The sequence below is a fragment of the Oryctolagus cuniculus genome, chromosome 10 (genome assembly GCF_051225735.1).
Source record: "Oryctolagus cuniculus isolate XC-2025 breed Fujian yellow rabbit chromosome 10, ASM5122573v1, whole genome shotgun sequence".
Taxonomy (NCBI): Eukaryota; Metazoa; Chordata; class Mammalia; order Lagomorpha; family Leporidae; genus Oryctolagus; species Oryctolagus cuniculus.
Window position 1 is genome coordinate 52,219,948 of NC_142876.1, and position 72,089 is coordinate 52,292,036.

The 72,089-nt window shown below is 41.5% G+C and overlaps 1 long non-coding RNA gene and 1 pseudogene across 1 annotated transcript; both read right to left on the reverse strand.

Annotated features, from left to right (window-relative positions):
* Positions 1-8,847: 8,847 nt before the first annotated feature.
* LOC149123764 (ubiquitin-like) lies at positions 8,848-9,086 on the reverse strand (annotated as a pseudogene).
* Positions 9,087-11,639: 2,553 nt separating this feature from the next.
* Positions 11,640-34,641, reverse strand: LOC149123765 (uncharacterized). The gene is made up of 3 exons (XR_016214091.1): positions 34,332-34,641; positions 27,041-27,143; positions 11,640-11,763 (listed from the first exon to the last, which is right to left on the reverse strand). It is a non-coding gene; the product is annotated as an uncharacterized LOC149123765 (long non-coding RNA).
* Positions 34,642-72,089: the final 37,448 nt, after the last annotated feature.

Genomic DNA, 72,089 nt, shown 5'->3' on the forward strand with positions numbered 1-72,089 from the left:
ATTCCTTTTTCACTTTAAGTGGCCAAATGGTGAAGGCATTGGCTTGTCAACAGTTTTGCTGCACCTATGGCATGCTTCAAGGTCCAGTGGGATTCAGCTTTGAACTTGAGAGAGGCTGTGAGGGGTTTGTTTTTCACAGGGGCTTTAGCCTACAGTTAAGTGCAAACACCTGCTGAAGTACTGGTAATTAGTAGGTAATTAGTAGTTAATGTTCTTAGAATTTAAAAAGAAAGCTTACATAAGTAATTACTTACTATTTCTTATAATGTGCTGTTTTTCTTGAGATTTCATATCCCCAGAACATTTGCCAAGTTCCTAGGTTTCTTCACATACTAAATTGTTTATTAATTACACACGTATATTGCTTTCAGAAAAAAAGAGAAAATACATTAAATGTTGGAAATAGGAACGAGTTATCTTTTAAATTACAGCAGAGAACTCATTTAAAATTATAAAATTTGGGACGGGGAGCAGCTCTGGAAGGTGGCCTTGGTGTTTAAAAAAAGTTGGATGTGACTGAGAAGGAAGAGCTGGATAGAGAATGTTCAAGACCATTTAATAAAACACCAAGTGTTCAACACTTTTCACAGAAGGGTCCTTTTCATGTCAGCAGACACATCCATGCCTTGGCTTGTCACAAAGACCACCAGGGCGCCCATTCTTAGGGGCAAACACTGCCAAGCAAAGCTAAGTGCCACTAACAATCTCTGGCTCCTGAGCTGACTGAGATGGAGGGATATTGGAACACATTAATTAGTGTACTGTAACCATATTTTCAAAGGGCTTTTGGCTGTAGAATTTTAGAAAAAAGATCTCCAACTCCTAAACTCCAGAGACTCTCCTTGCCAACTGGAAGTGGGAATTAGTTCACTAACTTTGTTTAAGGGTAAAGCTTTGAGAATTATATCTGAAATCTTTTCCTCACTTTGGGCAGCCTTGGGTTATTCAGCTAGGCAATCTTATAACTTCAATTTTCTCATCTTTAAAATGGGATGAGCATTAGAATTTGCTTTTCCTCTTCCTTGCCCCAGCCACCACAAACAACTGTTCCTCAAAGGAACGTCAAGATGCATCACCTCTTAATACCATGGTGGGTTTGCCTGGGTGGGTCCCACAATTGTCTCTTTGCTACAGTCATGTCTAATGAGAAACATACCTAAGAATAATAACCAGGGTATTAACTTGTCCTTCAGTTATTGTTCATTTCATGCTGTGGCTTTATTCCTTTTTGACTGATCACTGGTTGTCTATATAGAGCCCCAAGTTAAAAGAATCTATTGAGAAATTACTGAATCAGGATTTTCGAATAGAATAAAAGCAACTGAACATGGAAATTGAGATTCTGAGACCCGGAGGGGTGAAAATAGAATCCTGCTGGCCATCTGATTCTCCAACAGCTTTTTCTGTGAAGAAAATGCTTGTCATCATTGTTCCATGGAGCAGTGTAAAAGAAGGAAATACTAGGAGAAACTTTTAGAAAACAGACACTGAGCTGGCAGACGTTTTAAATTGGTTCTTTTCTTAATATTTGATATTTGGGAAACGGATCTCAAAAGAGGATGTTCCCCCATTTTTTTAAAAAAAACTATCAGAGGAGAAATAGTTAAACCTTCCCCTGTTTTTGAAGATATGGTTATAAAAAAATATGTAATTGGGCTGGTGTCGCGGCTCACTAGGCTAATCCTCCTCCTGCGGCGCCAGCACCCTGGGTTCTAGTCCTGGTTGGGGTGCCGGATTCTGTCCCATTTGCTCCTCTTCCAGTCCAGCTCTCTGGTGTGGCCCGGGAAGGCAGTGGAGGATGGCCCAGGTCCTTGGGCCCTGTACCCACAATGGAGACCAGGAAGAAGCACTTGGCTCCTGGCTTCAGATCGGCGCAGCGTGCCGGCTGCAACGTGCCAGCTGCAACGTGCCAGCCATAGTGGCCACTTGGAGGGTGAACCAACGGAAAAAGGAAGACCCTTCTCTCTGTCTCTCTCTCTCTCTCACTGTCTAACTCTGCCTGTCAAAAAATAAAAAAAAAAAAGTAATTGAAAATGTAACGTACTATCTATGTCTCATTTTATCTTGAATGTCCTCACAGGGAACCCCATGGATTCCTCAGGACCACTCTCAGTTCTCTTACCTGTTTCTCCAAGCAAAAGAACATTGCCTTCCTTATCCTTTCCCTATGCATCTTATTTTCCAACTTGGGGTGTGTGTGTGTGTGTGTGTGTGTGTGTTTATATAGGTCAAGTATCCCTTATCCAAAATACTTGGGACCCCATTTGTTGCAAATTTCAGAGTTTTCCAGGCTTTGAAATATTTGTATAAACCTTACCAGTGAAGCATCTCTAGTTGAAAAATCTGAAATTGAAAATTCCAAAAGCCAAAAGCCAAAAGCCAACATGCATTGAGAAAATATCAGATTTTGGATTTCAACCTGTATATGTGTGTAGGTGGTTGTGTGTCTCACTGTATTGTGTCCTATCATTTACTACCATTTGATTATTCACTTGTTATTTATTTGTGTATTGCTTCTCTCACTCACACTAGATTGTAAGCTTTACCAAGACCAAGACTGTCTTCTAGGTCAATGTAAATGCAGTGCCAAGCCCAGAGTCTGGAGCATAGAAAGACTCAGTGAACAACAGAATAAATGAAATAGAAATTAGGAATGTGACTCAGCCCTGATCATAACAGGGATTTTCTAGGGCCCTTGTATTTAATATTTGTTTTTAAACTAACAGTGAAAATTCCATGCAAGACTGTCAATTACACTGGCTCTCGAGCTCTCCGCCATATCTGAACACTGTGAATCACTCCCATGTCCAAGTTGCCAGTGGGTTTTACTGATACTGCACTTGCCCTAAGCAACTGTATTTTGCTGTGTCCCCCAATTTTTCAGTGTAACAAGGATCTTCCGTTATCTCCTCATGCTGACCATTGTCCCAGTCACTACCAGGTACACTTCTTCTGTGTATTTGGTGTTACCTTACACTGTTGACTTCTCTGAAATTGAGGTTTCCAGAATATCTATTCTTAATTTACAATGAGTATGAAAAATGAATCAGAATCAAGTCATTATAACACATTTGTAAATAAACAAATATATATATATATATATATATATATATATATATATATCTGTTCACTGTGCCATTAAGTGGAGATTTCCCAGGCACACAGTAAATGCAACAATCTTCACTGTAAACAGAGCTTGGACAAATTGATCAGAAAATAAATAGATAAGTGAGCATTAGTTATTAATAACACAATTTGCAGAGGGCAAATAGACTGATTAGAAAAAAACCCTAGGAAAAAGCTTTCTTTCACTGATGATCAAATAAATGCAAATTGAAATGATGCCAGGCAATTTCTGCTTATCAAGTTAGCAAAGACATAAAGATTTGCTGAAAGGTTAGCCTTGGACGATTTCCTAGTTTCTCTGTGCTCTCCCTCCATTTCCATTCTCACTTTTCTTTCTCAGTTTGTTTCCTTTTTTATTTCCTTTGGAATTGGTTTGAGGGAAGCTTATAAATCTTGTTTTTGGAATTTACTTTTCTTAAATGTGTCCGATCTTAACATTTTTCCTCCTTTAAAACTTTCTGTTGTTGTTGATGCTGCTTCTTGGAACCTTTTGACATTTGATTTTTAAAATGATGATTCTGAGTTTTCCGGGAGCCTGTAGTGATGCGCCTGAATGAGGAGGCAGATTCACGAGGAGGAGGAGAGGACGAAGGAATTCATGGGACAGCTAGTTCTTTTCACCTGTCATTCATGGCCGCTTTCTAAGTAAGGCATGCATTTTTCCCTTGACCGCAGTCTGTTTTTGGAATGGACTATTCTACAATTGTGTATTAGATCTATACTTATTCTAGAAACGGAGATAGGCAGCTGACTCTCTGTTTTTAATGTGTCGCATGAGGAAGGATTTGGCACGTTCAGTTAAGCCAGAAGATTCAGTGTTGCCCAAGTGGTGATTGCCTGGTGCTCCATCCCTCAGTGGGTAGAAGGGAGCCATGAACAAGTGCACTGAGGAGCCCTATTTCACCGACAGGAGGGGCACAATGTGCTCTCTCAGTCTCTGACTCCTGCTAAACTGTAGTGGCACAAATCCAAGTTTCAAAGAAGTATCCTGAGCCTCTGGTTCTTTTGGATTGTAGCTGTCTGTGTTTTTCACAGGGCCGAGATTGCCTGAGCTTATGACGCTCTGGAGGGTTACAAGGACCTGAGGAGTTTCGTGCTGTGGCTAGCGCTGTTCACTCAAAGCCATCTTGGAACTTCGCAGAAGCAGGGGCCAGATCTCTCCTTTACTAGGTGCCTTGGGGGTGATCACAAACCCTGATTGGGATCAGAACTGCACTAATACAGACAACATAGATACAATCATGTCCAGATTTAGAGCAAAATGCTGCATCATGTTCAGGATCAAATTAATACACTGGGCTTTGTTTATTTCTTCTAACAGAGAACAATAGCGGCTCTTTTTGCTGCCTTGTTCCCAGTGAAATAGTCCATGGATAGAGTTTCCGTGTTAAGCAGCAGTTGTGTCTACAAATGCTGTTCTCCAAACGACAGCTATTCTCAGCCACCAGGCGTGCTAGTGCCGGAACAAAGAGGTGCATTAAAGGAGTCTTGACAATTTCAGCTCCTAGAAACCTAGGGGTCACAAATCTGCCACGTTGAAAGAAAACAAATCACTAGGGCAAGATGTTTTATTTAGTTCTAAACAACACCCAGCACATGGATAGCATTCAAAAGCATTAATATAGTCACAATGCAAATCAACATGGGCCTGCAGACCGGAAAAGCTGTGAGAAATTAGGCTAAACTCTAAAGAAACCAGACTATAGGTGAAAAGGAATTTCGGTAAAATGATCAAACATTATTCACTAATAAGGCAGTCAGTCAACCATGTATGCTTGCACACTGGGGTGAGTTACAAAAGAAGCCCATGCTTATCAGTAGAGACAAAGTGTAATGAAGGCAAGAGGAGAGACACAAATAAATATAAACAAAAGGGGCAGACACTATTACACCACAGGCAAAAACAGTGTTGGCTCTGCACAGCCAGAGAGAGAATTCTGGCTATTGGTGGAGTGGGACCATTGCTGTCGGGGTGGAGGGAAGACTTCTGCACTAGAGGCAGTGAGATATGCTGCTTTCCTTTTGCTGTAGAAAATATGTGTGGATGCCAGACTCAGCTTAATTTGACCTAAACTGAAAGGAGCCTATAGATTCTGAACTTGATCCAGGGACTCGGTTAGGATCCTAGGATCTCAGATCTGCTTGGATTCCTTCCTTCTCTTCCTTATGAATTCAGCCAAAACACTGCCAGTCTTCTGTCTGTCGGGAATGACAGTGCATGCTGGGGATTCACAGAGAAGTAATTCCTAATCCTTGTAGTTAGGATGCTTTAGTCCAGAGGTTGGAAATGATGTGGGACACAATCATAATGAAACACATCAGTACTGGTGGTGCTAATAAAGAGAACCCAGAAGGGAATGAGGCCAGGTTCATTCCTTTAATCCCTCACTGTAGCACTGTGGTCCTGTTACCATGAATGGAGGCACAAGGAAGTTTTAGTTACATTGCATGTAGAGTGGATTTAATGTTCAGGTCAACAAGTTGTGCTGGTAACTACTCAGTTACACTCTAAAATTACCTAATTCCACTGCATATCAGGGGCATAACATTGCCACTACAACTTCCTTTATAAATTTGATCATGTCCAGATTACACATTTCTCAAATGGTATGTTCCAGTTTGGGATGGCTTAGCTAATGGTGACGTTTCCCTAGAGTGGAGAAGTAGTCTGCTTTCCTCAGACATAGATCCATTGTGTTGTTTTGGGATCTTGAGCCATTCAGAGTTAGTTTAAGCCTTTCTTTTTACAACAGTCCTTCCTGTGTATGAAAGATGCTATCATGTTGTAAGCTCGTAGAACCACTTATCCCCCTCCAAAATTGGGACCTCTCCTCCGAGCAGCCATCTGTTTTCCCTCCTATAGCAGCCTTCCTGGAATGGGGCATAATTTCCTAAGTGTGGTCTGACCAGAGAAGAATATGGGTCAGACCATCATATCTCTGTTGAGGGCGTTTTTCTTCTTTTAATGGACCTTAGGATCCAATAGAAATGCTTGGGATTTGCTCAGAAGGGCCACGGCAGTTTCCTTGGATGCAGGGACTACCGCAAATTAGACATAAGTGAATGAAGTGAGATGGGGGTAGTTAGACATTGGGAAGGGGTAGAATTTAAAGCACAGGATAAGAAATTGAAATCTGATTGAGAAGCAGCTGGAACCACTGAAACATTCTGAGAAAGGGAGCAACATAATCAAAGTTACTTTGGGATTCTTGGGGGAAGTAGTGTTTACTTTCTCTTCCTCATCAGCAGTCCACATTGGGAAAGGTGGAGAAGGTTCATGAGCATTTTGTGGGCCCGTAAAAGGTTTTTGGTGGGTAGATTCATCGAATCCTTGCCTTCAAGTGGGTAATGAATAAATGATAATGAGACCGATCTGGAAAGTTGTGTTGGTATTTGAGTTCAAGTATTGGGCTAGGGGTTAGGCGTTGCATATTCTGTCCCTGGGCTTGCTGTGTGGTTTGGGGTAGGTCAATTTACCTTCTCCATCTCCTCCATCACACTCACTTGTTTGTATAGTACTTTGTGCTCTTTAAATAAAAGATGCTGTACATCATTTAAAGATTTATTTACTGAATAATTTTATATTAAAAAGAGAGAAGGTGGAGCTCAAGGCAAATGAATGTGCCATTTTCAAATACAATCCCACCAAGACTTTCCAAGCGGACAAGTCATCGGGTGGGCATATTACACAAGGAAGAGGAGAAAATAATGATGATGGTGGTAAAAAAACTTACTGAACCTGATGGTGTGTAACACACTCTAGATTAAGCATTTCTTCTTTAGTCCTCCCAAGAACTCTATGAGGAAGGGTCTACTTTGGTGATGGACTTCTTGCTGGCAATGAAGAGCACTACATGATAAGAGTCAGGAAACATGTGTGCATTTAGATAATTTTCCCTTTGCTTAAAAGACCACCAGGTTTCAACCACAGGGACTCCACCCTAATGACTTTATTGGATCCTAATCACCTCCCAAAGGTTCCACCCCCCAACCAATATAGTCAGACTAAGTGTCCACCTTCTTGGTGCTTCACCTTGGGGGTTAAATTTTAATACATAAAGCACTGGGGGGACACTCAAACCTTATCCAAACCACAATGTCTGAGTACGTTCCAGGATTTTATCCATAGATACCTTGAACTAATTTGAGTCTGTGAGAACAGTTCTAACCATTTTTGCCAAGTCAAGCTTAGGTACCCTAATGATAAACTTTGACCCATGGGACTTAATTCTATGCCTAGCCAAGATCTTACACAATTCTTCCCTCTGCAGCTCACAAGGATGCATCTTTTCATCTTTGTACTTGCCACGGTGCTTACCAAATATTAGTGCTTAGTAAGTGTTATCAGAATTGAGTATATATGAAATTGAATGAAGTAAATACTAAGCACTAATTAGTCAGTAGGCATCATGGTAGATTGGATTTTCATATAGAAATTGCCAACAAAGGCTTAGAAATACACATCTGGCCTGCCATAAGCAGGGAGCTAATAAATGCAGATTTGAGATCACTCCTATAGCACTGGGGCCTACAAGAGAAGGTGACAGTGGAGAGAACTTTGGAGGAGCTAGGTCAGGAGCAGTTGGGACAAAGATCTGAGATAGAGAAGCTTGAAAGGAAGAAGAGCCTTGCTAGGTAATGGGAGAGTTTCAGGAGCAAAAGCTTGCCCCACCACATCTAATATAAGGATGTCTAGTAGTATGAGTACTACCCGTTATGCAGGAGCACACTCATTCATCTTTGAGAAGTTTCTTAAGGAACCTAAGAGCACAAGCTGGGATGCTATGAGAAGAGCCATTAATGGAGGAAAGGAATGGAAGCAGGCCAGAGTTTCAGCTCTTTAAGGGAATAGAATTCTTGGTCATGATGAAGTTCAAGGTTTGGCAGTATGTATGTCATTGATGGTGAGGAGATAAACTTGGTTAGCGTTACAAAAGATGATCAAAGGAAGGAGTGAGGACAAAAATTGTGATCCAATGGCTATGTTTCTTAAGAGGGTAGAAAATAATCCTGTAGATCAGAAGGAAAGAATGGGGAAAGATAATAGCACAAAATATTCTAGACTTCAGAAGAGGAGGTTAAACACTATGCCAGACAGACTAGAAGTGATAGCCTTGTATAAAATGTTATTCCTTGGATCTGGGCTCCCCCAGAAAGTTTCTGGGCCTGGAAAATTCATGATAGGTTTCTTTATGGCCTCATTTTCTACTACTACTGGAGTATCTAAATAGATAACCTGTGCCCCTCAAGTGCTTTCTTTAAAAGTCCAAATTTAAATAACAACAACTAAAGAACTTCTTGCACTTCTGGAAAACTGCGTTAACTTAATGAGCAAGTTGTTTTCTGAAATTACCTATTTTTCCTGGGGATTTATTATTTGTTCTTTTAGTATGAATCTTAAAGGGTAAGCCAAGAAATTGGAAATATGGCAACATTATCAACATTGCCTAGCTAAGCATCGGGGCGTGTGCCTTACTCAGTAAGGTCAAGAATGGGAATCATTTGTAGAATAATAAAAACACCTTGAAAGAACTGGAGGGAGCTACTGGAATGCAAAATCATAGCAACTGCTGGAGACAGGAGGTCTTCGGAGATACTTTATACTAATGAGGAACTGAACTATATGAATTATAGGTGGTTTTCTTTTGGAGGGGTGGGGATGCAAGAACTTTATTGAAAGAAAAGTGCAGGGAAATTTGTTGAAAGCTTGAGTGAGGGAACTTAGACACCTCCCTTCAGGCTCTGGGCCAAGTGCAGAGTGGATTCTTTCCAGATGCTGTGGTCAGACAGGGCGTGTCCAGCTTCCAGCTGCTTGCCAGCAAAGATCAACCTCTGCTGGTAGGGGCGGGGGGAGAGCCTTCCTCATCTTGGATTTCTGCCTTGACATTCTCAGTGGTGTCACCGGGCTTGGACCCCAGGGTGATGGTTTTGCCAGTTAAATTTTTCATGAAGATCTGCATTGTCAAGTGGCAGTAGAGGTGGCAACAGTGGTATGAAGACAGCAACAATGATCTCTCAGCATTCATTCTGCCTACTACTTATGTGTAGGAAGAATTGTGTCTAGCAGCCTGCCTGAGAAGGCAGCCAGCATGGTAGGTGAAGCTGGATGGATCAACTAGGAAGAGAGGATCAGGTCAAGAAGATGAGATTCAAAGAGGAGAACTCCCAGGAATTGATGGTGGATCCTCTGCTGGTTGGTAGGTGCACATATCAGTGCTACATGTATTAATTTCTGGGTTAAGCTCTAGACATACTTCTCTAGCTTTTAGCAGTCATAGTAGGGGACTGAAGTGGTCTGGCATATAGGAGCATCTTGCTAGCAGTTGTTGAAGCTTTTTAGCTACTGGTAACCAACAACCATAATCTAGCAGAAGATAGCTTCATAGCTCTCATCCTCACCTTCTAGGTACCTTTACTGAAAATTTTAGCTTTCCCAGCAATAAATATAGAATCCTGTAAATTTTCTAAAATCAAAGTAGTAGGAACTTCATATTAAAGGTTTTTGTTTTGTGACTGGCCTGGGACCCTCATTTCCCTTTCTTCATTCCTTGTATGAGTTAATACAAAAGGTGTTGGCACCATTTGCACATAATCAGGTGCCATATGCGTATGAGCAGTCACTAAATCACCCATCTTCTCCACCTCTATAATTAATCTTCTTAGGAGGCTTATTTTGTAACCTTAAATTAATCTTTCCTTTAGCCAACTAACAGAATTTTGTTCTGTGAGAGAGATATAAAAGCAGCAGAGTATGTTGTTGCTACTCTTGAAGATCTAACAACCTAATGCTTGATGTGAAAATACTCGATGCACATAAAACAGACATAAGCATACAAAATGAAAATTAAACCAGTGAAAAATCAATGGCTCTGCATGGAAGTAAGTAACTCAATCAATATGTATTTGTTTGCTGGTATTCAGAGGGCATGAAGGAATGAATGGACCTGTGTAAGTCTATGGGTAGGAGACTGCGTCAAAACAGGAGCCTTGCAGAGCATTCTGAGCCAGACATGGACATGAGCCCTGAGGTTAGTGACTGGGCTTGTAGGGTCAGTGGTGGCTGGTCGTGGTGGGTTTGGGGTTAAATAGCTGATATTTTAGATCTAATAGCTATTACAAATTTTTAATAGGGAGTTCATATTTTATTGGAGCTTATTTGAGAATACCACAGTCAACTATGTGCAGACAAGTCTTGACAAAACATACTCAACACATTATCTAGTCTTTAAAAACCATTAGTTACTTTATTCCTTAAAATTGCATTCGGTAGGGTCAAACATTGTGGTTCAGTTGGTTAAGCTGCTGCTTGCAACACTAGTATTGTATATCAGAACACTAGTTCAAATCCCAGCTACTGCACTTCTTGTCCAATTTCCTGCTAATTCTGCCTTCCCTGGGAAGGCAACGGAAGATGGCCCAAGTACTTACATACCTGCCATCCATGTGGGAGACTCAAATGGAGTTCCACAGTCCTGGCTTTGGCCCATTGAAGTCACAGCCATTTCAGCCATTTGGGGAATAAGCCAGTAGATAAAAAATTCTGTGTGTGTGTGTGTGTGTGTGTGTGTGTGTGTTCCTTGTTCTCTGTTATTCTGCCTTTCAAATAAATAAATAAATAAATGTTTTTAAAAAGTGCTGTTCTTCAGCACTCTGGCCTCAGAATCAGCCCTTAAGGCATTCGGATCCAGCTAAAAAGCCCATGAGAGTATTTCAGGCATGGAAAGCCAAGACACTCTGAAAAAAAAAATGACCTAAATGAAAGATCTCCACGAGTGAGATCCCAGTGGAAAGAACAGGTCATCGAAGAAGCAGGTACCTTTCTCTGAAGGGAGGAGAGAACTTCCACTTTGACTATGACCTTGTCTAAATATGATCAGAGTTGGTGAACTCAAAAGGCTTCCATAGCCTTGGCAACTCATGACAAGAGCCTAGGGTGATTACTGATGCCATAAACAAGAGTGTCAATTTGTTAAGTCAACAACAGGAGTCACTGTGCACTTGCTCCTCATGTAGAATCTCTGTCCTTAATGTGCTGTACATTGTGATTTAATGCTATAACTAGTACTCAAACAGTATTTTTCACTTTGTGTTTCTATGTGGGTGCAAACTGTTGAAATCTTTACTTAATATATACTAAACTGATCTTCTGTATATAAAGAGAATTGAAAATGAATCTTGATGTGAATGGAAGGGGAGAGAGAGCGGGGGGTGGGTGGAAGGGAAGTTATGAGGGGGGAGCCATTATAATCCATAAGCTGTACTTTGGAAATTCTATTCATTAAATAAAAGTTAAAAAATAAAATAAAATAAAATAAAATGAAATAAAATAAATTGCTGTTCTTTTCCATCATTTATGTGTCCTTGCCTTATATCTGTACAGAAATATTCCTTTTCCTCCCCAAACAACTGGAAAGAACTTGTGACACAGCCACAGGTTTTCTACCTTGTTTTCTTTTTTCCTGAGATTTCACAGGAAACCATATGGGGTGCTTTCAGTGAGAGTCTTGTCTTACCATGCACAGGATAGGTGCTCTTGGTACACAAATGGTCAACTCTTCTTGTCTTTTCTGGTGTTGTTGGATGTCAAGGAGGATGAAAATTGTATGCTCTTCTCTTGGTGGAAATTACAGATTCATCCTATTTATAGAAACAAGGGAAGTTGAGACTTTGAGAGTTTGAGTATGAATATGCACACTATACATTGAAGTCTAAAGTTTGGCCAATTCTATCTTAACACTGGCAGTTTCATAAGTTGTTATTATCAGTCCTGCAATTTTTAAAGCATTGCACAGAGCTTTAGCTGTTTGATTCCCATTGATTCCAGCTATTGTACATTCACATAATGGAAGCAGTTTGTCCACATGAATAAAACATCAATAAGGTGTATGTATAAGTACTATTTAAAGAAAAAATAGAGAAGGTAAAGCATACTTATATATGAAAAACAGGGAGGCAAAGAGGCCAATTTTCAGGTTAACAAAAGGTTTCCACCTAAGTGAATGTCTCCAATCATTCCCCTATATCGGAGTAAGGTGGGACATTGTCTCATGCAAGCCCAGGGGAAAGCAAAGCCACCCATGCAAAAAAGTGAGATCTCCTAGATGGTATTTTTCCTACAATGGGTTTTTACATTTTTGCTGTTTTTAATTGATTTTAAAGAAAGACATGGCAGCAGAAGCCTCGGGACTACCTCTTTAAGCTGCCTGAGCAGGAGTTAAAAGCTGGCAGGCCCAGCTGGCTTTCTTCCGTCCCTAACAACCCTTGCTGAAATTAATGTGGCTCAAGCAGGGGCCAGGGCTGCCATTTGTCCAAAGACAAATCATTGGTTTTAAGAAAAATCCCCTTTTTAATGATTCACAGTTGAATTTGGATTTAAACTCAGCTCAACAAGCAAGCAAAACAAAGAGCTGTTGGAGAGGCTGGGCTTGGAGCTGCCAGTGTGGTGCAAGTCACAGCTCCAGTGTCCACAGGATTTGAAGGTTTGCAGCACTAGAGCACCAGAGCATCAGAAAGGACCCAGGACTAATGGCAACAGGCAACACCGTGAACACGTGTGGGTGAGGTAGTGTTCATTTCTTCTGCTCTTGTGTTAGAAGACCCACATTTCATTAAGTGTGCTTCCGTGGAGTCTGTATTAGACACAGTGCCTGCGGCCCGGTGGCGAGTGGGTTACACACACGTTTGAAACACACTTCTTCCCCAGGAGCTTAATGTTTACCTAGAAAAACAAAGGCACATGTGTTTATGTGTGTGTGTGTGCGCATATATATATATATATATATATGGAGAAACACAACATTGGAATCCAAGAGTCTTTTCTGGGCTGGTTCAGATCACCTGGTAAGTATAATCACACACACACACACACACACACACACACCAACATACACAAAGGTAGCAACAGAAAATGTAATAACCACTAAACAATTTGCTGGCTTCACCTCAGATCTCCTAGTGAATCACAATCTCTAGAGACAGGATTTGAATATTTGAAAAATTTTTTAAAGATTTATTTTATTTATTTGAAAGACAGACTTACAGAGAGGTAGAGACAGACAGAGAGAGAGAGAGAGAGAGAGAGAGAGAGAGAGGTCTTCCATCCACTGGTTCACTCCCCAGATGGCCACAAAGGCCAGAGCTGCACGGATCTGAAGCCAAGAGCCAGGAGTGTTTTCTGGGTCTCCCATGTGGGTACAGGGGCCCAAGGACTTGGGCCATCTTCTACTGCTTTCCCAGGCCATAGCAGAGAGCTGGATTGGAAGAGGAGCAGCCGGGACTAGAACCGCCACCAATATGGGATGTTGGCACTTCAGACGAGGGATTTAACCCACTGAGCCACAGCGCCGGCCCCATATTTGAAAATTTTTAAAAGTTCTCTAATTCTTTTTTTTTAACTTTTATTTAGTAAATATAAATTTCCAAAGTACAGTTTATGGATTACAATGGCTTTTCCCCCAGATAAATTTCCTCCCACTCGTATCCCTCCCATCTCCCACTCCCTCTCCCATTCCATTCACATCAAAATTCATTTTCAATTATCCTTATATACAAAGATCGATTTAGTATATATTAAGTAAAGATTTCATCAGTTTGCACCCACACAGAAACACAAAGTGTAAAATACTGTTTCAGTACTAGTTATAGCATTATTTCACATTGGACAACGCATTAAGGACAGATCCCACATGAGGAGTAAGTGCACAGTGACTCCTATTGTTGATTTAACAAATTGACACTCTTGTTTATGGCATCAGAAATCTCCTTAGGCTCTAGTCATGAGTTGCCAAGGCTATGGAAGCCTTTTGAGTTCTCTGACTTCGATCTTACTCAGACAGGGTCATAGTCAAAGTGGAAGTTCTCTCCTCCCTTCAGAGAAAGGTACCTCCTTCTTTGATGGCCCCATTCTTTCTACTGGGATCTCACTCGCAGAGATCTTTTTTTCTGCCAGAGTGTCTTGGCTTTCCATGCCTAACATGCTCTCATGGGTTTTTCAGCTGGATCCAAATGCCTTAAGGGCTGATTCTGAGGCCAGAGTGCTGTTTAGGACATCTGCCATTCTATGAGTCTGCTGTGTATCCCTATCCACAGCAAGGTATGAAATGACTAATCCAGGTGGCAAATTGTTTTAGGTAAGAAATGGGTAGTGATTAATGCCTAGGGAGAGGTCATTGGGCTTCCATTGGTGAGAGAACACTTTGCTGAGAAGCCAGGGGAAGACTCATTTGTGGACCTGTTCAACCCTGTAGACCCAAGAGTGCACTGATAAGCTGTGGATTTGGACCCAGGTGGACCTTTTAGGCCAGGCAGAATTTGTCCCCTCAGGTTCTCACATCTTATGTTGTATTGAACCTACCTAGATTGAAGAGATTTGAGCAAGAGATGGAGTGGGATAGTATGCAGCTAAGGCTGTAATGAAAAATGGAGCTCGAAACCTAGAGAGAACTGTATATTTAGAATGCCTGGGTTTTACCAAGAGATGTAGTGGAGTGGGTGCGTGCTGCTCTCCTCTCATTACTCCCATGCTCCAACTACTCCATAGCAATCCAAGTTCTGTGGCTGATGGTTTTTCTTTGCATAGGAAAGCACAGAAGCTTTTCCTAAAGAGAGACTGAGCAAAAGAACAAATGGAGGCTCATAGGCCGTAAACGTAAATATTGAGCACATTGTTGAATAAAATATGCTGTATCCACTCACTTTGGCAAGTATTTCTTCCTAATGACTGTAGACCAGGTTCAAGGTTAGGATATTTGAACTTCAGGAACATGTTACAGCATGGAGAGGTCCATTTCTCCCAGCTCTGCCTGTACCACATGGAGCAATGGTTGGATACATCAGATCACACATCCACACTCCATTCACAACTCCTGCAAACAGTGGCTGCTTGGCTCTCTCTCAGCCTCGTGGTGCCTCTACTGACTGTACATGGCTGCTGTCATTCAGAACTTTGAAAGCATAAAGCTTCACAGGAATTCCTGGCATCGTTATAATTGAACTCCATCTCTTATAATGTCTTTTTTCTATCAAGTGGAGATAAGAAAGCCTCAGTGCTTTTTTACTCATCTTCATCTCCACCAACAGAGTCATCAGCTTTTATGGAATTCTATATGCGAGGTTCTTTAATTCTCACAGCTCTGATGAGCATGTCTTATCATTTTCATGTACACAAATGAGGACACTGAGACTCAGATTAGGATCTTTACATAAAGTGTACATTTATTGAGTGGTGGTATTGAAATGGGAGTTGAAGATCATATGACTTCTAAGTCCAAGGTATTTCTTTTTTTTTATTTTTGACAGGCAGAGTGGACAGTGTGAGAGAGAGACAGAGAGAAAGGTCTTCCTTTGCCATTGGTTCACCCTCCAATGGCCGCTGCGGCCAGCATGCTGCGGTTGGCTCACCGTACGGAAGCTGGGAGCCAGGTGCTTCTCCTGGTCTCCCATGCAGGTGCAGGGCCCAAGCACTTGGGCCATCTTCCCCTGCACTCCTGGGCCACAGCAGAGAGCTGGCCTGGAAGAGGGGCAACCAGGACAGAATCCGGTGCCCCGACCGGGACTAGAACCCTGTGTGCTGGCGCCGCAAGGTGGAGGATTAGCCTATTGAGCCATGGTGCCAGCCCCAAGGTATGTCTGTAGCACGATGCTCCCTTCTGTAGTTGCAAAAGTTCTGATATAGTTTAAATATGACATGGGATGTTTTTGCCTCACAAAAGAGATAGTTGTCTTCTATGCAAATCTTTACCAAGTCTTTTGTGATTTCCCCACTCAATAATTATGTTTTTTTAAAAATTGATTTAATTATTTGAAAGTCAGTGTTACACAGAGAGAGGAGAGGCAGAGGGAGAGAGAGAGAGAGGTCTTCCATCCAATGGTTTACTCCCCAATTGGCCACAAGAGTTGGAGCTGCACTGATCTGAAGCCAGGAGCCAGGAGCTTCTTCTGAGTCTCCCAAGTAGGTACAGGGGCCCAAGAAGTTGGGCCATCCTGTACTGCTTTCTCAGGCCCAGCAGAGAGTTGGATTGGACATGGAGCAGCCGGGTCTTGAACCGGTGCCCTTATGGGATGCTGGTGCTCCAGGCCAGGGTTTGAACCTGCCGTGCCACAGCGCCAGCCCCAATAATTATGTTTTGAAAAGAAACACCATTAAACAAGCCACTTAAACCTAAAAGAAATTTAATCATTGCTAGTGGGGGCTACTAAATAGAGGTTTCCTGATCAAATTTGGTAGCTTGGTAGACTTAGAAGTTGAAGGCCCTATGTAGAACAATCCAATGGAGTAGGCTACAGCTGTTGAAAAACATGCTGGTTTAAGAAAAAAAAAAAAAGACCTAAATGAAAGATCTCTGCGAGTGAGATCCCAGTGGAAAGAACAGGTCATCGAAGAAGCAGGTACCTTTCTCTGAAGGGAGGAGAGAACTTCCACTTTGACTACGACCTTGTCTAAATATGATCAGAGTTGGCGAACTCAAAAGGCTTCCATAGCCTTGGCAACTCATGACAAGAGCCTAGGGTGATTACTGATGCCATAAACAAGAGTGTCAATTTGTTAAGTCAACAACAGGAGTCACTGTGCACTTGCTCTTCATGTAGAATCTCTGTCCTTAATGTGCTGTACATTGTGATTTAATGCTATAACTAGTACTCAAACAGTATTTTTCACTTTGTGTTTCTATGTGGGTGCAAACTGTTGAAATCTTTACTTAATATATACTAAACTGATCTTCTGTATAAAAAGAGAATTTAAAATGAAAAAAAAAAAAAGAAAAACATGCGGGTAAGAGATTACACAGAGAACTGAAGACATCATCTTCTACAAAGGATTTAGCATAAACTGGGTAGAGGCCTGGAGTTACAATCAGTTGTGGGCTTGTTCTGGGCCCATGTCTAGCATGTCCTTGGCCTGGGATTTTGAAGCAACCCTCTTAGTAAGGGTGTAAGTGGACTTTCATCACTGGTGCCATTCAGATGGTAGAAAAGCTGAATTAAGTTCTTTTCAGGTGGATACCATCTCCAATTTAAGCTCATAAAATTCCTCACATTAAAATCAAGGATTGAGCTCATAAGAAAAAAATTACAAATCACACCAGGGGACCTCTATCATGAATGAGTGTCATCAGACACGCAAATAAGAGATTCAGTGAATATTAAAATTATTGAGGATCAGAAAAGAGCTATGCATGGAATGTTTAAAGAAATAAAGTACTCAATAGATGGATTAAAGAGCAGATTAGAGCAACTAAGGAGATAACTGAAGGTCAGTATTTAGTCTAGCAGTTAAGACACTGGTTACGATGCCTTTGTCCTATCTCTGAGTGCCTGTGTTTGAAACCTGGCTTCGTTTCTTGATTCCAGCTTTCTGCTAAGGCTGACCCTAGGTGGCAGCAGTTATAGCTCAAGTATTTGGGTTCATGCCACACAGGTGAAGCACCTGGATTGTGTTCTCACCTCCAAACTTTGGCCTCACCTGTTATAGACATTTGGGGAATGAATCAGGGGATGGAAGTACTCTCTCCCTCTCTCCCTTTCTTCATCTCTCTTCCTGTCTCAAACAGAACAAAATAATTTAAAAGACAACTGATAGATATACGTAGGCCAGTGCTTTCCAACAGAACTTCCTAAATGATGAAAAAGGGAAGTTCTAGATCTGTGGTGTCCAATACACATGGCTACTAAGCACTTGAAATTGAGGCACTTAATTTTTAGTTTAATTTAACTAATTGAAATTTAAATAATCACATGTACAAGGCAGTGCAGATCTAGGCCCTAAAGCAACTATCGATAAGTTTCAAAGAATCCTTATCAGACTACACTTCTTGCAAAATGCCACTCTGGCTTGACTGCAAATAGGCATGAGGCATATTTTCTGAGGTAATGGAAATGTTCCAAAAGTGGAGCATAGTGCTGACAGTTCTATAAATTTACTAAAAATCATTAAATTCTTATCATGAGTGAATCTAATAGTATGTAAATTATATCCCAATAAAGTTGTTAAAATGCAATTATATTAAAAGTCAACAACATCAATAATAAAAATCCTCATAATTTAGAAATTGAAGGCCACTCTACTAAATAATCGATGGGACCAAGAATAAATTATCATGGAAATAAAAGAAATACTTAGACTTGAACAATAATGGAAATATAGCATTATTTGCACGGTGTATTGAAAGTGGTACTTTGAGGAAAATTTACAATCTTAAACACTTATACTAGAAAAGAAGAAACACTTATAATAATTTATCTTCTGCCCAAGAAATTAGCAGTTAAGAGGAAAAAAACCTAATGAAAGTAAAAGGTGGGGCTGGCGCTTGGTACAGCAAGTTAAGTCATAGCCTGCAGTGCTGGCATCCCACATGGGCAACAGTTCAAGTCCTCACTGCTCCACTTCCCATCCAACTCCCTGCTAACGTACCTGGGAAAGCAGTGCTTGGGCCCCTACACCTATGTGGAAGACCTGGAAGAAGGTCTTGACTCCTGCCTTCAGCCTGGCCCAGCCTTGGTTATTGTGGTCATTTGGGGAGTGAACCAGCGGATGGAAGACCTCTCTCTATATCTGCCTCTCCTTCTGTGTAACTCTGACTTTAAAATAAATAAGTAAATCTTTAAAAAGAGAAAATAAGATAGACAAAAGCAAAAATTAATAAATAAAACAAAACATGTGATACTCAAAGAATCAACATGACAGTTCCTAAGAGAATAAGAAAACTGAAAAATCTCACTCAGGACTGATTAAAAAAATATGAGAGAAGGCATCGATAAATAATAGTGGCAATAAAAAGAGTTCTAAGACTTTGGATAAAGCAGAGATGACAACGTACTCCTAGGAGTAATTATGCCAATAAAAATGGAAAATATGGGCAAAATGGGCAAATTTTGGGAAAATAATAACTAAGAAAACCAGAAAACCAGAATACTTGTATAACTATTAAACAAGCATGCTAGTTTCTGATGATTTTACAGGTGAAATTTTACCACACAGTGGCCAAGATTATTCCAAGATTTTGCAGAGTAAGAGTGAATAGCCTCTAATCCAGCCTACAAGGTGAGCATAACCTTGAAAACAAAACAACTCAAGAAAAGGTCTGGAAAGGAAAAGTATAGGTCATTCTTGCTCATGAACATGGCTGCAAAGATTCTAATAGATTGTTAAATCCAAGAACAAACTAAATCAAGTAAAGGATAGAAAAATAACACAGCATGACTGACTTGGGTTTCTTTCTTGGAATGAGGAGTAGTTTTGCATAAGAAAATTTATTAATGATATTTATTACTTAGCTGACTATAAAGAAAAATCATATGGTAATCTCAAGAAAATGTTAAATTTCAACAACCACTTAGAATTAAAACAAGGTAAAACAAGGTAAAAAGATGTTTTAGAAATCTAAGACAGTATGGCAATTTCTCAAGCTGAGTAAGGGTGCATACCAAAATATTTTTCCCACAAACCTTTTCTTTAAGGTATAAAAACTTCATAAATACAACTTTAGAAACACAGTGATTCTTCCTACCATACCCAGCCTCCCACCCCTCTTCCTCCTCCCTCTCCTATTCCTATTCTTATTTTTTTTTACAAAATCCATTTCCAATTAACTTTATACACATACGATTACCTCTATACTAAGTAAAGAGTTCAGCAAATAGTATGAAATGAAAAACTCTCCGTTAATAGTCAAGAGAAAGGCTGTTCAAAGTCATCACATCTCAAAGTGTCGATTTCACCTCTGTAGATTACCTTTTAGGTGCACTATTAGTTACCACAGATCAGGGACCAAAATACTTTAATAGGAAGAGTGTTGTAGATAGTTCTTCAAAACTGAGACTAAGACAAGGAAATTAATTATCGTATTCAACTCTAAAGGTCCTAGCCAGTACAGTAAAATAAGTAAAGGCAGAAAGATTAGATAAACATCACCACAAATAAAAGGAATCACAATTTATTTAAGAATAATGTGAAATATTAACAAATGGAAATTCATCAAGATAGAAGGAATACTAACTGTATTGGTTTTTCTATTACTTATATAACAAACTAACACAAACTTGATGGGCTCAGATGAGAAAACTTATGTTGTTTTATGGTTCTGCAGGTTGAAAGTCTGACATGGGTCTCACTGGGCTAAAATCAGGTGTTGGCAGGATCTTATTCCTTTCTGGAGCCATGGGGAAGAATGTTTTTGAGCATCTAGAAACCATCCATATTCCTTGCCTAGTAGCTTTCCTCCTCTATTTTCAAAACCATCTTCCATCTTTATCCATGTCCACATTTTCAAAAACATCATCTCCCCCTAACAACAATTAGAAAAGCACTTCACATTTAAGGAATAGGGTGGATGGATCAAGCTTATGCATCTAATCTAGAATAATCTCCACATTTCCAAGTCCTTAACCTTAGTCACAGTTACAAAGACCTTTTTGCCATGTAAGTTAACAAATTTACTGGTTCTAAAGAGTCATGGTTATCTGTGGGTCAGCTATTATTCTACCTACCACATTCTGAAAAAAAAAATAAAACCAGATCATTTCTCCAAGACAATCGATTATATTTCTATATAAAAGTTACAGTTGCAAGATGTAATTTTCAAACATGAACAATAGCAAACATACTTGAAAGGAAACTTTTAATTATTTGGTAGAATAAATCTACCAAAAGCTGTGCAAGACTCCTGTGGAGAAAACTCACAATCAGGACCATGTCAGTATTTTCAAGACTGAGAATGCCAACAAGGTTTATATAGAAGTATGAATTTATATTTATATGGAAGTGTGAATGAGTAAGACACTTCAAAAGAAAAGTAAGGTGGATTTGAGTCTTATTACAAATTTACTTTAACACAATATGGAAACAGGTAGAGAAGTAACTCAATTAACTAACGGAACAAAATAGCATCCAGAAACAGACTCATGGAAAGTTGATATATGATAGAGATGGCCCTGCAGATCATTGGTGCTGAGGTTTAGGATAAAATTCCAGTGTTATCATGATCAATAAATTTAAGCAGTACCATATTTCTCAATTTACATGTAAAGACAATGTTGAAAGTGAGAAACACTGAAGTTATGGGGAGATGGGACCCCTCTGCATTGCTGGTGGTCAGGTAAACTAGAGCAGCCATCTGGAAGGTAAACTCAGCTCCCTAAGAAGCATCTGCTGTGACATTCACAACAACATTGCTTGCTGGAAGTGTGCAGAGAGCAGCAAACTGTGTGTCCAACACTAGGAGATCGGATATGCAAAATGGGCTTGGGATAAGGACAGAAGACACCAACAGGAGACCCAGTAAAATTTCAATATTAGATCAACAGTAATTTTTTAGTATATGTGTGCTACAAATATTACATATGATTAAATTATTACTAACAACTCATGTGTTGTCCATCTGAAATTCAAATTCAGTTGGGCATCCTATATATTAACTGGCAACCCAAGAAGGAAGTATATGAAGGAATACAAACAAGTTAGGAGCAACCATTACATGTTCTACAGCAACATGGGCAGGTCTGCAAAACTTAATATCAAGTGACTGTCAGAAACAAAGAGAACTTTGTAGCACAACATCATCTATATGAATCGAATTTACATACCAACAGCAATACTACTTCTTTCCCAAGGATGAACAAATATTTAAGGTCAACATCAACATACTAGTGTGAGTGCCAGAGAGAAGGAGAAGCCCTCTGAGTGGGGCCTAAGGCTGAAGGGGAAAAATAAATGAAGCCAAGAAAAGGGCTCCATATTGGCGGATACTGACAATGGGGTTAAGAAATGAGGACCATGGTAACCTAATTCTTCACTTGAGATCAAGGAAATTAGTTTTAAAAGGTTAATAACTTAAAAGTCTCGAGCAACTTAGTGAAAAAAATAATGTGCCCTGGAAACTCTTAGGAGCCTCAAAAAATGTCTAATTACGTTGATGGCCTTCATGTCAAACTTCTCATGAAGGGTTTGAACACAGAAATTTTGTGGTATGCCAATGTGGGAAAAACAGCATTTTTAAATTGATATTACTTTGTATTATGTTGTAGACAGTTGTAAATATATATGAACAATTAATAAAGTAAGTACTATAAGCAGGTATTTGAGTGTTTTATCTACATCCTTGAAATATTACATAGTACATTGAAATTGGCTCAACCTTATTACATAGAAAATTCTCACTGGGACAATGGGAGACTACTATGATTTATTCAGTGTCATCCATGTTTGGACAGATAGAATAGTTAGCTTGGTGTGAGACAAATGGCAGGCACCCAGTCGACTGTTGTGTCTTCTGTGTAGTCAGGATGTAGTCTTAGTTTATGGCTACACCAGTGTCATTTTCCTGCAACATTACCTGGAGTGGTAAATCCTGTATAACTTATTCATACCTATTTAAAGAAGACAGTATTCTTTCTCATGGAGTATTTATATAAATAACCATGCTTTAAAGCATGCACATTGTAAATTAAGCCAAACAATTTGACATGTTTTTCAAAAAGATGCTTGGAATGATAAGATATCATATTGAAGACTGGGAGGTTGGTGGTTAAGAATGGTTTTCTTTAGGATAAAGAGTGCCTAATTCCTGTCTATTGTGCATGAAAGCTTGATGAATTATTTTGCAGGTAAAAGAAAAGACCCGGTGAAGAATATGTGGGATTTGTAGCACTGAGTTTGGAGGCTACACGTAACATGGCTGGAGCTGATCTCCCCTCTAATGCCATCAAAGCATAGCCTTGAGGGGCTGGCACTGTGGTGTAGTAGGCTAAGCCTCCATCTGTGGTGCCGGCATCCCGCAGGGGTGCTGGTTGGTGTCCCGGCTGCTCCTCTTCTGAGCCAGCTCTCTGCTATGGCCTGGGAAAAGAGTGGAAGGTGGCCCAAGTGTTTGGTCCTCTGCACCTGTGTGGAAGACTTGGAAGAAGCTACTGGCTCCTGGCTTCAGATAGGCCAGCTCTAGCCATGGCAGCCATTTGGGGAGTGAACTAGCAGGTGGAAGACCTTTCTCTCTGTCTCTCCTTCTCTGTCTATAACTGTACCTCTCAAATAAATAAAATCTTTAAAGAAAAAAAAAGGAAAGGCCTGAGTGCTCCAATGCCAACTGCCTTGGAGTCCAGGAGTCTGTGCAAGTTGGATCACCTGGACAATGCATTACTATGTGTGTAACTACACAGTCAATCTGATTGAAGGCATACCAGCTCCCGTAATAGCTCTGCATGTTTTATGATTTGTCAACAAGCAGAGCATAAGCAGCCAGGAAGCTCTCTTTCCTAAAGTAAATCAGCATGTTTGTGGGCCCCATTATTCAACTAAATCAGGAACATGACCTTTCCTTTTGTCAAAAGAACTTAGAGAAGCCAAAAAAAAAAAAAAAAAAAAAACCTAAAAAACAAAACAAAACAAAGGAAAAACTATAACCACAGCAACATTATTTTCTTACATGATATAATTTTGTGAAACCATTCCTTTTGTTTACTCCTTCTTTTTAATTCCCAAAAATAGTACAGCTTGCACACTTGTTTTATTTAATGCCAACATCAAAATTAATCAAAGCAATATTTTTCTACTATACTGTATTTTCACTTTATCACTCTGATTTAAGTATTAGTCTCAAACATCTTTTAAGTAGGCCAAAATATTTTTTGGATTAGTCCTTCATTATTACCATGAGATATCTGAGCTTGGGTACTTACAAAGAAAAGGGGGTTTTTGGGAGACCAAGTTGGCAAAATAGGGAGGGAGTTTACTGCTATAGTCTAGGGGAAGGCAGTTAAAAAAACATGGAGAGTGCAATCTCAGAGAAGAGTTAGGGACAAAATGGCAGAGGAAACTCTGTGTAAATTAGAGGGACACTGTGGATCTATATGGAGTTGTGGATGTGCACAACTCAGGACCCCAGCAGCCAAGAGCCTCAGCACCAGCTTTGGAGTGAGATGAGACCAGACTGCAGCAGCCCAAGCCTCTGGCAATAAAGCTGAGGGAAGAGCCTGGAGTGAGTTCGGCTTGGAGCCCTGTGTAGGACAGTATACCTGCCAACCTAGAGGGAAAAAAGGGGGGGGGGGCATATTTCTCTCTCCCCAACCACCCTGCACCAATGTCCTGTAATTAGCCAAGAGAGGGCAGGTGCCATTTTGGACATACATAACAACTGCACCAGTTTGTGTCTGTATGCCCAGCAACCAGCCAAGAGGAGACTCCTGAGTCTGACTGGGAGAATTGACAGGGGGCTGAGTGCTTGTGACTGTAGGATCCTTGTGTGCTGGGACTATGAAAACACTGTGGCTGCATGTGAGGCCACAGGGTGTGGCTGGGTCTTTGGGCAGTCACTGTGGGTGGCTCCACATGCTTGGGGCTCCCTAATTCCCTGGTGAAGGTCATTGCTGCAGGATCCATGCTCACACTGAGAACTGCATGAATCCTTTGTGAGGTCCTTGTGGCAGCATGAACTAATATTAGGCTAGTGACCAACCAGGCATTGGTCTTCTTGGAGGAGAGAGGTAAGCATGAGACTATGCCAAAAAGAGCTGATTAAACCTCCCCTCTGATTAAAAACAAAGAGAGAGAGATTTACCATGTCCAATTTGGGTGTCATGCCTCACCCTGGAGCACTGAGCAGATCTCCCTGGCCTCACCCAGCACATGCCTCAGGGTATTCACTGAAAGAGCAGACACTCCACTAATCCACAGAGGCACAGTCCAAAGATAAAAGCTGTCACAGGAGAAAAAAATAAAACAAGTATTTCCACAAATGCCTAAAATAAATGCAACAATTCAGGAAACAAGAATAAGGAAGACAGCATGATGCCTCCAAAGGAACACAACACTTCAATACTAAAATGTGAAAATGAAGAGATTGAAGAAATGCCAGAAACGGAATTCAAAAAATTGATTGTAGGATTATTTAGTAGTAATCAGAAGCCATCCATGAATTATAGAAATCCATACATGACAGGAATGAAAAGTTTTCACATGAAATTGAGATTTTAAAGAGAAATCAAAATGAAATATTGGAAATGAAGAATTCAATAGAGCAAATAAAAGATGTAGTGGAAAGCCTTCACAACAGACTCCGTGAGGCAAAAGAAAGAATATCTGAGTTAGAAGACAAATCTCTGGAAATGTTACAGTCAGAAAAAAAAGAAATTAGAAAACACTGTTGGAGGTTTATGGGATACTATCAAATGACTCAACGTATGCATCTTAGGAATTCCTGAAAGTGTGGAAAAAGACAATGGGTTAGAAGGCTTTTTAGTGAAATAATTACAGAAAACTTCCCCAATTTGGAGAAAGAGATGTCCAAGAACAGAAAGCACACAGAATTCCTAATAGACATGGCCAAAAAAGATCTTCACCACATCACATTGTAGTAAAACTTTCCACAGTAAAACATAAAGAAAAGATTCTAAAATGTGCATGAGAGAAACGCCAGATTACTTTCAGAGGATCTCCAATTAGACTGACAGCAGACTTCTCATCAGAAATCCTACAGGCTAGGAAAAATGGCGATATATTCTCCAAGTCTTAAGAGAAAAAAAACCTGTCAGCCCACAATACTGTATCCTGCAAGGCTCTCATTTATGAATGTAGGTGAAATAAAGACCTTCCATAACAAACAGAAATTGAAAGAATTTGCCACTACTTGTCCAATCTTACAAAAGATGCTTAAAGATGTGCTATATGCAGAAACAAAGAAACATGGTCATCACTATGAAAGCAGGTGAAAGCAGAAAATCTCCCAGTAACAGTACTAAGGAAATCTGAAATAAACAATAGGTATATTTATTGAAAAACAGCAGGACAAAGTCATTACTTATCAATAGTCACCTTGAAGGTAAATGGCTTCAGCTCTCCAGTTACAAGACACAGACTGGCTGAATGGATTAAAAAACAAAACTCATCTATTTGCTGCCTACAAGAAAAACACTCACCAACAAAGATACACACAGACTAAAAGCGAAATGGTGGAAAAAAATATTCCATGCTAACAGAAACCAAAAAAGAGCTGGTGAAGCCATCTTAATATCAGACAAAATAGACTTTAACACAAAAACTGTTCAAAGAGACAAAGGAGGGCACTATGCAATGACTAAGAGATCAATTCAACAGGAAGATGTGACTACCATAGATGTATACACACCTAATTACAGAGTACCTGACTATTTAAAAGAAATGTTAATGGATCTAAAGGGAGTCTTAGACTCCCATATAGTAATGAGGGCCTTCAATATCCCACTTTCAGCAATAGACTGATCAACCAGATAGAAAATCAGCAAGAAAACCACAGTTAATCAACACTATGTATCAAATGGACCTGCCAGATATCTTTAGAACTTTTCATCCTACAGTTGCAGAATACACATTCTTCTCACCAGTGCATGGAACTCTCTCTAGGATAGACCACAGGCCAGGCCATAAAGCAAGTCTCAGCAAATTAAAAAAAAAAATCTAAATCATACCATGCATCTTCTCTGACAACATGGAATGAAGCTGGAATTCAATAACTCAAGAATTTCCTGAACATATGCAAACACATGGAGACTGAACAACATGTTCCTGAATGAATAGGTCATTGAAGAAATCAAAAGAAATAAAAAAAACTGTTGAGGAACAGTTTTTTTTCTCTCGTACTATTTGTTGAATGAAGTCTTTACTTAATATTCTGTGTATAAAGTTAATTGGAAATAGATCTTAGTATAAAATAAGAATGGGAATAGGAGAGGGAGGAGGAAGAAGGGTGGGAGTGTGGGTGGGAGGGTGTGTATGGTGGGAAGAATCACTATGTACATAAAGATGTATTTATAAAAGGCATGAAGTTTGTATACCTCAAATAAAAGGTTTCTAGGGTAAAGAAAAAAAAGAAAAAAATGGGAAATTTTTTTAGAAAATAAATAAATGTATATGTAAATTAGGTAAAAAAAAGTGGGGGCAGTTTATGCAACTCACTTTTGGGTGCTAAACTTCCAAATGTGTTACCAGCTGTGGTGAGACTCCTCTTGGCTGCGTCACATCATAGCAGATGGCATCACAACGACAGGAGAGATCAGATCTGGGGACAGGAAGTCAAAGAGTGATTCCTAGAAAAGCTTGCTGGTGCATAACCACCTTCTTGTGAGAACTCACTGTGGTCTCACTAGGACTATTTAATTCTTCCTAAGGGCGATGACCCAGTGACTACTCTAAGGTCTACCTGTTTGATATCCTGTTACCGCTCAATAGTTCTGAACACTGTGGACCAAACTTCCAGCCTGAGCTCTCAGAGGGTGTACTGAAACCATATCAAATGAAAACAGTGGGGGCCGGTGCTGTGGTGCAGCGCTTGAAGTGCTGGCATCCCATATGGGCACCAGTTCGAGTCCCAGCTGCTCCACTTCCTATCCAGCTCTCTGCTATGGCCTGGGAAAACAGCAGAAGATAGCTCCTTGGGCCCCTGCACCCACGTGGGAAACCCAGAGGAAGCTCCTGGCTCCTGGATTCGGATCAGCACAGCACTGACCGTTGCGATCAACTGGGGAGTCAACCATTGAAGGGAAGACCTCTCTCTCTCTCTCTCTCTCTCTCTCTCTGCCTTTCCTCTCTGTGTAACTCTGACTTCCAAATAAATAAATAAATCCTAAAAAAAAAACCCAAACAGTGTTCTTCACAGCATTATTATAAGAGTGAAAAACTAGAAACAACCCAACTTCCCAACAATAGGTTATGGCACATCTAGTCAATGTAATAGTATGAAATGGCTTCTAGAGAATAAAAACTGCTCCTTAAACACATTTATTTTTTATTTTTTTGACAGGCAGGAGTGGATAGTGAGAGAGAGAGACAGAGAGAAAGGTCTTCCTTTGCCGTTGGTTCACCCTCCAATGGCCGCTGCGGCCGGCGCGCTGCAACCAGTGCACCGCGCCGATCCGATGGCAGGAGCCAGGTACTTATCCTGGTCTCCCATGGGGTGCAGGGCCCAAGCACTTGGGCCATCTTCCACTGCACTCCTGGGCCACAGCAGAGAGCTGGCCTGGAAGAAGGGCAACCAGGACAGAATCCGGCGTCCCGACCGGGACTAGAACCTGGTGTGCCGGTGCCGCAAGGCGGAGGATTAGCCTAGTGAGCCGCGGCGCCGGCCCTTAAACACAATTTTTAAGAATACATAAATTTATCTGGCAAAAGTACAAAAAAACCACTTGTACATAAAAGTACTATTTTTTTTTTTTGACAGGCAGAGTGGACAGTGAGAGAGAGAGACAGAGAGAAAGGTCTTCCTTTGCTGTTGGTTCACTCTCCAATGGCCGCCACGGCCGGCACGCTGCTGCAGGCACATGGCGCTGATCCGAAGCCGGGAGCCAGGTGCTTCTCCTGGTCTCCCATGGGGTGCAGGGCCCAAGCACTTGGGCCATCCTCCACTGCCTTCCCGGGCCACAGTAGAGAGCTGACCTGGAAGAGGGGCAACCGGGACAAAATCTGGCGCCCCGACTGGGACTAGAACCCGGTGTGCCGACGCTGCAGGTGGAAGATTAGCCTATTGAGCCGCAGCACTGGCAAAAGTACTATCTTAACTAGCAAATATCTCTGGACAGTAGGATTAGAAATACTTTTTGCTTTACCTGTACTTTTGAAGATTTCCCAAGTTTTCTACAATGAATTTGTTTTACAAAAATTACGAGAAAAATTTGTTTTAAAAAATCACCAAAACCCAGGACAGAGAAGCAATTTTGACATGTACTCTTTATTCTCTACCTCCATTCAAACTTGCTCTGATGGTTAATGTGTTGGGAGTGACTAAGGTTGTATCTGACCACAGCACTGTCAACAGTGATTCTATCTGCTATAAAAGTGTAGATAATTGACCTACATATACAGAATAACTGGACTAAGAACAATTTCAGAAATGATCAAAATTTTGGCTGTATTTTCTATGAGACACATGCAAATCTGTGTGAAAAAGTTAAGATGAGGAAACTTCATGAAACATCCCTAATATAAATACATGCGCCCATAGTTCAATATCTCAATCCTCACTTGAAAATATCTTCATTTTGCTCTTAGTTATTAAAAATTTTAGTCTTGTGAATTCTAATGTACATAATTGACTTTTTAAAAAATATTTATCTATTTGAGAGACAGAATTACAGAGAGAGTGAGACAAAGAGAAAGGTCTTCCATCTGCTGGTTCACTCCCCAAATGACTGCAGTGGCCGGAGCTGAGCCAATCCTAAACCAGGAGCTTCTTCCAGGTCTCCTACACTGGTGCAGGGGTCCAAGCACTTGGGCCATCTTCATTGCTTTCCCAGGCCATAGGCAGACAGCTGGATCATCGGAGGAAAGCAGCCAGGACACAAACTGGCGCCCATATGGAATGCCAGAACTGCATGCAGAGGTTTAGCCCACTACATGACAGTGCCGGCCCCCAAGTAATTGACTTTTGAGATACATTTATAGTTTAATTAAAGGTCCTGATAAAAACCAATGTGAATTCAAACTATCAGAAGGAGCTGAAATATTTATTCAGAGGTGGCATGTATTCAAATAAACTCTGTTGGAGGAAAGGGAAGGGATATATGTTTTTCCCCCATGAGGTGGGGCAATATACAACCATGTGTCACTGAACAACTGGGACCAGGTCTAAGACATATGTTATAGGTCATTTAGTTATGTGAACATCAGAGTGTATTTACACTGACTAAAATGGCTGTCACTGTGTGATACAATGTTTTAGGACCTCCATCCTTTGTGCAAACCAGTGTTGACTGAAATGTCATTACGTGGCTCATGACTGTATATTGTTAACCCATAGACCATAAGGCTTAGGAGCTAGAAAGTAGCTATTACCTCCTCTATTCCTGTAGTTGCCACTCACATACCTACAGATACACTGACTGTGTCTGTTTTACTTACTCAGAGTTTCCGTTAGTGTTTAATTCCAGCAACATTTAAAAATCCCAAGATAACAGACAAATCCGGAACTGAATGCCCTGTCCCCAACTTCTGTGTTCCCTGAAGCTGAGTGGGCAGCCCTGTATTTTAGCTTCAGCCCTGAGACTCTCAGCTAAACTCACACAAACTCATCCCAGCTCTCCTTACCCAGGCTAAGGGTGTGGTCCCTGCAGCAGAAGACAGATGCTATCGCTCCTGCCTGATCCAGCCCCTTGACCCCTCCTCTGCCTCCCATCCGTGCACCCTGCCCCTCCTTGATATACACTCGTGGTCCATCTCTGCCCCTTCCTGCCTTTGCCCCTTGCTCAGCGGTGTCTCCTGTCAGTTGTGCACCTGGTCTTCTGCCCAGCTAGCTAATTTCTGCTTATCCTATTGTGTTCAGCTTGTAATGACTGGGTCTAGCTACCAGGTCACTCTCCTAGCACTGTGTCTACTATTTTGTTATAATAGAAAAGAGATGATAAGATCCACGGGGTTTAATAGCTATCTTCCCTGCTAGAGGGGGGGCTCTAAAATGTTAGGGACCCCGTCTAGGTGGTACCTACACAGCAAGCAAGGGGTGAAGGGGGACTGAATGAAGGCACTCTTGCTCTTGGGGTGAACTGGCAGGGAACACATGCTGAAAGGGAGGCGAGCGGAGAACCTGGGCAAGAATCTCTGCACACAGGCCCAGGACAGGTGAGGACAGTGTTGTCTGAATGGCAGGGACTCCAGCTCTCAGGACCCCTCACAAATTGCCCTCTGTCTGGATTTGATCTCTCTTCTTGTATTCCCACCTCAGCTGCTTTGGTTCCTTTCAGACATTCAGCTCTAGCTGTGGGTCCCATTTTTCACTTTTCTCCTTGAGCTACAGGAGCTGGGACCATGAGCTCATCTCACACTCACCAGGACCTGAGTCCCAACTTCTCACGTGCTCAGATCCTTTTCTGAACCTCACTGCCACCTTTGGTGACCTCAGGAGGGATCAGCCGGCACAGCCAGGATTTATCTGCCTGACAAAGCCAGGCCAATTCCTAAACAGTGGCTTTCTCATTTCAAGTAATATTTTATTCTGGGAAACCCAAAACATCTTGAAGAGTAGAGAAAAAATTTGAATAAATTTCTACAGTAAATAGTTGCCCTCTTTATTGTATTCCTTATACAGAAGTATTGCTACTCCACAAATATTCTTTATAAAAAATTCATTTTAAGATTGTCTTCATAATGATGCAAGGTCAGGAAGCGTACAGCTATCAGGAATGTCCATTTTTGAGTAGAAATATTGATTTTTTAAAAACATCAAGGGTGCAATTATGAGACAGTAGAAAAGATTGGGTGAATAAAGTGTATCATATCTCAAATTTAAGATGTAATAAAAATTTTAGTAAAACAGCAAACAACAGTGTTAACCCAAAAATTGCATAGGAAAGACAAATTTGATTAGTTTTTTAAAAAAATTTAAAATATCCATGTAGTAATAAAATACCATAAGCAAGAATATAAGATGAAAAACTTGAGAAAATTTATGCAAACATGGCAAATAAGGGCAAATTTTCTTAATTCACAAAGCAATCTTGAAAACCAACCAGAGTGTTATAGAAATGAAAGTAACAGGTAATTCACAGCTAAAAACACATATTTATATAATATGCTAAAATAACTGATAATTAAAAATGGCATTATATATAGCAATATATGTATACATATATAGTTGTATATATAAAGATATATATATATACACACAAACACACAAACATACAATGTAGTCAAATAATAGAAATTAGAATTTGAGATGTTCCTTTGGGAAATACAAAAACTTCAACTATGTCACCTATTCAAGTGGGTATGGAGAAATAAGCAGGTAGTCATTTTTTTTTAAGATTTTTTTAAATTTATCTGAGAGGTAGAGTTACAGACAGAGAGAGTGAGAGACAAAGAGAGAGGTCTTCTATCTACTGGTTCACTCCCCAAATGGCCACAATGGCTAGAGTCATGCTGATCTGAAGCCAGGAGCCAGAAGCTTCTTCTGGGCCTCCCATGCGAATGCAGGGGCCCATGGATTTGGGCTATCCACCATAGCTTTCCCAGGCCATGACAGAGAGCTGGATTGGAAGTGTAGCGGCCAAGACTGGAACAGGCGCCCAAATGGGATGCTGGCACTGCAGGTGCTTTACCTGCTACGCCACAGCACCGGCCCCACAGATAATCACTTTTGATGAGTATATAAATTGATGCTTTTTTGGAAAACAATTTCATGTGCACACATACACATAAATACATATATGCTTAAAATTCACATTTGCCTCTATCAAGAAATTCTACTTCTAGGTATTTCTTTTACAGGTATATTTAAAATAAGGCATAGTTATACATATAAAAAACTCTATTCATTTTAGAATAATTTATAATGGCTAGAAATTGGGAAAAAGCCAAATGTTCATCTTTTAAGGGTTAGTTAAATAAAATACACAATTTATAACATTAAGCTGGTAAACAAATTCCATGTACCCATTAAAAATAATGAGACATGTATTGACTTGAAAAGATACTTACAATATGTTGTTAAATGCAAAAATAGATTACTATATTTATCTTATGATTTAATGTATGTAAAGGAAAAGAGTAGTCACAAATGTTTGAATATGCATAGAAAATATCTGGAAAAGCATAAATCAAGCCAACAGCTACTTGTGATATTGATGGAAAGAGCAGACACTCTCATTTAAATTCATAAGCTATAATTTTGTATTTTAAAAGATCATGATTTATCCCTCTCATCCCTCCCCCCAAAATGTATGCTATATAAACAAAAGAAAAGTCAACATGAAAAACTTAGATTATAAGCTACTAAAGAACAGGAATACTCCACTGTTCCTTCAGCAGTTTAATTCAACACTTTCTGAGTGATCACTAATTCTCAGAAACCATGCTGGGAATTTTGCATAACAAAAAATGAACTGTGGCTCCCACTGTCATGGAGCTCACTGCTTAGTATGCACGTCCCTCTAATCAATATGAATATTATTAAGTGCAATACTAAGGGAGCCCACCAAGCATGTGGTGACACAAAGGATGAAGTGATGAACTCTACTTGAGAAAATCATGCTTTCACATAGCAAATGCTTGTGCTAAATCTTAAAAGATGAGTATCAGTTCTAGACTTCATTTTTGAACTACTTAGTCTAATAAATTGTCTTACTATAATTTCATGTGTGCTTGCAGAAAACTGAAGACTCCTGGATCAGAAACAAAGGACTTCATTAACCACTGCAGAGTAAACAGAATGAGTATTAGCGTGTGCATCAGTTTCCCTTGTCCCTCAAGTTTCTTGGGGCATGGCCATGGGCCCAAGTAAGTTTTCATTGCAGTTGAGGAATGCTGAACTTGGGGAACCTCTTATTTTATAACAAGCAATAAGCAAGACTGCTTATTGATCCAGAGAGAAACATCATCTTATCTTTGAGGGCTGCTCACTGCAAACAAAACCAGGAGAAATGGCCCAGAGAAAGAGTGGTGAGGACTTTGAATTCTGAGTATACACGGAAAGCTAACGGACAGGTGTCTCTCAACAAACAGTGGTAAGAAAAAAGCCTTCTCGAAAGCATAGTCCTTGTGAGTATGGTCCTGTGGGAGGAAGAGCAAAGTGGTATCACATGAAGCAGAACAAGAAGGTAAATCTGAGTAGGTAGACAAGGACCAAATCCTGACATGTTCAAGAAGACTCAGTTTTGCCCTGTATCAGTTGGGAATTCAGCAGAGATTTTTTGTTGGTTTTATTTGGTTGAACTGTACAAGATCGCTGGTTTTGTAGGTCAGAAACAGTGGAATAGCAGCAATTTCACAACTCTCAGCCTAATAATAAATTTCTGTAATGCAGTGTGGGAGATGAATGAAAAAGGTGGGGGAGGGCAAGACTATCCATCTCTTTATCTCCATATTTCACATAGTGATGTCTGATGACTGTTTCAGTGGCTTAATTGTGCTTACTGAATGAATGAAATAAAATGAAAATGAAAATAAATCATTTTCTAAAAACAGAGGCTTGCTTAATTAAAAAACAGGGGTATTGTGGTAAGGTTTCAATTCACTTAAGGGTCATTGAAGCCGTGAGGATAAATCCTGGAAGTGCAGAATGAATAGTATTTCAAATTCATTGAATTATTCCATGAAATGTATGCCACAACTTTTGGAAACGAAGACTTAAGAGAGCTCGTTCACTCTAGCGGCTAAACCTGTGACTCTGGAACAAAACAATGTCTTAATTTCTTAGTTCTAGCGACATACTCAAACTAGTTGGAGGTGTTGTTATAGAACCCCCCAATCTGGGTCTGCTCACCTGATGTGCAGGAAGCCAATCTCTGACACTTGGGTGATGGAAAGAAGAAGGTATTTATCGCAAAACACTGAGGGGCCGGTGCAGTAGCTCACTTGGTTAATCCTCCGCCTGTGGCGCCGGCATCCCACATGGGTGCCAGTTCTAGTCCCTGTTGTTCCTCTTCTCGTCCAGCTCTCTGCTGTGGCCCGGGAGTGCAGTGGAGGATGGCCCAGGTGCTTGGGCACCTGCACCTGCGTCAGAGACCAGGAAGAAGCACCTGGCTCCTTGCTTCAGATCGGTGTAGCTCCGGCTGCGGCCATTTGGGCGGTAAACCAACGGAAGGAAGACTCTCTCTCTCTCTCTCCCTCCCTCCCTCCCTCCCTCTCTCTCCCACTGTCTAACTCTATCTGTCAAATAAATAAATAAAAAAGAAGAAGAAGAAGTGCAAACCACTGAGCAAGATGCCGGGCAGACAGTGCTTAGTTCCTGAGCTCCTGGAAGATCTAGGGGTGAAGATGTTTATAGATTGAAATTGGGGCTGAGAGGTGCATGATCACCTCCTGTCCAATTCCTGGTTGGTCAGTGACCTTCCCTTGATTGGTCTGTGATGCTGTTCTCCTTAGGGAATTTATAATGGCCAGATGGGCTGTAGTTGGTCTGTGAAGGGGTTATATGTAAGTGGGACTTACCTTCTGCCCTGACCTGGAATTTCACTGCCTGGACATGAAATTGCTCTAAACAACCCCCTCTGGACAATGCTGGCCAAGAAAGGTTTTGTCTGTTGGAGAAACAAATGACTTCTTCAGTCCAGTGATTAGAACCTTGTAGGGCCGGCTGTCTGACTCTTTAAATTCAGTGAATTCCTTTGGATAAAGGACAGGCAAGGATACCTTGGGCTAAGGGAGACAGGAGAAGCTGAGTCCTGTCTTTGCATTTTAAGGTTAGGTCTCACTTAGGTAACCTTAAATTCACCAGGTGTCATCAGATCCTTCACTTGGCTTTGTGAGAGCCTGGTTCTGTGAGGAGTCAGACTGGTTAATAGGTAGTCAGGTTGGTCCAAGTGGAAATTTAGGGTGCAAAATGCTTTCTTCCCCCAAGAGGTATCTTTAGCAAGGTCAAGCTCCTGCCCCACTCCTTGGAAGCTTCTGATTTTACTGTGAGAATAGCAAGGGAGTGGGGATTCCATCCTTCTGAGCTCACAGTTTACTGTAAAAACAAGTTACCCAGATCAGGTCTTTTGATGAGTTTTGTCCTTGCCCTGTAACTCAATGTCAGATTAGTTGTCAGGTTTTTTTCTTCCCCAAAATTATGCTTAAAAAGCCCCAGTACCACCAGCCCCTTTGGGGTTTGCTTCTGCTGGAGCCCTCCACCCACTCCAGGTCACTCTGACTGGAAGTCTCTGACTTAAATAAGTCTTGCTTTTCTCTTTGCCTTTTCTGCGTGGAAATTCTTCCTCCATGTGAGACAAAGAACCGAGGAAATCTTTTCACCACCGCTGTTTCACCTTTTCTTATTGATTACATTGTCTCATTTTGTAGTTTATTGTATAATTTATTGCTTAATATTTGCACTTGTCAGTCAACTTCAGCTCTTCAGACCATCCCTGTCAACTCAACAACAATTCACGGTGCCCCTTTCCGGGATGAATATTTGGTTCTACTTTGCTGCCCCCACGCCTAATCCTCTGAGTTATTCCTGATCCTCTCTGTGGTTACCATGTTTCCCCATTCACTTCTCACTCTTCCCAGAATTTATCTGAAGCTCCAACTTGAAAATATTCTTTTCTCTGTTTATAACATCTTGTGAATACATACATTCTTAACTATGCTAGTTCGGAGGGAGGCTGAAGGATAAAACCCGCCCCACTCAAGTTGTGATGTAGTTAGCACACGCTTTTCCTGTGTGCTAACTACATTGTGGGGCAGGTGTACTGAGAAGAACAGCCATGTGTCGCTCCTTTGCTGTGGATTGCTTCCCAACCAGATGAAAATGGAGGTCTTAGGGCTGAGTAAAAACAAAGAAAGTAACTGGAGGCAAGTCACGAGGCAATTTCAGAGCCATAGAAATTCTAGTGGAGGCCAAAGAGATGATTTCTAAGGCTTAGCATTTTTATTGGCTTCTTGCAATGCTAATAGCATGCTTAAAAGCCAGTACTGAGAAAAGGGGGTAATGTCACTTTAACCAAAGGAGCAAGGCTCCCAGGCTTAGCGCTGGCCAAGTGCGAAGTAGAAAGCCTAGCAAAAAATAATTGAAGCCCCTGCGAAATATTTCAATTTTTTTATTGATTGAAGGCAATTATCCCTTAATTGCATATTTAAATGAGGTATTAGGAGGTTTAACTAAGCAATGCCTCTTAATTGCTGCTGCACACTAGGTGTCACAGATTGTGTTTATTTCATATGTTAATTAAAGAGAAAGGGGTATTTTATTTTATTGACTACAAGGTTCTCTAAGGCTGTGTTGTTTAGGACAAAGTACGTCTCAGGTGTTTATTGCACGCTGGGTATTAATATCATCATTAGCGTGAGGTTAAAGTTTTTTAATGAAGAGGTGCGTCTCCACTTTATGTGTTTTCAGTCACACAGGCATCTCAAAAATGGGGGAGGGGAAAGCCCCAAATCCCCTGGAAACAATTATCTTTATGAAAGAAATATTGAGCCCCTTCTTCAACAATAATAAAACAAAATGGAAGTTCTAATATAAACAGGAAAAACAACACCAAATTGTTAAAGAATTAGGGCTGCTACATGAAGGCCTAACAGCCCGTGGCTGCTATGCCTGTACTATAAGTGGCAGTGGTCCACAAACGAATTTGCAAGTAGCTGCATGATCCTGTGATACTGAATGTTAACAACAGGCTAGGTAAAGATCTTTTAGAAAAGCTCACGTCTTCCCTTGGAATGACATCTGAGATTTTTAGCGAGAAAGGTGTTTGTCGACCCTCACATGAGGATGAAATTTAATAATCCTGTGGTGTTGGGTGGGACAGTCAGAAAGTAGAGCCTCGGCTCCTAGTTGGCGGTCCCTAGTCGTCCTGTCATGCAATCATCCTAATGTTTAAAAATAAGGTTGATATTTACAGCTCTCTTAGACTGACCCATCTGCCTCCCCACGGCAGAGTGCACCAAATAAAAATGCATGGAAGGCAGCGCTGTTAGGATACCCTGGAAACATATAGTCTCTTAAGGTAAGAGTGAGAATTCACAGTAAATAACAGCAAAAATACCATTCGATTGATTTCTCCCTCATCTCAGAACAACAGATTCAGGAAAGGAATATCCACCATTTCTATTACCTACTCATTTATTTATTCTCCTGACAAATCTTTATTGATGTGGGGGTACAACCATGGGCAAGATACACCCTGCCCCTGATCTCGTGGAGCTTACAGTTTATCAGGGGACAGGAACATGAAACAAACAACCTCACAGATCATTCTATGTTTTCCAACAGTGAAGGGCCAGGGCAGGGCAGTAGACAGCATCTCGTGGGAAGTGATGAAGTCCGGTTTCATCTGGAAGGTGTGAGTAAGAAGATATGATATTCCCTAGGTTAAGGCTGAGACTTACAGAGCCTGGGTGGCTTTTTAGGACATTATAACACTATGCAGACATTTCAGAACCAAGTTACTCCCTTCAAAAAACCTTAATAATCACAATTACATTACTTACTGGTTTTATATAGATTTTTGTAGTTTCCTTTAATCTGTAGAAATACAATTGTATCCTTTATTGAACTGCCTTGATATCCATGTTACTCTAGAGTGGGAGAAAAATTGAACCAGAGATTCTTTTCTATGTTTTCATAAGCAATATTGTATTTTCCCTCCCATTAATAGTCTGTGAACAAATAGGATTCAAGCAGTTGAAAAGGTTCAAGCAGCTGAAGAGAGTGGGAAATTCTGCAAGAGAGACTCCTGTCTTGCCTTTAAGAAAAATTTCTGGACTGGCAAAATGCTTCCTGTCGTGAAGGATAGTTCCAATTTACGGGCTCATGAGCTTCTGAGTGGAATTTGCTTCAATCCTTATCTTTATGTTACAGCAATAGCACCCACATATGATAAGTCTTCACTAGCAGAATTTTGAAAAAGTAATTTCAATGCAGTGAATATAAAAAAGTGCTATTGAGGAAAAATATTTTTTCTCCCTTGGAATAGAAACCATTATTTAAACTGTTACATGCCTTGGGGTTCTATTCATACAAAATCTATCCCTGCAGTCAAAATGTATTCTTTTCTAGAATTTCATATATATATATTTATGTTTGTGTGTGTGTGTGTGTAGGTGTGCATATTTCTATGACTGAGACTGTTGGTTCTACAAATATTCATAAAAAAGAGAAAATCATTTTACCTTAGGACAGATCTTGGTGAGGCCATATATTCTTATATAAAAGCCTCTATAATAATTTTTTGGTTATTTCAAAGTCAATCATTTCGTTCTCAAGGACTAAGAGACTCTATACATATTTTTAGTCCCAGCAGAATGTTGCGGGTCCTTAAGGAATAAACTGAAGCTTGGGAGAGAATCATACAGCATCGTCTGGCAATCTCTGCTTCAGAAAGAACAGGCATGAATGACTTTGTCATTTAGAAGGGAAATAAATGGGCTGAAGTAGCAGGGAAAAGAATTTAAGTAGGATCAGGTGTTGTAGTGCAGCAGGTCAAGCCTCTACTTGGGACACCTGCAGACCATATCAGAGTGCAGGCTCAAGTCCTGGCTGCTCTGCTTCTGATCCAGCTCCCTGCTAATGCGCTGGAAAACACATGATAACCCAGGTACTTGGGCCTTTGCCACCCATGTGAGAGACCGGATGGAGTTCTGATCCCCTGGTTTCATCCTGGTACAGCTCTGGCTGTTGTGGCCATTTGAGGAGTGAACCAGAAGATGAAAGACTCTCTCTCTCTCTTTCTCTCTCTTTCTCTCTCTGTGTGTGTATGTGTGTGTGTGTGATTGTGTGTGTGAATGTGTCCCCCCCAACCTTTCAAATAAAAAAAATTAAAAATAAAAGATTCCTGTAGGTTTTCCCTACTGGATCATGTATTAGGCACAGAGAAACATCAATATCAAAGCTTCTAATTTCAGCTTTGTTGTAGGTTAAGCTTTTGTGTAGCTTATACAATTGTGGGGGGTGTTTATATGAAAGCAATACATAAAAATCTTACTTTTGCAAAAATGCATAAAAACGTGTGATTTTGTTAGCACAGTGCTGGGTACCCTCTGATGGAAGGACCTGCATGTATAGGCTCTGATGCTAAGTGTCATTGCTCTCATGAGGAAACCACTTTTGCCCTGCTTCTCTCTTTGCACAGAAGTACCCTCCCCATGTGTGTAGAATAGGTTCACATTTAGGTTTAAGATTTTGCCAAGTGAATTTAGGGAAAAGTTTCTTGGGCAATAAAATGAAGATGCCGAAGAGTGTGCTATGAGAATGTGTGAGAATGAAACCATGTAGAGCTAGACCCACATCTAGGAGAGTTGCATTTTAGTGTTGACTGCAAAGTTTATGCTATGACCCAGAATGTATATAACATTGATGATGCAACAGTTCCTGATTCAGGTCCCAATCCAAATGGTGACCAAGTCCTACATTTTGAGATGTTCTTTGATAATAAATAGAGGGAAAAGTCACATTTTAAATATGTTGTACTTTGTGTACTTCATTCAACACTTACCTTGAACATTGCTGGCTGTATTTTTTGGTGGTTGTGGAAGCTGAGTCAACCCAAACTAAGCTTAGGTACAATTGACTGCACAACACAAAATCACAAGGAGGTTTTTAAAGAGAGGTCTGACAGTTGGTTCCTGGCTTGAGGGGAAGGTGGCATATTCAAGGTACAGAGATGAGTTGCGAGTCCACACATAGGTGATTTGGAAAAGAGACTCTAGTGGGTGTAGCCCCTGAAGTTGGTAAGCTTATGCAGATCACCATGAAAAAGCATATAGGTAATCAACTTGCTTTATAATATCAGAACGTCCATGCTTTAAGGCAGGGTGATGTCCTAAGCTAAAGGAGATCAGTTTTCTACCTAAGATTTGCATGTCCAGTGAATGAGTGACAGGATGCATATTTTTTAAAAAAATTATTTGTTTGAAAAGGCAGAGTTACAGAGAGAGGTAGAGACAGACACAGAGAGACAGAGGGGTCTTCCAACCACTGGTTCACTCCTCAAATGGCTGCAATGGCTAGAGTTGAGCCAATCTAAAACCAGGAGCCAGAAGCTTCCTCCAGGTCTCCCACATGGGTGCAGGGGTCCAAGGACTTGCACCATCCTCCACTGCTTTTCCAGGCCATAGCAGAGAGCTGTATGGAAAGTGGAGCAGCAGGGACTTGAACCAACACCCATATGGGATGCCAGCCCTGCAGCCTGGGGCTTTATCCTGCTGCGCCACAGCACCAGCCCCAGAATGCATACTTTTTCACACCGAGAATCCAACGGTGAGCCAACAGAAAGGGATCTTATTTAATGGATCAAATATAAATAAATGAGTATTGAGTAAGAACCTGTGATAAATGCCATAAAGGGAAAGTGCCAGGTGGTGTAAGAGTAACTAACAGGCAAACCTAATTAATCTGGAAGTTGTTAAATTCTGTATCCGTGGTGGGCCCTTTAAGTTCCTTTCTTTTTGTAGTATCTTCCCCCCTGAGCCATCAAAAAAAGTATCAGATTAGAGATCCCCAAGGTCTTGCTCAATTTATGCCCTGAGAGCACAGGTACACTTAGAGACTTGAGCTAGAAATGTCCTGGGAATCAAGGCTTTTATAAGGGATTCTGAGCAGTCTGAGGCTTAACTGCAGCAGAACTACTGTAGGCTAGCTGTCTGGGAGCTTGCGACAGAAAGGAGATGGGCAGTTAGAGGAACTGACCCCAAGGGACAAGCCATTGTTCTGGAAGCCGGGTATTTCCAGTCTGAAAGCAGGTGTGTGTGTGTGGAAAATGCCAGTTAGACAAATACATCTCGATGCTTTCACTCCTCGGAAGAGTTTCAGCGAGCAATTGGGGCCACGATCTGGACAGTCTGAATGAGTTTTCGTTTTATTTTAGCTTTTTTCCTCTGTGGACATTAGCTCTCTGGAAGCAAGCTCGGAGAATTAGACATAGAAAACCCTGGTCGCTGAAAGTGAATTGCTTTGGGGCCTTGAGTCGTTCACACTCATTTAAATGGGTTTCTTTCCCTTTTGAAGCTCTGCCATCCTCAGTGTGTTGCCCTTTGTCCCCTAGGGGCCAAGCATGGCAGCTGCAGAGCGCCAGGCGTGCGTCCTCACACAGTGGCAGCAGCAGCAGCAGCGAAGGCTGGTGAAAGCATCTCATTAGAATGTGTGTTCCTTGTGGGCAGGGCCCTGGAGGTCAGGTCCAGGGTGGTGTCCACTCCCCTTGACCAAGGTGAAGCAAGTGGTTAGTACTTAATATCTATTTCTGCAAAGGATGATGGGAAACATAACTGACTCTTTGGTTTGGTTCTATTTTATTTCAGAACAAAACTTTTGGAACGCAGAGCTTTGCAGCCCTTTGTGGCTAAGACCAGTGCAGTGCTTCTACTGATGTAGTAAAATCCAGCTCCTGGGCCAATGCTTCCATCAGGCCTGGAATAAAGACCTTGTTGCCCCTTACACCCACCACTTCCAGAGGCCTTTAGGAATGGGTGTTTATTTCTAAAAGTGTTTTGTAAGCAAAAGATTGATATCTAAATGCAATAAACAATAATAGTATGCAGAATATCAAATAAAAATGACTGACAAAAATAGGCACAAACATAGTGCTCTAAAATACAGTGCATTGCAGGAGATGTTTAAGTGAATGAACTGGAAATGTTCATCAAATGTCTGGTTTAATTAATTAAGTTAGTACTGGTGGCTAAGAACATAAGCCTGTTCTAAGAGACTGTATGATCCATATGCTCTTTAAATCGTTGCACAGACCAGGGTTCAGGGATAAGGGTGGGTCAAATATATTGCATTTAAAACCTATGGTTTCTGAATTTACAGGCATGTTTCTAAGTGAAATGGCTGCTGAACTTACGTATTGTGCTTTTTAAGCATTTATTAGAGCACTGGAGTACTCTTCTGTGTGCAAATGAAATTGGCCACCTTTTATATTTCATTCACTGGAAACAAATATTTATATTTAATTTGTATTAAATTGTTTTATTGATGATAATCAAATATCTATTTAACTTTTAGAATGACGTGGAATAATCTGGGAAATGCAATCAAAGCCACAATGGATACCACTTCACACACACTGGGATGACTAAAACCAAAACAGTAGCAAGTAGCAGCAAGGATGTGCAAAAATTGGAGCCATCAGATATTCTTGCTAGTGGAAATGTAAAACCGCATATAAGGGTAGACCACAAATTCCACAGCCAGAACAGGTTTATTCAGAAACAAACCTGAGAGGGACCCACTACCAGGGAGGGTAGGAGAACTGCACTTGCACACAGTAGGTGTTTCTATAGCCAGAGCTGCTTTTGGTTCTGAGTGGGTGGGCACGACGCTGGGCTGAGCAGGTTTGCAGGGACTTTCTTCACTGGTGTGGGCTTTTCAAACTGGGCCAGCTCGGGCTAGAGGTGGATTGAGCTGGTTAAGGAAGGATGCAATGGGTTGGGACCTGCTCTCAGTAGGCAAGGAACCAAAAAGCAATGGGGACTTTTAGATCTGATTTTCATTCTTGCTCCATCAGGGAAGTCACTGGAAAACTGTTGAGTGCTTTAAAAAGGTTAAATATAATGATTACTGTTTGACCTAGCAATTCTACTACAAGGCATAAACTCTAAGGAAAGCAAACATATATCCACACACAAACTTGTACACGGATATTCACAATAGCCAAAAAGTGGAAATAATTCAAACATCCATCACCTGATGGATGGTTACCCCAAATGTGGCATATCCATTCAATGGAATACTATTTGGCCATAAAAAGGAATGAGCTAGAAAATGTTCTGCTGAGTGGAAAAAATAAAGCTACCATAGAAAGTTGTCTGATTCATTTATACAAAGTGTTCAGAATAGTCAAATCCATACAGACAGAAAATAGATTTGTGATGACCAAACACTGAGAGTGAGAGAAATGGGGGTAACTGCTAATGAGCATGGGTTTCCTTTTTAGTTGAAGACTGTTCTAACATTACTGCTGATGACTACATAACTGTGAATATACTAAAGAGCATTAAATTGTGCACCATTATAGAATGAATTTTATGACACATAAATTATATCTCAGTATAACTGTTACCAAAAGGTGCTGTACATTGTTCACTATAGAGTACAAGCTGGTCTCGTACATGTTGAGAACAGTGCGCTGTTCACATTGTATAGTTCAAGAGGGGAGGATGAGAGAGCTAAGGAAGGAGGGCAACCCCGAGGTATGACATAGTTGGAGAATGCTTCCCTGCCTTGGAGGACAAAGGCAGGATTGATATAATGCAATAAAGAATTGAAGACATATTTCCCGTGTGCTCATACCCAGGGCATAATGGCTTCCCTTGGCACAGAGAGAAATGTCCTACTTTTATTTGACAAATATAAAATGAAAACAAACCTTACTAGTATTTAATATGTCACATAATAGTGTCACTTACATATAATTTATAAATAGATATACATGTGTGGAGGTCCTTGCTTACAAACTTTTTTTCTTCAAAGGGTATACAATCCAAAAAAGTTAATAAGAAGTTTACAGACTGGTGGTTTAGCCAAGGTACCATGAGCCATAATTAAGGGCATGAACTTGGCAGTTGTGTAACCTGGGATTAAAGCCAGCCCATACGCTTCAAGTCACTTGCTCACCACATGGATCAGTCAGTTTCCCATCAGGACGATACTAGCGAGTTCAATAGAGGGGATTGAATTTGGGGAACAAAATGCAAAGCTATGGGAAGGGCTAAAGAGCTCAGTAGGAGAATAATGAGGTGCTATCAGGACGTTGGTGCCCCTGCTAGTTCTATCCAGCAAAAGGAGGAGAGATGGTGTGAACAGACACCAGGATGCCATGTGAGGGAGGACCCTGGGAGGCAGAGCTACCCAGCAACAGCTGAAACCACAGAGGAGTGGCCGCCCTCCGGGAGGAAACCCCTGGTGAGATGGACAGGTCTACCAAGACTTCTCCCTTGCTGCTGCCCCCTAGTGTCACTCCAGTGCTTACCGTTGGCTGATTCCATCCAGAAACCCATGGCAGAAGAGACTGGAAAACTGAGTTTACTGGGAGGCAACTACTGCAAGAGAAAGCAGAGCTTGTGAATGAGCTCCCGAGGTTTCCTCTTCTGTACGAGAAGAGCAGTGGCCGGTGCCGCGGCTCACTAGGCTAATCCTCTGCCTGCAGCGCCGGCACACACGGGTTCTAGTCCCGGTCAGGGTGCCAGATTCTGTCCCGGTTGCTCCTCTTCCAGTCCAGCTCTCTGCTGTGGCCAGGGAGTGCAGTGGAGGATGGCCCCAAGTCCTTGGGCCCTGCACCCACATGGGAGACCAGGAGGAAGCACCTGGCTCCTGGCTTCGGATCAGCAGCAGCCATTGCGAGGGGCACCAACGGAAAAAGAAAAAGCTTTCTGTCTGTCTCTCTCTCTCTCACTGTCGACTCTGCCTGTCAAAAAAAAAAAAAAAAAAAAAAGACAGAGAGAGAGTAGAGAGAGTAGAGCAGTGAACGGTGTGAACTTCGAAGCATTAGTGTGAAGACTGAGACCAAGGGAAAGGCATATTTTACATAAGGACAGGCACACATTCTGAGAGGAGGCATGCAGAAATGTCATCCTTGACATGTACTCCAGTACATGTTAGTACACTGGAGTGTACTAACAATGTCGATGCTATGGGATTATCACTCCAGGTGGCCTCTTGATGCAATCAAGAGCTGCTACACACCAAGGTTCTCACATGATGCCGCTGCTGACACATGGGAATATTTTATAATAACTCTTTTTTATGAGTGGAAGGAGTATCCCCTAAAGTAACAATAAGTATAGTATAGTAAATACTTAAACCAGTAGTGCAGTTGTTTATGACCATTACCAAGTATTATACACTATATAAAGGCAGAGTTACAGAGAGAAAAGGAGAGACAGAGAGAAGATCTTCTATCCATGGTTCATTCCCCAAACGCTGCAACAGCTAGAGCTGGGTCAGACCAAAGCCAGGAGCCAGGAGCTTCATCAAGGTCTCCCATGTGGGTACAGGGGCCCAAGCACTTGACCCATCTTCCATTGCCTTCCCAAGTGAATTAGCAGAGAGTGAGATCAGAAGTGGAGCATCCAAGACTTGAATCTGTGCCCATATGAGGTGCTGGCATTGCAGGCAATGGCTTAACCCGCTACACCACAATGCAGGCCCTGTGTGCTATACTTTCATATTACTGGCATACAGTAGTTTTTTTTTTTTAAGATTAACTTTAAAAAATTGTATGTTTATTTCTTTTCATTTTATTTGAGAGGCAGAGAGAGAGAGAGAGAGACAGATAGACAGACACAGAGAGATCTTGTGTCTGCTGGGTTACTTTCCAAATATCTGTAACAGCCAGGGCTGGGCTAGGGCAAATCCAGGAGCTGGGGCTCAGTCTGGGTCTCTCATGTGAGTGGCAGAGACCCAAGTACTTGAACCATCATCTGCTATCTCCTAGGGTGTACATTAGAAGGAAGTTGTATTGGAATCAGAGGAGTCAGGACTTGAACCAGGCACTCTGATACAAGACGTGAGTATCCCAAGTGGCTTCTTAACCACTGCAACACATGTCTACCCAACCACAGTCGGTTTATTTGCACCATTTTTACTACAAATACGTGATTAATGCATTGCCCTGTGGTCAAAACATTCTTTATATAGTGCTAATGATACTAGCTAATATTTCACAGGGTGACCTTAAATGAGGATACTCTGCATGCTGGAAATCAATATTTTTGGTATTCTTAAAATACCATGTATTCATTATAATACATACCAGTGGCATAATTAGCATAGTTTATGGAATTCTGTTGTGACATTCATGTTGGAAGTAAATTTATCATGTGGTATTCTAGGTTAATTGTGTAATAACAGCAAAACAAGAGAGCTATTCTCAGGGAAGTAAGTGATGGAGTATAGTATGGGGAACCAGGAGACCCTGAAGTGTGTCCTGACCCACTGCTAGCCAGTTGTTTGATCTTGATCTTGGGCTCTCAGAGGTTTCACTGGTGAAAACAACAGCCCAGACTAGAAGTTCTCTAATTGTCTCCTGATGGTGTTGTCCTCTGATATTCACCTTAAAGCATCTGGTGCTGGAGGAGTGTTATTAGTGTCCTTTCTCCTTTGTTCACCCAGGAGCAGGGAAGGGCGAGTACATCAAGAGGACTTGATGGACTGGAGATAGAATGAGATGTATGTAGACTAAAAACCACCTCGGGTCAGAAAGAGAGTAGATTTCAAGGCTTTACACTCTTCTTCTAGCATCGAAAGTGTGTAAAGAGGCCAAAGAAGGATGAGCCCTGTTCTCATGGAGCTGGGTTGTTCTGTGCCCACGCGACCATACTAACAAGCCATCTATAAATTAGGTAATCATGCAGACTGTTGCACTGTGGAATGCAACATTCTTGTGTATTTGAAGACACTCTGTTGTTATTTAGCCTATGTTGAGGTGATACAGGTTGTTGCTGGTGTTAAATGCATTTCCTAGAAGGAACAGTGCAGAGCACAGAAGACCGTTATTCAGTGCTTTAATGAAAAGGACAACTCTTCATTTTGTTTCTTCCTTCATTGTTTGCCATTCACTTCAGGACAGATTTCATGATAAAAGTGTTCACAATGGCTTTCTCTGCTATGAAAAAAGACCAGGCAATAGACTTTATAACTGCACCAGAAACACACGCACACGCGCGCGCGCACACACACACACACACACGCCAAACACATGAAAGTAACATGATTGCATATCAATTGTATGAAACTTAAAGTAGAATAAATTCAATTCACGTCCAGCCCAGCAAAAGCACATTGCTTATCCAATAGCGAACAATTTGGGTTCTGAAGGGCAAGGCCACCCCATCTGTCTATTAACTCTGGAATTGATGGTAATTATTATGATCACTGGTAAGGCATGATCAAGGCTTAGTGCTTTGTCCTGTGCAATAGACCCCATGTGCTGGCCCAGAACAAAGCTCAGCCTCTGCTCTGTGAAGCTGGAGTTTCCTCAACAGTCAGAATGGTTGAGCTGTAACTTACACCCTTGGAATTTCCTTATTTTTAGGATTGTTCTTGCTGAAAGATAAACCAAGGCACATTAAAATTTTAAAGATTTACTTGAGCTGACAGTGATTCATGAATCAGGCAGCTCGAGACTAAAAACCATTCAGGAGTCTGACAAAGGGGCACAAGGAAAAGACTTTCAGAGGATGAATGAGGAAGCAAGGCCAAGAATTCATTCCAGTGGAAAGTCCCTCGTGTCCCTGGAGGTTTCTGGTTGGCCTAGAACGGGGATGGGGAACGTCCGGCCCGTGGATCATAGAAGGCCCAAGAAATGATTTGGTCTGGCCCTGCCAGGGCAGCAACAGGCGAGACTTGAAATTCAGTAAGTCTATATATAGCAGGCTCATTTTTAAGTTGATTATTTTCTATGGACCACAAATGATGTTATAAATAACCAAATGATCCTTGGCAGAAAAATGGTTTCCTACCCTTGATCCTAGAATACGATGGTTTAAAAGAATTAGCTTTTGGTTTAGTTGTACAGGAACTTGGGGATCCACATCTGCCTCAGTCCGATAGTTTCACAATGAATAATTTTAACATTCATTAAGGATGATAGGCTATGCTTGTTTCGCAGCAGTAGATTCAAGGAAAATTATTCTTTCACATTTATTGTTGTTGAATGTAATTGACATTTACTTTATATATCATGCATCCCTTATAATATGGTAAGAATTACTTGATAAGAATTACCAGGCCTAACCAGCTTCCTTTCTTTCCACCATATATCTCCCTCGCTTGGTTAAAGCTTTGGCCCAGCCTAAGCTGTAAGACCACAATAAGCCCTTGTTTTTCTTATTGTTTCTTTTTCTTCTTGCTTTGTGGGTACTCCCTGATGTCAATAATATTTTCTCAGCCAAGAGTAGAACAGGCTTGATCTGTGCTTTGTATATGAGATAGAGTTCGAAATGCCATCATTTTGTTAGAAAAGGAGAAATATTGAAGGCATTGAAAACACACCGTGTAGCAGAAGCTATTTTGAGGGTGAGGTGCCCTCCAAATGACTGAAGTTGTCATGTCTGCAGCTGCGGTTACGATGGATGTTGGGGCGATGTAGCCATCAAGGATCCCCAACATGGGCCTGGGTATTCGTATTGGCTCCTGGTACCCCTCAGAAACATGTGTTGCGGTTAAGAGTAGGGCTTGGGAACTGAGAAGACACTGAACCCAAGAATGGGTTGTCTACCCTGGTCTTGGACCTACATTTTTAAGACAATCCCATAGTGGTTATTAGTAGTGACCACTTTTAGCAAGAAGCCTCATGTGCTTGTGCACCTCAGTTGGTGCTATCTGGCTGGTAGCTTCTGAGGCCAGTTTGGTTTATGATGGGGGACGAGAGTAACTCTGGGGCCAGCAGAGCCATGTTTACTGCAGACTGCTCTTCTCTCTGGTTGTCTGCCAACAGATGGATCCTTCCTCTCTTCTCTTTCAACTCCTGAGAATCAGAGCCTGTCCTGCTCAATACAGCTGAATCCTCCCTGTGCCTCCTCTGAGGAACCCCTGCCCTTCTCCCCGAACGGTCACACTTAGGATCTCATTTTCCCCCTTTATGCATTTTAAACTTTATGTTATTGTTTATTAATTTATTAATTGCTTCCCAACTCCAGCCTCATTGTTATTAACTATTGTGCATTTTAATGGTGTTTAGTTCCCTCATTGCTGGTATTTATTGCTTCGCTATCAATTCCCTATTCCCAACTGTTGTTTTCAAATAGCATTATATATTATTATGTTTCTTCATTGCCTCCGCTCTCTGTCACAGCTGACTGCATATTTACCTCTCCCTCTGCGGACTTCCCTACTGTTCTCTCTCTCTCTCTCTCTCTCTCTCTCTGTGCCACATTGAATACTTTGGGGTACCTCCGTCCATTCACTGCCCTTCCAATAATAGGAGCCATATTCTTCCATTCCCCGTTATGTTTTCTCTCTTTGCTTTCTCTGTTGCCTTGGGGGCATTTTATGGTGACTGTATTCCCTGGACTACAGCCGCAGTCCCACTCTTTCTTGCTCTCCGACCTTACTAGTTCAGTCCCAGCTCCCCACCCCATCCACGTTTCCTAACACTCCAGATCCCAGGGGGCCGTTCTCACTCTGCTTTCTGCTCCGGACTCAGATTTCTGCTCCAGCTTCCACCTTGCTGGTTCCTGTTGCTTCCATATTTTTTGAATTTATTGATCTTTTATGATTGACTAATCTAGCTGAAGCTTTTATTCTAAATGCATAATAGGCCTTCTCCCCAAACCAATCTACCCCCCAGGCACCTTGTTCTCTAGAATTGAGACGTATTTTTGCATCAAATTCTTCTGGATGTCAGGAGGATTATACTTGAGAAACTCTCATAAGAGACTTTACAGGTAGTATCTCCTTACTCTTGGCAAAAACAATAGCAGTTCTGCAACAGTGATATGAGGTGGGAAGATGGTATACTGAACCTATGAAGGCTGGTGTATTTGTCCTCTCTTATGTGTTAGGGAGGAGTGGGCTGGGGTGCATGTCAATGTACTGCTGGTCCTACTGACAGCGGCTGTCCACACACATGAACATAGCCTCTCCATTTCCTTGGCCTTCATCTGAAGCAGCTTCCCTTTCCTAATAAAGGAGTTTAACCTCATTTTCTCTAGCAGTTTAGCTGGCATTTTCTCTCTTTCCACCACTTTGTTAAGAATATTCCATCTGTTCCTTCCACTCCACAGGGAGGAGAGCTGTCTGGCAGGAGACAATAGGTGCAGATGCAGGCAGGCAGGTGGGGAGGCAGGTGGCAGGTGGCCCAGGGAATCTGTCACTGAGCAGTGGGAAGTCACAAGATTGGTGATCAGGCAAATATCCGAATGGACTGAACTATACAAGGACCCAGCCCCAAGGAAACTGGGATAACAGTCTGGAGACTCAAGCAGACTCGGGCAGTGGGGAAGGTATTGATCTGGCTATTGGAACTGGAGCACATGGTGAGCCTGTACACCAAGAGCAAGACAAAGCTCAGGACCAGGAACCAGGGACCAAGGTCATGGTGACTTGAGATGGAGTGGCTGTATTGGTACTGGTAACAGAGTCGGGACAGGTGAGACCATACTGGATACCGTGATACAGGTATTATGTGACAAGACCCTGGCAAGTGATCTGGGCAGGAAGTAATAGGTTTGGATAGAAGAGATACTGCAGTTTTGCAATGTGTAGTGAGTAAGAGTACCTTAAGAGGCCGACATTTAGCCTACCAGTTAAGGTGCCAGTTAGGTTACCCTTGTGCTACAACACAGTATGTGAGTTTGATATCTGGCTGCACTTCCCGACCCCAGCTTCCTATTAAAGCAGTCTCTTAGGAAGCAGCATTGATGGCTTAAATAATTGAGTTCCTGCAATCTACATGAGAGACCCAAATTGAATTCTCAGTTCGTGGTTTTGACCCAACTCAGTCCTGATTGTTGTTTGCAATTGCAGAGTGAACCAGAAGATGAAACCATATCTCTCTATTTCTCTCCTCTCCTTCCCTCCCTCCTTCCCTCTTCTTCCCCGCTGTCTCTGAATCTTAAATAAAAACAATAAAGATTATATAGTTAATAGTATAAGAAAAATAGTACCCTTGAATCAATCCCAAAGAATCTCTCATTAGATCCATACACACACACACACACACTCACACCTACCTGTGTGTATTTTTCTTTTCATTAGCACCAAACTCTGACTGGTTTCTCTGAAAAACAAGTGGTGATTTGGATCAACCTATATTCTTGTTTTGGAGGCATAGAATTCAGTTTTGCATCTTGGATGCTTCTGAAGAGGTTAACAGGTTAAATAACTGCATTAACAGGTTAAATAACCCTAACTTGGACATGTATTTGTAGAAAACATTTTGTTTTCTTGTTATGGTAGAAATCATTTCTCCAGGAGTAGTGAAAAATAACTTTGTGTGAATCATGTTTCTTATGATCCCTTGGCAGCAAATGCTGGCCGGAATTAGAGGTTTAGTCTGTGGCCATGAGACCAAAACCTTTCTTGATCCACCCACATAAATAAGGTTTGTTTTCTATTCTGATTTGCCCTAGGACTTTGTTTCCCTAATATGATGGAAGTAAGCAATGAAAATCCCACATTCCCTTCAATGGGCTGGAACAGACATCCCCTAGGTTTCTGCCGAGTTAGCTGTGAGGGCATTGAGTTGCTTCCCTCACCCCGTGCAGCCTGTAGCCCCAGGTCAGCTGGTGCAGGAGTACTAAACAGTCAAGCTGAGGCTGAATTTCGTGGTGCAATTTCTGCTCCAGAGTTTCTAGTGGTATCAGACTTCCATACATCCTTTCTGGAAGAGCCCTCCTTCCACTGACTCACTGGGAGCACTCAGATCCAGGCACTACTTGGACTGAAGACACACAGGCATGGAGGACAGAGTGATATAGCTGGGAGAGCTGCTTATTACCCTCTCTGGACATCAAGCCATGTCCAAGGTGATGCCAAAAGCACACAAGCTTGACTTGAAGCTGTGATTGTTTGATCCGAGGCATGTATAGGTGCCTTCAGAAGAATGGGCTATAATCCATTCCTTTTTCCTTCCGTTAGTTGGAGTTTCAAACAATGCTGATAAACAGCCACACTTCTCAGCTCCTTCCAGTGGCTGGGGCTCATTGCTAAGGTGTGTCCCATCCAGACCCCTTACCCTCTCTGCCTACTACAACAGGGCTCCACCATGCAGACAGGGACAGTGCCCCAGAGAACCCAGGAGAACCCCCCTTTCTGAAAGAGTGGGGACAGCCCATCTGGGATGCTCAATGACAGGAGGACCTTTCCATCTGATTGCAGCCTTTGTTGGGGCCTTTCTCTATTCCAGTAGTTTTCCTTTGAATTCTCCTAACTAGTGAATATTATTATATCTAGTTTATAAGCAAAGAAACTGAGGCCCAGAGAAGACAGGTAACTTTCCCCATGGCAATATCAACAGGGATGAGATTTGGACTCAGAGATTGTTACTTGAAAAGCCATTTGAGAACTGGTTTGTCTAGGGCTTTCAGTTCCCCAGGAAGCCTGGTAACCATACGCAAAGGGCAAGAAAGTGACTAAGATGGAAATAACATCTCAAGGAGAGTCTGAGAAACCAGGGAAAGGGCTCTGCAGGCCTGGGGCCCAGCCCTGGACTCGGCTCCCTTCGTAAGTCCCAGAGGTTACCCAAGGAGGGAGGTGCTTCTTGGCTGTTTATATGAAGTGTAGTCTATAAAAAACTCAAAAATAGCACAGCCCAGATGCCCAAGTGTCTTGTTACATTGCAGATTCTAACTCAGGAGGTCTGTGTGGACTAAGACCTGAGATACTGCATTTTCCATCTACCCCCAGGTAGTGCTGACCCTGCTGGTCCCAGGACCATGCTTAGATTAACAAGGGGGCTGTGAGGCTTCCCACAGCAACGGTGAACATCTGAGAGTTCAGAGTCCAGTTTCCCAAGGGCAAGAGCTCTGGATAGTTAAATGCTCAAATTCTGCATGTTTATTTCTAAATCACAAACTACATTCCCAGAGTGCCTTTCAGAGAAGTGCCAGCCATATAGACACCTGGATCATGCCTTTTGTCCCATGGGAATCACCAGCTCCCAGGATTTTGCAGGTACTAGTCTGCAAGTGACAAAATTTTATGGTCACAAGGTGCAGTGGTGTGCTATAGATCAAAATATTTTTGACTTGTTTGACTCTGATCTATGGGGAAGGGGTGAAATGGCCAATTGATTCTAATGCAGAATATAAAGAGATCAAAATCCTACAGCACACAGCCACAGTGCTGTCCGCAGAAAAGGAGCATGAGCTCACGGGAAAATGTTCATGTAATATATGAAGCATTAAAAATTCTGTTACATTATTCTTGCCACCAAGATTGTAATGAAAATGGGAAACAGCACCAACTTAACCCGTTCTCATTACAATCGTTAGATTGTAATCTCGTGTTCTCCCCTCAAGAGAATGCTAAATGAGATTTTAAACAAAAGAGAGGACAGAGAAGTATGGAGAATACAGGAGCAAATAGAAATTGTAAAGTTTAAAAAGTGATGCATGATAGACTTCCTTGCATTTGTGTGAGGCTTTCTCTTGCCTTTAGAAACAAGAATGGGGCATAGAGCATTCCAAAAGCCATGGAAGCCTGTGTCACCCACAACACAGCTCAACCATGGCAATGGTTTATAGCCACAAAGAGAATGTCAAGCCCAAACTCAATCTTAGCCTTTGATAGCTTAGTCCACTCTATTTAACTTTTATTTTTTATCACAATATTATTTTATTATTTTTCATTTTTAATTGACAATATGGTAATTGTTTAAGGAGATAGAAATCATAATTGGCCTGATTTGATCATGACTTGTTGTCTACATTATTGAATCAGTTCATTTAGAATATAGACAAAATATGAGGTTACCCAACCCTACCACAGAGTGCTGGCTTGAGTCCCCATCCCTCCACTTCCAATCCAGCTTCCTGCTAATGCACCTGAGAAGAGAGCAGATGATCGTCCATGTACTTGGTCTCCTGTCACTCCCATGAGAGATGAAGATGAACTTCCTGGCTCCTGGCTTTTGTCTGGCCTAGCCCTACTGCTGAAGGCATTTGGGGAGTTTACCAATGTATACATGATTGATCTCTCTCTTTCTCTCTCTGTTTCTCTCATCGTCTCTGTCATTCTAACAAATAATTAACTAAATAAATAAATCTTTTTTTAAAAAAAAGATAAAGACAAAAACATCTGAGAGGTGGTGTGGGTGTTTGGTACAGTGGTTAAATTGCCTCTTGGGACACTCACATCCCATAGCTGAGTGCCAGGTTTGGGTCACAACTTCTTTTCTTTCTTTCTTCCTTCCTTCCTTCCTTCCTTCCTTCCTTCCTTCCTTCCTTCCTTTCTTTCTTTCTTTCTTTCTTTCTTTCTTTCTTTCTTTCTTTCTTTCTTTCTTTCTTTCTTTCTTTCTTTCTTTTTCTTTCTTGACAGGCAGAGTTTGATGGTAAGAGAGACAGACAGAGAGAAAGGTCTTCCTTCTGTTGGTTCACCCCTCAAATGGCTGCTATGGCTGGCACGCTGCACTGATCCGAAGCCAGGAGCCAGGTGCTTCTCCTGGTCTCCCATGGGGTGCAGGGCCCAAGCACTTGAGCCATCCTCCACTGCACTCCTGGGCCACAGTAGAGAGCTGGACTGGAAGAGGAGCAACCGGGACAGAACCGGCGCCCCAAATGGGACTAGAACCTGGGGTGCAGCGTTGCAGGCGGAGGATTAGCCTAGTGAGCTGCAGTGCTGGCCTACCCTGCTTTCAATATGGCTTTCTGGTGATGTGTACTCTGAGAGACGAAGTATGGTGGTGAGTGTTTTTGAGTCCCTGCCACCCAGTGAGCACCCATGTGAGAGACCTGGATTCAGTTATGGGCTCCTGGCTTTGGCCTGGCCCAGTCCTAGCTATTGCAGGCAGTTGGGAAGTGAACCAGAAGATGTGAGATAGCTCTTATTTGTCTGTCTATCTCTCTCCACCTTTCAAATGAAAAAAAAATACATAAATAAATAATTTTAAAAACACTCTGAAAGGAAGAACCTGGTTGTAAAGTCATTGTCTGCACAGAGGTCACTTTGAGCTCTGTCTTCATTTTTAACACAATAGGCAAATTGAGATGCTTAAATCCTATGGGTATACTTGATTGCTTTGCTTTCATGTTGCAGGCAGAGGATGAAGGCTTTTTAATAGTTACACATAAAAATATACAAACTAGTATGTTCTTATATGGAAAATACCATTCAGTATCCTCCAGGATGTACAGAAGAATCTTGGTGTATTGGAGTCCCAGTGAATTTTTTCTGAGAAAGTCGTATGTACTGATCAACTCTCTACAAGCAGTTACTGAGTCCAAAGTATTCTGATGATCCCTATGAGAGGTATGGTCCAGATTCATTCATTACTTAGTGTAAAAAATACTTCTAGGTTATCTACTCTGGGCTGGGCGGGGGGGGCGGGCAGGGGCTGGAGAACAGTGTTGAATATGATCCTCATTATGTTTTGAGTTGGGGAGGGAGGCATCATACAAATCATAAGAAATGCATGTGCTGTTCTAAGAATTGGGCCATGAAAATAACAAGACAGTAAGAGAAATGGGGAGACCTAACTGGGATGTGGAGCGAAGGCAGGGCCTTGTAAAAAGTGGGAGCAAGAATTATCACTCACTTCCCACTTAGTGGGGCAAATAGCTGGGTGCATCACCAAGCACTAGTTGGGGGAGGGGGAACCAAAACCACTCCAGGTGTTTCAAAACAGAAAAGTTAAAATAGAAATCATAATTCAAGTATTTTTAGAAGCTTTAAAAATGTCAGAGGTAGTTGAGTATCAACCTCAATGCTAGTTGCCATCATATCACCTCTAGGGCTAGAAAGTAATTGGAGGAGCCATGTGGCCAGAGTTCAGGAGCAAAGATCTGCTTGGACAGTTGGACAGCTGGGACCAGTGAGCAAGAAGCTCGCCATGGCTCAGTAGGCTAATCCTCCGCCTTGTGTCGCCGGCACACCGGGTTCTAGTCCCAGTCGTGGCACCGGATTCTGTCCTGGTTGCCCCTCTTCCAGGCCAGCTCTCTGCTATGGCCAGGGAGTGCAGTGGAGGATGGCCCAAGTGCTTGGGCCCTGTACCCCATGGGAGACCAGGAGAAGCACCTGGCTCCTGCTTTCAGATAGCTGTGGTGCGCCAGTCACGGTGCGCCGGCCGCGGCGGCCATTGGAGGGTGAACCAACGGCAAAGGAAGACCTTTCTCTTTGTCTCTCTCTCTCACTGTCCACTCTGCCTGTCCAAAAAAAAAAAAAAAAAAAAAGAAGAAGCTCTCCAGTGGGAGTCAGAACTCGTGGGGACACTGGGCTATGGCTGCAATGCTACCTGTGGTGGATGTTGGGGAGGAGAGAGAGTGAGAGAGAAAGACTCATTTTTCTTCTTTCTTCCTTCCAGTCTTCAGCATATTGTATTTCCCTTTAGGGAAACCTTGCTGGTAGCAAGTTAGTAATGGGAACTAATCAAGTGGAGTTTCCAGAGGGGAGGAGACTTGGGAAGTGGTTGTGAGAGACAAAGCAAAACCACTCGTCAATATACAACATGTAAACCATATGTGTTAATTGAAACTATGTTGAGTGAAATCAGCCAGGCACAGAGAAAGAAAACCTGCATGATCTCACTTCTCTGCAGATTCTAAAATGTTGATCTCATAGAAATATAGTGTGGAATGTTGGCTTATTAGAGGCTGGGGTATTTAGGGGAAGGGGTGTTGGTGAGAGCATACATAATTACAGTTAGATAGGAAGAATAAATTTCAAGAGATCTATTGCACTTCTATAGTGAAGTGACTATAGTAAATGATGAGAGATTGTTTTCCTGAGACATGTAAAGAGTGTATATGTGTTAACACTGTAAAAATGGCAACTATGAGGCGATAGATTTGTTAATAGCTGAATTTAACCATTCCACAAATGTGTATGCACTTCAGATCATGCTGTACATGATAAAAATATATGATGCCATCTGTCAAAAAGTAAGTGACATTAAAAACCAATGGTGCATAGCATAGGGGGAAAAAGCAGGTAACTGGGAGTGGAGAATGGCATGGGGGGTGGGGAGGGTGCTGTTTTGTGTAGAAGAACCAGAGGCAGAGACAGAGAAGACATATGGTGATCTGTATGGAAGGAACAGAAGCGATGGAGTGAGGGAGGGAACTAAGCATCTTTGTGCCTGGAGCAACGTTTTCCAGGCAGAGAGAAGCAAATGTGATGACAACGAGGAAAGAGCACGTTTGGCACGTGTTCTGGAACCAGCAAGGCTGCCCCGTAGCTGGAGCAGGGTGGGTCACGGAGCGGGACGGAACAGCCTACTGTGGAGTGAGAAGGGCTTGGCAGACCCACCTACATCCTAGGGGATCTTTTAGCCATGGTAAAATTTTGCTTTCAGGGATATAGGAAGCTGCCGAAGGTTTCTGAGCCGAGCAAAAGCTTGGGCTGTCTCAAGGGTTTAAAGGACCAGGCTGGATGCTGTGTGGGAGCAGAGGGGAAGCAGGAAGAACAGCCAGGCGCAGCAGCGTGCTGGCAAATGTGGCACAACAGGCTCTGCAAAGACAAAGCGTTGAATAGGTGCATAATTGCACGTTGTTGTAAGAGCTGGAAAAGAAAATGGCAGGGCAATAAGAAAAAGACAAAGAGTGGAAATCTAATTAGAATGGGTAGGAGGGAAAGGCTCCCTTTGGAGGTGACATTTAAGGAGGGACTGGAGCAGCGAAGTTGTCCCTAAGGTCATCAAGATTGTTTCCGGGGGTTCACTAGGACCATCTGTCAGCAAGTCCAGACGCTGGAGAAAATGTTCTTAGGAAAAACAAACACCCACTAGGGAAAACATCATCTTCTGCTTCCTTTGGTAACACATTCCAGTGTTTACCAACCCGTGTTCTCTGGAGACTTATCTTAGCGTCTAACTTGAATCCACACTCCTGCACTGTACTTCGTGGAGCCCCAAATTTGGTCTCATTAAGTGAGCCAGGGGCCAGCACCTGGGACTGAATCCTGGTGTTGCTGGGCTACATTAGTGTCCCTGCCACATTAGCCCTTGACACCTTATTCTGGCGGACTTAGGGAAAATATCGACAAATGTGAATGATGCTATGCGTCACCTGAGCAGGCTGCAACAGTGGCCTGTGTGTCGGAATTACTCATAGCCTCTGGATACCAGCACTAAATAAGATGCAGAATGAGCCACAAAGGGACTTGCCCTGAGGGCTTCGCAATTCCCACTGTCAAAGCCCAAGGATTCCTGAAGCAGTGGAAGGAAATGAGAAGAAAAAGCAGCTGCAACAGTTCATTGAACCTGTTCGGAGTTCATGTGTTGTGTTGTTTTGACAGCTTTTCTAAGCATTCTGCATAGATATGGTAATAGAGAAACAAGATGGAAATTGAATAGGCATAAGTAGAGAAAAATTACAAACATAACATATACACAATTATGTAATTACATCAAGGCAATGCTGCATTTCAATAACACCTCTGCTCTATTTACTGTTTCCAGGTAAAGACTTTGATTTTAAATGAGAGAGACTTTGAAGGGATAATGAATACATGTAGGGGGGAAATGGGAATGTTGCGAGCATGTGGTGGTAATTCCTAAGGAGAGCAGAGAGGTGGAGGTTAGTAATATAAACCTGTACCCCTGGCCATGCAAGGTGGCACTGGGCCAGGGGAGCAAAAGGAATACGAAACAGAGGACAGCCTTGAGAAATGACCAGGGAAAAGCAGTGATGCTCCGTAGCGCTGAGGGCTTTGCTACGGGGATATTTTGTAGGTAGCAGTCAGTTTGTGCCCATTTCACAGGTCAAACACTTAACTCATTGTTTCACAGTCTCATTGCCTTCTTTTCTGGTCCAGTGTCACCTGTGCGTGTGTGTGAGTGTGTATATGTGTGTGCAATGCTGATATCCTAGTGGTAAAGATTGAGCCAGAAGCTGGGAAATACTCCTGGATAACTTTTTACACTCATGATGAACTATACTATAACCTCTCCTAGAGAAGCAAGAAGCAAAATTTGATTTACAGTCTTCAAAATTATACAGATATTATTGATTGCATTTTATTATGTAAATATGGGCATATACACATATATAATCTTGTTGAAGACACACACAAAGAAAACACAAGTAAGCGTGCAATGAGGAAATGTCACTGGCACTGAGGGTGGTTCAGTATAACTAAAAGAAGCTATAGAAAGAGTCTCTGGAAATATTTAGATATAATTTTAAAATTGAGCATGAAAATAAGACGAATATCATAATGGAGACAGGTATTTTACTACTACGAGAGGAACTTTTTTGATCTGGACAACAAATCTGATCTTCAGTTTCTACAGTAGTCCCACCTCATGAGTATATGTTTTTGCCTGAAAATCACTATGCGTTCAATTTATTTTCATAAAGAAAGCAAGTTTTTGAAAATGCAAATCTCCATTTGCAGGCGCAGGTACTTCTCTCCATATGCCAAGGCTATTCCAATGCCAGCGTGGTTGGTAGTTAGCATGTGCCCTAATTACGCATCCCCTACCAACTCCTTCTTATCCCTGATGTCTCAGATCAACTGTCACTTCCTCAGGGAAGACTTTCCTTAATTAGGTGTTCCCTACCTCCATCCACATTATACTCTCTCAGAAAATCCAGGCTTGTTGTTTTGTTAAAAATTGCAGCTGCATATTGATTTTGTGTGCGTGTTCGTTTCTCATCTCTGCCCCATAGACTGTGAACACCATTCGGTCAGAGGCCATGCCTATTCTGTCTCTGCCGTATATTCCACACTTACGAATGGGGCTGGACTCACATTAGGAATTCAATAAGTATTTGTGGAAGGGTTGGCTATAATTAGTCTTAAAACTGCCAATGTTTTCTTAATATTAATAAAGACATTTGACATTAAAAAAAAAGACCAGAAATTAGGGAATTGACCCAAGCCCTAAACTCCCTTGTTCGTAAGAGCACAGAGTTTTATATATAGCTTTCTAGCCAAAGAAAACAGAACTATAAAACCTTTTATTAATATATAGTTATTTATCCAAAGGTTAGACTCAGGGGCAGTGTGAAGGCTGAGTACATATCCTTAAGGCAGTGGCTGTTTTTCCGAATCAGATTTTCTCTCTCCTTCTCATTTAGTTTGGTTGGCTAAGGTGGGGATATAACTGAAAAACTCAATCTGGCAGATCTAGTAGTTTACAATGTCTTTTTCCTACTCTGTATTTTCTGTTCATTTTATTGCCCAACCTGAATTGTTATTTGTTCCTTTATTTGAGCTGGTTGAAGAGGCTACGCTTACTAGATTTTGACGATTACTTACTGTAGCCATGTTAGCCCACCTTATTACTCTATGGAGTCTTTAGGTCACTTTTAATTGTTCAAGATAGTGGGTAGTGCATGGACAGAGTTCCCATAGCCTTGGCCATTGGCTTTTTGTCCCTTCCAGTTGTTCGGTAACAGTATTCTCTGATGCTCTTTACTTAGCTGAGTGAGTTCAGGAGGCTGCCTTCTGGCTTGGTGCCAGGTGAGAAACCACTGTGACTCTCAGCCAAGGTCAGGAAGTGTTCCCTTCAGGAAGGGAGGAGCTTAAGAGAACCACCGCCTGATGTAGCAATTCCATTACTGGATGGTAGCTAAAGGGAATGAAGTCAGCTTGTCAAACAGCTTTCTGCACTGCCATATTTATTAGAGAATTTTTTAAAAAAGATTTTGTTTATTTATTTGAAACACAGAGCAACAGAGAGAGAATCAGAGAGAGTGAGGGAGAGAGAGAGATATTCCATCTTCTGGTTCACTCCCCAAATAACCACAACAGCCATGGCTAGCCCAGGCTGAAACCAGGAACCAGGAATTCCATCTGGGTCTCTCACATAGCTGGCAGGGGCCCAAGTACTTGGGCCATCAACTTCTATCTTCCCAGGTGCATTAGCAGGGAGTTAGATAGAAGGTACAGCAGCCAGGACTCAAACTAGCACTCCTGTGTTGGATGCCAGTGTTACAACTAGTGGCTTAACCGGCTGGGCTGCAATTCTGGCCCCAGAGAATTATTTATAATAGCCAAGCTATAGAAACAACCCAAGTGTTCATCAGCATATGAATGAGCAAAATGTGGTATACATAAATATGGTGTGTGAGTGTGTATATATATATATATATGGAATATTATTCAGCTTTAAAAAGAAGGCATTCTTGTCATTTATGACAACATGCATAGGCCTGAAGGAACTGAATGTAAGTGAAATAAGCCAGACAAAGAAAGATAAACAGTGCATCAAATCACTTATATGTGGGCTCTAAAAGAAGTCAAATACACAAAAGCAGAGAGTAGAATGGTTATTTCCAGAGCCTTGGGGAAAGATAACTGGGGAGGTATTAGTCAGAGAGTGCAAAGGCTCAGTTACACAAGATGACTAAGTGCTGGCGACCTAATGACAGCATGGTGACTGTAGTTCCATACCTGAAATTTACTAAGAGGATAGATCTAACTATTCTTACTAGACCCAGACATGCGCAGAAACAGAAAAAGAAAGGAAATGATAACTCTGTGAATTGACAGATATGTTATTAGCATGATAGTGGTGTTCATTTCCCAGTCTATGTATATCAAAAACATGAAGTTGTACACCTGAAATATACACCATTTTATTTGTCAATTATATCTCAATGAAGCTGGAAAAAAGATGGAAGGCCATACCTGCGACCTTATACTTCAAGTCTCCCTGGGTTTGGAAACACAACCTATAAATACCTTCATGTTTCTCTATGTTCTTGATGAAAACAGATAGCAAGCTAAACGAAACAAGAGTGGTTGTATCTGTTTGCATGTGGGGCAAAAGAGTAGAAGGTTGAGGGTAAAGAAAGGCTTTGTGGTGAACATGTAATATTGTCTTCTGGTCTTCTGACAACTTTACAGATAAACTTCTCCTCAGTCCTCATTATACGGCAGGTGCCTCTCAAAAATTATTTTTGGAAGAATAAGTGACAATAATCTAAGATCATGAGTGTTATGGAACCAAGACACAAGGGCTGAAAAAGGTGTCGCAAATAGTCTGAATTGGATTTCATTCAGCTGAACACAGAGAAGGTTGTCTTCAGGGACAAAAGAACCTGGCCTTAGTCAAAGATAAGGGGTGTGCAGAATTGGGACTAAGTAGTAGAGTTGGAATTTTTAAGGGAGATCTAATAAATCATTCAGCAAATTTGACCAGTATGGGATACAAGATTTCTGACCAAATGAACTCCCTTCTTCCGAGCCTCTCTCTGTTCCTACTTGTAAGCCATTTGTTCTGAATTATTTAGAGATTGTCTCAACATCGATCTCACATGTTTGTGTAGATATATCCATAAAGAGTTATTATATAAGCAGTATTATCATCGTAATTATTGTTATCATTAGCTGCTTCATTTCTTATCATCTTCCTTGTGGTTCATCTAGGGTCTTCTGAGGGCTGTTAAAGCTTGAAAGAATAAGAATCATACTTGCAGGTATTTATTTTCATTGTATTATTTAGAACTCTATTCTAGGGAATCCTGCTAATTCCCAGTTGACTAATCCACAGAAACCTTAAATTCTCACCCCTCTCCTCTGTAAGCTGTAACAGCAGTAAGATGGAGTGAGGGCTGTTATTACTAAAACTTCATCACTAATACAAAATACTCGTGAGCGCTCCTATGCTGTGGTGTATGGTCATAAATAATTAAAACAGAACTACACTTGTCAGAAGAACTGAAGCAAAGACATCCTCCTCTGTTTGCAAGCACAGTATAGGCAGTGACTTCCTCATTAATGCAGCAATTCGCTGAGGATCGCCATAGTTAATGGGAATTAACAAAGTGCTAGCATGCCCATACTGATCTTTTGAGAGGCAATCTCATTTCGAAAGTAATAGGTCTGTGGAATGATACCTGGTGAAAGTGCTGCATTCTGAAAGTCGTCTTCAAAGTAGAACATCAGCAGTCACATTTTCAAAGGTGTCATTCTTAGATTTTGTGTAGCTAAGCTTATTAGAGTTTGAAGTCCAATTTTCCCTGAATTCCTTGGCTTTTGTTAATACTCATGAAGAATGATGTCCTTCATCAAATTGCTTCAAGTTTATGCTCATTTCACATAATTGTACAGTGCTAATATATGTATTCATTAGTTAATCAAATTATGTAGAGTAGGCAAGGACTTGTACAACAGAAAAGATCAGTATTAAAACAATAATTATTGGGCCACGCTGTGGCTCACTTGGTTAATCCTTCACCTGTGGCACCGGCATCCCATATGGGCACCGGGTTCTAGTCCCGGTTGCTCCTCTTCCAGCCCAGCTCTCTTCTGTGGTCCGGGAGGGCAGTGGAGGATGGCCCAAGTGCTAGGGCCCCTGCACCTGCAAGGGAGACCAGACCAGGAAGAAGCACGTGGCTCCTGGCTTTGGATCGGCACAGTGCCAGCCGTAGCTGCCATTTGGGGAGTGAACCAATAGAAGGAAGACCTTTCTGTCTCTCTCACTGTCTATAACTCTACCTGTTAAATAAATAAATAAAAACAATAATTATTATAGCTTTAAATTAGATCAATTAAAATGATATCCTTTCTTGAGAAAATAGTTATTTGTTCATTCACTCATTCATCCAACAAATATCCTTGGAATATTTGTCATGTGCCAGGAACTGTGTGAGGGAGCACACGAGATAGAACAGGTTCCTACCCTTAGGGAATTTACAGTCTAGCAGGTTCAGGTATTAGCTTGAACTATAGGAATTTTCTTTTATTTGACTGTTATTAACTTACAACAAGGCAATTTTGTGTGTTTCAACCTAATACAAAGAAAGTGTGTTATCAGAGCACATAGGAAGAAACCTAATATAGTTTTGATCAGACAATGGCTCCTTGAGGAAATGATGTTTGAGCCAGTAGGAGTAGGAAGAGTAGGAGGAAGCTAAATGAAGCAGGAAATGTCCCAGCAGTGGCAATAGGATGTGTTAAAGTTCAGAAGAAGTGAGAGTCTGATTGTGCTGGGGAACTCCAGTACAGAATGCAAAAGGGACAAGGTCTGAGAGGAGTTAGGAGAGGTAGACAGAGACATGCAAGTCATGTTTGAACTGCAGCTGAGAGCCAGGGAACAGTTTTTTAAGGAAAAAATCAAACTGATCCCTTGAGCAATCACCTTACTACAATATAAAAATGTTTGAGACAGAGGCAAGTCTGGAGATAGAATGACTCATCGAGAGACTGAGAGATGGTGCTGGTGCCATCAGGGATGGTGACGGTGGAGATGGAGAGAAAAGGGCATTTGGGAGATAGAATTGATAGATCTTGGTAACCCAATGCATGTGGAGAGTAGGAGAATAAAGAATCCAGGATAAAGCATGGATTTCTGGTCCAATGGTGGTACCATTTATTGAGATTGAGAATCCTGGAGGTGGAGAAGACTGGAAGAACTGCTACAACGATTAGTACATATTTGAACATAGTCAATTTTACTGAATTCTTGGGGATTATTGAGAGATATTTCACTGATTAAGTCCAACAGTACTCAGTTATACAGCTTTGGAACTTGGGAAAAACTGACATCCAGGTAGGAGGAGAAGATTTAAGAATAAGCTGTAGGTGGGCAGCAGTTGAAGCTAGGACAGTGAATGCACTTCTCAAGGTGCATATTAAATGTGAGAAAAAAAAGAACAGGTGGAGAATGAACAGGAGTCTAAGGAGGAAGGAGAGAAACAAGGGTGGAGCAGGGGCAGGAATTTAATGTTGGGATACAAGGGAATTTTAGTGGTTTGGAAAGTAGTGAGTGGCCAGTAGTTTCTAAAGCTGCTTGGAGGTTATGAAGGACTGAGAAGCAATTGTGAAAGTTAGTAATAGAGGCTGGCGCCATGGCTCAATAGGCTAATCCTCCACCTGTGGCACCAGCACACCGGGTTCTAGTCCCGATCAGGCGCCGGATTCTGTCCTGGTTGCTCCTCTTCCTGTCCAGCTCTCTGCTGTGGCCCGGGAGTGCAGTGGAGGATGGCCCAAGTGCTTGGGCCCTGCACCCACATGGGAGACCAGGAGAAGCACCTGGCTCCTGGTTTCGGATCACTGCAGTGCGCCAGCTGGAGAGCGCCAGCTGCAGCGGCCATTGAGGGGTGAACCAATGGAAAAAGGAAGACCTTTCTCTCTGTCTCTCTCTCTCACTCTCACTGTCCACTCTGCCTGTCCAAAAAAAAAAAAAAAAAAAAAAAAAAAAAAAAGAAAAGAAAGTTAGTAATAGAATCAGATGATGAAATGCATGACTGACTTAGAGAAGATGAAATATGTTGAAACTCAATTCTGATTTTAGGTTAAGAAAACCATTATGGTAAATATTAATTATTTTTTCAATTAAAAATTTCTTTTTGATTTGGTATTGACTAACCCTTACCTACCTTTAATTGGCTGGGTGACAATCAATTACATAATGAGAAACGAGTCACTGCAGGATTGGATGCAGATCACAGTTGTCTTCAGTTTGGCAAGTCATAGGAGGAATGATACTTTCACATCTGATTTGTTATCATTCCTGTTACCCCACTGTACTTATTAATACTTTCTCCTTTTACTTTCAAACATGCCCCAGTTTGGACAAACAATGAAGTAGTTTCTACAAGCCATTAATACATTGCCCCTACATCTTGCCAAAATTCACACAAGGTGTTCATGCGAGGTGTTCAATTCACACAATCCTGATTTTGTTGTGTTCCATAGCTAATTATAAGAAAATCATAGGAGACACATTTATGGATTTTTTAAAAAATGAAAACACAGTCAGAAGCAATGTAAAAAGGAAAAGATTATTTTTCTCCTTTAGATGAGTAATGTTCAATCAAGAATAATCAATATTTATTGATCACTTATTATGGTAAGGCACCATGTACAGATTCTCAAGTTTCTTGTTCGTACTACCATTAGTTGTACTTTGATTCAGGTCTGCAATACTTGATCTTGGCTTTTATTGACCTTTATATTATTTAGACTTTCTTGATTTTTCTTCCTTCGGCTACTAGAAATAGAATCTCTCTTATTTTATATGCACATCAATATTCTACTTAGATACCATCTGCACTATCTAGCAGAGACAGGTTGGTGTCAGGTCTAGGCTACATCATAACAAAGATATTTGCATCTATACGAGCTAGGAGGGAGAAAGCCTCTAGAAGAAGGAGTGGCCATGGTAGTTTTCCTTGCAGCATGTTAGGACCAGTGAGGGAATGAATAACATGGGTGGTAGAGCTAGGACGAATTTAGTAGGGCCCCCGAAAAGGAAGCAGATCAGCGCTCCCCTCCTTTGTGCTCCTCCCCATCCTCCTAGCCACAGACGGCCAACAGAGGCCTCACCCAAAAGGATGTGGGCAGGTCCATTATAGGTTCATTGAGAGCCAGAGCCTTTCAGTGTGGAGAAGACGCAAGAGCTTCAATAATGGAGGGAAACAATCATGTACCTGACAAAGTGAAATCTCCATAGGAATAGAACCAAGGCAAAGACAAACAATAAAAAGGTTGAGAAATGGAACGGTTAATAGCAACTCAGAAGGGGTGTTGGACAAGGCTTCTTCCAAGCTTGGGAGACCAAATACAGAAATTTCAAATGTTTTGGATTTTGCTTCATCAATCAGATTATTTGAACATGCTTTGATATATAAATAGTTCTCTGCTTATTCCTTCTCAAAGGAATAATATAGTATATAAAATATAAGGCAAACACAAATATAGGCCTCTTTTTCTTTAAGACAAAGAAACAGCAATAACTTCTGATAATTTCTTCTTGTACCCCGTTGTGTTGTCTTTGAGATCACTATCCTAGGGGATACAGAGACCCCATCAGAAGGGAGACCAGGAAAGTGCTCCAGAAGCCTTTGGAATTTTTTTTTATTTGACAGATAGAGTTAGACAGTGAGAGAGAAAGAGACAGACAGAAAGGTCTTCCTTCTGTTGGTTCACCCCCCCAAATGGCCTCCACAGCTGGTGCTGCGCTGGCCTGAAGCCAGGAGCCAGGTGCTTCCTCCTGGTCTCCCATGCAGGTGCAGGGCCCAAGCACTTGGGCCATCCTCCACTACCTTCCCGGGCCACAGCAGAGAGCTGGACTGGAAGAGGAGCAACCGGGACTAGAACCTAGCGCCCATATGGGATGCCACTGCCGCAGGTGGGGGATTAACCAAGTGAGCCAGGGCGCTCGCCACCTTTGGAATTTTCAAGAGAATACCTGTTGGCCTTGGTCCTTGGAAAGGGAGTTGTGATTTTCATTTCCAACTCCTGCTGATGTAGGGTTCAAAGGCTCTTGTTATGCAGAACAATGATGATGTTAATATGCTTTTTCCAGCTGACAGTCTTTGGGAGCTTTCAAGGCTGGGCTGCTTACCAGGGAGAACAACACAGTAAGAGCTGTGGGTTGTGATAGCATGGAAAGGAGGAATAAAGGTGACTCACAGGCCAGGAAAGAATCGAGGAGAGCCTGTGTTCTCCTAACGTATGCCACCACATAACAAAGGATCTTCCTCTTCTCCTTGTTGGGGTGGTTGGTGAGAGAAAGGGGGTGCTCATGTTCCTTTTTTTCCTCTACAACATACTTAAAAGGAATTAAGGAATCTCTTAGAATCTACTGAATGGGCAAATAACATTTTGTACTGGCTTTGATTGGGTTTGTCTGACCTTCAGTCTGTGCCTATCTTGTTGGACAAAGGAGCTGGGATAACCAGGTACCAGAAATTCTCTTTTAGATTCTTAATTAGCTTTGATGTTCTTCTAAAAGAAGAAACTGCTTTCAGCCTCGGGACTGGTTAGTTAGGTTTTCTTCCAGAGTGTGGTTTTATATTCTTGCACCTTTTCTTACCATCTTGTCTTCATTTCATTTAGTGATTATTCAACTGTATACTTGCTCACTCCATTCATTCATGTATTTATGTATTCATTCATCACATATATATATATACACACATACACACACACACACACACACCATTTTCTTTGTTTTGGGAACTAAGATAGCCACAGGCATCTAAGCAGATACAAAGCTGCTTCATCCTAAGTGAAAAGCCTTGCGAAGCGTATTTCCAGCTGGAGAGAGTTTCTCTTGGACCACTCTCCTAACCAATCTGACTTCCTATTGGATTTTTACTTTCAAACTTATGTCAAGGCAAATTTGCATTGAAATGTTTAATATATTTACTACTTTTCTCAATTTGGACCCCAGGTGCAAAGGGTTGAGTTAATTGTTGGTCTATGCAAGACCTCTCTTCATTTTACTGATTTTTCACCTATATTTCTTTTCCTTGTTTTCATTCCCCAGCCCCTCCTTCACTGTAGACATTCCCTTTAGAGGGTTTGATGTATGCCCTTGAATGTGTGAATATGTATATTGTAAAATATGCTCTGTGCTTTGTGTTTTTTTATTTACCTAAGTGGTATTATATTACAGATATTGCTTTTCAATGTATTTTTTATTCAATCCTTTGTTGTTGCTATTTTTTTGACATCTTTTCATGTTTCTGTATGTAGATTTGGTTCACTGCTTCTAAATACTTCCAAGGATTCTATTGTTACAACTACTGTATTTTGCTCATATATTTCTTTCATGCTGTATACCTTGTTTACCCATTTACCACAAACACCACTGCTGTGCATACCCTTGTTTCTACAATCTCACAGACGTGTGAGAGAGCTCTTCTTGGATTGCTGGGTTATGGGGTGTGTGTTTACTTAATTTTCTGAAGCACTGTCAGATGATTTCCAGAAAAGCTATACTCATGTGTGTTTGTATCAATAGCACATGATGTCCATGTTCCTGTATTTCTAACAATTTGATGGCTATGTGAGGTTAGCAAAAGGTTTAAATCTGTAATGTTCTTATTACTAGTGTGCCTGTATATTTTTATATACTTTTGTGTAGAGAATGCTATGATATATTGCCCAGCTCTCCTCCAAGCATGGACTTGTTCTGGAACCGGTGTGGCATAGTGGGTAAAGCTGCCATCCATGATGCCGGCATCCCATAGGGAAACTGCATGTCCCAGTTGCTCCACTTCTAATTCAGCTCCCTAGTAAAGGCCTGGGAAAACGGCACAGATGGAATAAGTACCTGGGCTCCTGCCATCCATGTGGAAGACCCGGAAGAAGTTCCTGGCTCCTGGCTTTGTCCCGGCCCAGCCCTAGCTGTTGAGGCCATTTGGGGAATAAACCAGTGGGTAGAATAAATCTCTCTCCCTCCCTCTCTCTCTTTCTCTCTTTCTATCTCATCTCTCACTCCCTCCTCTTGCTCTATAACTCTTTCAAATAAATAAATCTTAAAAATAAAAAAGAATGGACTTATTCCACCAGCAGTTGGGAATACTGCTCTCTGATAGCTCTCAGCTGACAACCCCCACCAGAAATTACCCATGAGGGAAAAGAGGTTCATGGTAAGGTTCATGGGCCTTTCTAGAAATAATATATTTCCAAAAACTAGCTGACTAGGCAACTAGGCCCAGGCCTCTCACCTGAGCATGCAAGAACTCCAAGGGACCACACCTCAGAGGCCATTGTCTCTGTGGGGTCAGATGAGGGCTTTGTTGAACTTGTATGGCAACCCACCTTCTTCATCTCCCTAATCACACTTCTCTCCTTTCCTTCACACGTGATCTTGACAGCACTCTCTAAAGAAGGTCTTTCATCATGCTAATCTTCATCTCGCATTTTGCCTTCTTAGAAACATATCTGTAATAGTTGGTATTAAGAGTAGGGTGTTTTGAGAAAGCAAATGTTAAAAGAGGATTCCAGAACTGGATCATCCTCCTGCCAACTGGCAATGAGGACCCACACTGGTGGTAGGCCAACAAAGGCTAGCTCCTGCAGAAGTTAGCAGTGACACTGTTAAAACTTTCATCAGGCATGAACTGAAATGGTATACAATGAAAGAAAACTGAAGTAACTGTTATTCATACAAACAGTGAAATCAGATGGCTATTTGGGAGGAGAAATTAATGTTTTAGAAAAAGATAATGAATGGTGAAGACTGATTGATCAACAACTAAAGACTAGATAGGAAATCAGAAGGCCCTTCTGGATGATGAGGAGCAGAAAAAGCTAAAGCTTAGGCCCAAGACTCAAATTTAAGAGTAGGAAAAACTCCAGAGAAGTTATATTTCTTAAGCTAGGCAGTCTACTATGCCACACCCAGGGCACACATTGAGAAGGAATGGGATCCTGAAATATCTTGGGTGATGCATTTGAAAATCTAAAGGCCTCTACTTTATCAGTAAACCCTCTCCCCATCAGGATTCCCCCTCCTCTCTGCCTGGCTGCCAGATCAATGACTAGGGTAAAATTGCAAAATAGTCAATCTGGGAATTTCTGGACCTATAAAGGGATGAAAGGAATCATACCATGGAGAATAAGTAAGATCCAAGCAACACAAGCCAGCAGAAACTGAGATAGTTCAAATGGGACTGGTTTATAAAATGATTGGGAAGACAGATCATAAAGTTGGCTAAGGGAAACCTTATTAACATGAGAGTATTTGCATAGGATTTGGAATTTAATACCTGGACAACACATTTGGAGACTGTTCTAATGTTCTGCCAAGATGCCTCTTAGAGGGGCTAATATTGTAGCACAGCAGGTTAGGCTGCTTCCTGCAACATTGACATCCCATATGAGTACTAGCTGAAGTCCTAGCTGCTCCACTTCAGATCCAGCTTCCTGCCAATGCTCCTAGAAAAGCAGAAGATGGCTCAAGTGTGGGATCCCTGCCACCCATGTGGGAGACCTGGATGGGATTCCTGGCTCCTGGATCCTGGCTGTTGACTGGGGTAGGTAGTTAGCCTAGTCAGTTAAGACATGCGTTAAGACATTTGTGTCCCATATCAGAACGTCTGAGTTGACTACATGACTCAGCTCCTGACTGCAGCTTCCTGCTAACGCAGACCTTGGGAGGCAGTGGTGATGGCTCCGATGACTGAACTTCTGCCTCCCATATGGAAGACTTGGATTGAGTTCCCAAGTCTTGGCTTCCATTGCAGCATCTGGGGAATGAAATACTTGATGGGAGAAGTCTCTCTGTCTATCCCTTTCTCTCTGTTTCTGTCTCTGATTATCAAACAAATACATCTAAAAGATCTTTTTGACCAGTTTCTGAATGTGTCCTCATCTGAAACCCACTGACTTTTCTGAATAGGTCAGAGTCCCAGGAAGAGAAACCCGGGGACCCTGACTTCTATGATGCTCCTTAAAAAGATTTGAAGAGTCATCAAGGCCCCCTTGTTAAGTGGGTGTATGAGAACTAAGGAGTAAATGGTGTGTGGGCCCAGAGTAGGCTCATACAAGTTCCAGGAGGTCCACAAGCCCATTCTGTGGTCATTTTCCTGGAACAGGCATAACTAAATGTTTGCAGAACCCCCATCATGGTTTCTTTTTCTGTGAGGTAAGAGCTATCATAGGGAAGAATACTAATCTCTGAAATTTTGCCCATACCATTGATAGAGTAATTAAAAAAAGATCTCAGTGTAGGATAGCAGAATTTAATGCCTCCCTTAAAAACTCAAATCATTCATAGGTAGTCCTTATCATATCTGCATTTAATTCATAAGTCTAGCAGCTACAAAAGCCAAATGGAACTAGAAGGATGACATGAGACTGTTTCAAATGCAGCCAACTTGAGTCCAGTGATATTATACTAACTTGACTAGATGTAGCAAGCAGCAAGTATTTTGGAAGACACTATTAGACACGTGTACCTAAGCCGGTATGAGACGAATATTTTGACGATTCAGGAAATAATCATATTAATAAAATTTTAGGAATCCAGTGGTCTGGAACATACTAGGAATCTCCATTCCAAACAGCAGCAACAATAAACTGCATGTCACAGCACCAACAATGAAGAAGGAGTGGTTTCCTTTATATTTTGACAGTGGTATATTCCACATGAAAGACAGCAAGCTTTTCATAGGGCCCAAAACATAAAGAAGTTCTCCAGCATGTGCTGGACACTAGGCTAGTGGTTTTGCCAGTTGGGTTATACGATTCAGAATAGTCCGTATTATCAGAGATATCTGAGATGGGAAAACCTACACTGTGGGTTTTTCTGTA